Below are 68158 nucleotides of genomic sequence, written 5' to 3'. Positions count from 1 at the left end.
GACTAGGGCAAGTTTTTTTTTTTTTTTTCGGGGCACACTGGCTGTGCTTAGGGGTCACTCTTGATGGGGCTCCAGGGACTATATGTGGTTCCAAGGAGCAAACCCAGGACTATTGATGCAATACAAGTGTCTTAACCTCTGTCTTCTCTCTAAACTTTAATGATGTCAGTTTATAGGAAATTTCGCCTGGGACTATTTTTCCATGGTGCATGGTAAAAATAAAATAATTTGCTGACGTAGAATCAGCCTTAAAAAATGACTTGAGAAAAGAAAGATGTCCCATGTAGAAGAAATGCAAATCACTGATGTAGATGCTTTGATGTTTTTTTCTTTATGATGACCACACACAGTGGTGCTCAGAGCTTATTCCTGTCAAGCTTGAGGGAACCAAATAGGGTGTCCAGGATAGAACCCAGGCCTTATCCCCTGATGCTTTGATTTTTAAGGAAAGGGAAGAATAACTCAACTCCACAAAGCTGAATTATATGTAGTGGCTTCTTCCTAAAAGGGAAAGAATAATTCTTTTTTTTTTTTTTTTTTTTGGTTTTTGGGCCACACCCGGTAACGCTCAGGGGTTACTCCTGGCTATGTGCTCAGAAGTTGCTCCTGGCTTGGGGGACCATATGGGACACCGGGGGGATCGAACCGCGGTCCGTCCAAGGCTAGCGCAGGCAAGGCAGGCACCTTACCTTTAGCGCCACTGCCCGGCCCCCAAGAATAATTTTTTGGTGGAGAACCATGAGAAGCATCAAGTCAACCAGTACAAAAGGTCTGAAAACTTGTCCTATGCCAGGAGAGCCCATGAGAATGAGATGATTGAATGCAATGTCTTGTCCTGGGTATCTTCCTGGAAGAGGAGGTGAACCTTAGGATACTTTGTCTCTGCTGACAGTGCTGGCCCATCCCACATTCCGATCCCCACTGGACAGAGACTGCCTGCCATCCTGCAGTCTTAACGAGCCCTAAACCTAACCTTGGTTACTGCTGATGTCTTAGAAATTGCTCAACTGGAGACCATTTTCACATGGTTTCTAGCACAAGGAAACCCTGGGGTGGAGTTATATCAGGATTTGTAAAAAGCTTGAATGTTTGTGAGACTCAGCCAAGCTTTTCTATGAGAAAAAGAGATTCCCTTTTATTTTTCAAACAAGATGCACATGGGATAAGCCAGCCAGGCCAAAGATTACAGAGTCCTTCTTCGTGTACCCAACACAAATGAGTTAGGGAACTTGGCGGAAGCTTCTGGAAGCAGCAGTGCTCCTGATTTTTCCTTACATGGTCAGGAGATCCGGAACTTTATAAAGACCCTCAGAAAAGCAAGTCAAAGAATAAGTCCATTCAGGAACTTAACCGCAGGGGGCTAAAAAGTAAAACATCTTGTCCCGACTTCCTGCCGGCAAAGTCAAAGGCAGTGCAGATGCCTTGAAGGGGAGAAGGGCTCAGGGCCGGAATTCACTGTTTGTTTGGAAAGTTCCCTGGGGTGTAGACTGCTAACAAGGTTCCTTTCTTTCTTCTCTAACCTGCTTTGGATATCTGTGTTTTCTAATCTTTCCTTAGTCAACCATTTATTGTTGCTTTTTTTCACAAAAACGAAGAAAAGCTATGTTTGCTGTGGGTGCGGGGATATAGCTATCCTGAGTACCATGATGGGACTGTGACTAGAGGGCTTCTTCTGGTACCCAGGATCCACTTCCTGTGCACCGGGAGCCACTTCCTGTGCCCAGAGATCCACTTCTGATGGCAGGGCCCACTGCTAGTACTCAGGGGGCTTCTATTAATGGTTGACTAGGTGTGAATATTTACTTGGTGGCCTTGTAGAGATAAAATTTGCCAACCTGGTCATCCGGGCCTGGTTTGTTTTGAGAACAAAACATGAGATTATAAAGAAGGAAAGTTGGATTTAATCAAATCCAGCGGGTATGTATTTGGGAATTCTGGCTCTCCTGGTCTCTGTCTCATTGACCTAACTGCACTATTCTAGCACAAAGGGAGCACTTGTTCCAGACAGAATTTCCCAAAATAGGGTTTGGAGAGAGAATACAGCAGAGAGGGCACTTGTCTTGCATGCAACTCATCCAGGTTCAATCCTTAGCATTGCATAGTGTCCTTGGATCTCTACCAAGAGTGATTCCTGAGTATAGAGCCCTGAGCACTGCAGGGTATGGCCTTTCCCAACAACACTCCCCCACCCCCCACCCCACACACCCAATAGCTTTCCCAGACAGCAAGATCAGGCTTAATTTAATCTACATTATCCATCCTCTGGACAGAGTTTTGGGTACCCCAGCTTAAATAATAAACACAAAGCCCTTTTTGGGTGACAATTTACTGGTTCAGAGGCAGAGGAGCAGAATAATTTATGAAGCCTAATTATAAAGACTAATTGTGAATGGAGGAAGTTTTGCTTGAATTTTGGATTTTTGTTGTTGTTGTTGTTGTTGCGATTTTTGGGCCACACCCAGCAGTATGTAGCGGTTACTCCTGGCTCTGAGCTCAGAAATTGCTCCTGGCTCAGGGGACCATATGGTATGCCAGAGTTCAAACCAGTGTCTGTCCTGGGTCAGCCGCGTGCAAGACAAACGCCCTCCCACTGTGCTATCACTCCAGCCCCTTGAGTTTTGAATGCAGGGTTTGATTTTACACCCCATCCCCAAATGGGTATAAATGCCTGAACCCTCATTGTATTGGACAACTTATCTCAAACACTGAATTAGACAAGAAAGAGTGTTCAAAGGAAACAGACTTTGGGTGACACCAAGAAAGATGAAACTTGGATCCCAGCCGGGATCATGATACCTAGACTACCAGAACCCTGCTTCCCTCTCCACTCCAATTTCTGGATATTTAGTTATTGTGGGATCCTGGGTCTGAACAAGGAGGAATGCCATTTTGTTAAGACAACATGTCATGGGGCTGGAGAGATAGCACAGCGGGAGGGTGTTTGCCTTGCAAGCGTCAACCCAGGACAGACCCAGGTTCAATTCCCAGCATCCCACATAGTCCCCCGAGCCTACCAAGAGTGATTTCTGAGTGCAAAGCCAGGAGTAACACCTGCCAGGTCTAGCCCAAAAAGCCAAAAATAAATAAATAAATAAATAAATAAATAAATAAATAAATAAATAAATAAATAAATAAATAAAAAGACCACATTTCAGGCTTCTCTTAAGTTCTGAACATGGAAGGATGCCATTTTGTAAGGAACACAGGTTAGGCTTCTCTTTCTCAAACCTGTTTCCACTGATACTGCCCCAAGCTACCTGGCCATACCAGGTGACTTCTCTGGAAAGAACATGAGGGAGCAGTAAGAAGGTACCATAGACAACAGCCAATCTAGAACCTCCTTATATCCCCACCCTATATAATCTGATTTGTCTCCTCTAGGAGAAGGCCCTGACTGGTCAGTATGGGGCTTATGGCTGATATAATAGGAATAAAGTTTTGTTTAACTTTGGTCCATTTGTGTGGTCTCATCCTTCTACTCTGCACCCTGGATATGTGTTTACTGAAAAAAAATATGGTTTAATGGTTTTGAGTTGGGATTTCTTTTACTTGCAACAAAGTTTCTCAGCTGCTGGAATTATTTAAGTTTGGGGCCATACCTAGCAATATTCAGGAGTTATTCCTGATTCTGTGCTCAGTGGTTACAGGGACCATATGGGGTGCCAGGGATCAAACTTGGGTTGGCAACATGCAAGGTAAATGCCCTTCCCATTGTACTACCACGTCTAGATCCCTGTACACTAATTTTATATTATTTTTGGTTTGGGGTCACACCTGGCTATGTTCAAGAGTTACTCATGGCTCTATACTCAGGAATCACACCTGGTGGTGCTTGGGGAACCATATGGGATGCTGGGGGTTAAACCCGAGTTGGCTATTTCAAGGTGAGTGCCCTACTCATTGTACTAACTCTCTGGTCCCCTGTGCACTGGTTTTAATAAAAAGATGAAAACTTCGAGCAGTCTTTTACTTCAAGTCAGACTAAATCTGCATCCGAGTAATTTAGTCACTTCCAGAATCTCCTGGGGGCAATTTCAAGAAGATGCCATTTCCTTCACCACATTAAAAATTAAGAAGATAAGGAGGGGCCAGGAAGGTGGTGCTAGAGGTAAGGTGTCTGCCTTGCAAGCTAGCGTAGGACGGACCAAGGTTCGATTCCGGTGTCCCATATGGTCCCAAGCCAGGGGCGATTTCTGAGCGCATAGCCAGGAGTAACCCCTGAGCGTCAAACGGGTGTGGTCCAAAAACAAACAAAAAAAAAATAAGAAGATAAGGAAAAGTGAGTGCAGTCCTACAAAATACATACTGTGTATTATTTAACACAAGTCCAGCGAAGGCCAGTCCCTCCTCTAGGCTCTGTTAGGACACAAAATACCTGTATACCCAGGAACTGTGACTGGGATTATTCCAGAAGAAAAGATTGATAAGAACCATGGAACTCTGGGTACAAATGTGGTTAGCAGATAAAGCAACAATGGAAGGGTGAGGATGAGTGACAGGAGTGGGAGGGACCGAGCATGTAGATTTGTGAGTGCGTGGTCGGTGGGGCAAGTTATCACCATGATTGCAAATGGGATCAAAGCAGAATAAATGAAGAATTGGCATTGCTTCACAGGAGAGAGCTGACACCGGCCCTGGATGGCAGTATAACCACACAAGAGTGGGGAGCTTGATTCTAATAAATATAGGGTCCCTCAGCTGGGTCACTGTCCCCCCCACAAACTCTGGTAACCCCATGGGACCCCAGGTTCTCAAGATAGAAGATTCACAATTTATTTTTATTAATTTGTTTTCTTGGGGCCACTCATAGTGGTGATCAGGGTTTACTCCTGGTTCTGTGCCCCAGTCCCTAAAAAAATATAGTTATAGGGGCAGGAGAGATAGCACAGCGGTAAGGCATTTGCCTTAGGTGCAGAAGGATGGTGGTTCAAATCCCAGCATCCCATATGGTCCCCCGAGCCTGCCAAGAGCGATTTCTGAGCATGGAGCCAGGAGTAACCCCTGAGCACTGCCGGGTGTGGCCCCCCCAAAAAATATATATACATTTATATATATTATATATATTTATATATATAAAACTATATATATAGGGCCCGGAGAGATAGCACAGTGGCGTTTGCCTTGCAAGCAGCCGATTCAGGACCAAAGGTGGTTGGTTTGAATCCCGGTGTCCCATATGGTCCCCCGTGCCTGCCAGGAGCTATTTCTGAGCAGACAGCCAGGAATAACCCCTGAGCATCACTGGGTGTGGCCCAAAAAAACAAAAACAAACAAACAAAAAAAAACTATATATATAGTTTTAAAGAAAGGAATTATTTATGGGTAGTAAGATAGTAAAGATACTTGCTTTGGGACTGGAGAGATAGCACAGCAGTCGGGTGTTTGCCTTGCAAGCAGCCGATCCAGGATGGACGGTGGTTAGAATCCCAGCATCCCAAATGGTCCCCCAGAACTGCCCGGATCGATTTCTGAGTGCAGAGCCAGGAGTAACTCCTGAGTGCCTCCGAGTGTAATCCAAAAGCAAAAAAAAAAAAAAAAAGAAGAAGAAGAAAAGAAAAGAAAGAAAAGACACTTGCTGGGCAGGCAACTGACCTGGGTTCTATGCCCAGTACTCCATAAGATTTCTCAAGCCTCTCCAGGAGTGATCCCTGAGCACAGAACCAGGAGTCAGTCCTGAACACTGTTCAGGTATGGTTAAGCTATATCCCCAAATTAATAAGAGTTTTTGAAGAAAAAGAAAAGTGTTAAAGCTTTACATTTTTGCTAAAGCCATGAACATCTTACTTTACTCTGTATTCAGGCACTAAAGAGCAAAATAGTTAAGGCAAACATGGTTTTTGGCTTTAATTGCCTAAATTCCAGCAGAAACTGTCCTAATCTATGTGAATATAATGAGGACAGGAGATAGTTTTTTTTTTTTTAATTATAACAAATTTTCTTTTACTGAGCTGAACTATTTTTTTATAATGAGGACAGGAGATAGTTTTTTTTTTAATTATAACAAATTTTCTTTTACTGAGCTGAACTATTTTTTTACACAGTTACAAAGTTATTTATGACTGAGTTTCAGTCATACAATGTTCAACACCCTTCCCCAGTGTACGTATCTAGCCACCACTGTCCCTAATTTCCCTCTCCTCCCCCCTACCCCCTGCATCTGTGGCAAACAATTTCTCTCTCTCTTTCTCTCTCTCCTTTGCTCTCTCTCTCTCTCTTCTCTCTCTCTCTTTCTCTCTCTCTCTCTCTCTCTCTCTCTCTCTCTCTCTCTCCTTTTAGACAGTATGGTCTGAGTCATATAGCCATATTATTTTTTAAGAAATATTCTTTAACTATAATCATGTTTGTAATCATGGTGCTTAAATAAAAATAGTATTAAAATCTTAAAAATAGGGCCCGGAGAGATAGCACAGCGGTGTTTGCCTTGCAAGCAGCCAATCCAGGACCAAAGGTGGTTGGTTCAAATCCCGGTGTCCCACATGGTCCCCCGTGCCTGCCAGGAGCTATTTCTGAGCAGACAGCCAGGAGTAACCCCTGAGCACCGTCGGGTGTGGCCCAAAAACCAAAAAAAAAAAAAAAAAAAAATCTTAAAAATAAGTTAAATAAAATTTAAATCAGTATAAAAAAGAAAAAAGGGATAAAGTAAAAAGAATAAGAAATTCTTTAAATTGATGCGAGAACTGCATTTTTCTGTCTCATTCCATAATTAACCACACTGCCATCCCCCCCCCCCTTTTTTTTTTCGGTTTTTGGGTCACACCTGGCAGTATTCAGGAGTTACTCCTGGCTCTACACTCAGAAATCACTCCTGGCAGGCTTAGGGGACCTTATGGGATGCTGGGATTTGAACCACTGTCCTGCATGCAAGGCAAACGCCCTACCTTCATGCTATCTCTCCAGCCCCTGTCATTCCCTTTTTTAATTCAAGTTGAATTTGGTGCAGAGGCTTCCTGAAAGAAACACACACACACACACACACACACACACACACACACACACACCAACAAAATCAGGAATGTTTGGGGATTTCTGAGTGACCAATCTGGAAAAGACAGATTCCAGGGTGGGAACTAATGAACTCTGAAGAACTTTCAGATTCTTTCCGCTGAAAAAGTCTCCAGTTACTCAGGAGCTGACCTCATTAGTAAGATGCGTTTCTGAATTTACCTGGATTAAGGCTTCAGACCAAGAAAAAACTGTCAGGACCTGACTGGATGATGCTGAAGAGACTGACATCATCACTATGGGGAGAATGAGCAGGTAATGAGGGAAGGGTACACCCCAAAAGTCAGAATATGCCTGATCACCTGCAGAAACCCTAGAGAACCAGTCTATGCTCCTACAGTATTTGCTATACCCCTGAGAAACTAGTCTATGCTATTATAGTCGCATCTACACCAGAGAAGCAGTAGATACTATTATAGTCGCATATATCCCTGTGAAGCCATATATGCAATACTATCTCTACCACATGCCCAGAATGACTGAAATATGTAATTCAACTTGGTTTAGGTTGGTTTAGGCTTGGGGGGATGTACCTGGTTTTGGTCTGAGAGTACACCTGGTGGTGCTCAGGATCAATCCCATCAGTGTTCCAAGGGCCAGGCCATGCTGGGATTGAACTGGGTCTCTGCCCAGTTAATCCAGTAAGAAGTTTACTCTGATTTCTAATGAAGCTCAATCACGGCTCTAAAGAAAGGCCTTGGTATATCTTGCTGAGGGACTGGGGAGTCTCAGAATAAGAATTGTTATGAGGGCCAATTCTGGTGATGTCCAGGAATCACTCCTGCTCATGCTTGGAGGACCATGTGTGAACAGAGACCAAACCTGTGCATCTCCCATAAAAAGCCTGTGTCTCCTGCTTTTTAAAAATTACCTTCTTGGATTCCAGAACAAGAGTTCCTTTTTGTGTTTGTTTGAGATTTCTTCCTTAAGGAAAGTGTCTTTTTCTTTTTTTTTTTTTTGGAGGCGGGGCATACCCAGTGGCGCTTAGGTTACTCCTGGCTCTGCAACTCAAAAATCACTTCTGGCAGGTGTGGGACATCCCTGTGGGATGTCAGGGATTGAACGTGGGTTGACCACGAACAAGACAAATGCCCTCCCTATCTACTGTGTTATCACTCCAGCCCACCAAGAATTCTTTTCAAAACAGCTTTTTTTTTTTTTTTTTTTTGGGCCGCACCTGGTGATGCTCGCATTTCTTCCAGGCTCTGCACTCAGGAACTTTTGGCCATGTTAGGGGAACCATATGGAATGCGGGTCAGTGTCAGTCCTGTGCGAGGCAAACGCCCTCCCGGCTATACTATCTCTCTGACTCATGAAGATTCCTTATCTAGCATCTGCTTTCTAGCCTCAGTGAGGGATGAACCCCATAACCCTGAGCTGGGCACCCCCAGTAGCTGTTTTAGTGTGGAGGTAAAGTCTATGATTTAATAGTAGAAACTGCAAGTTTCTCCCAAAGTTTATGATAAAGGCACAGGGTTAGGATTTAGAAATACTGCCAAAGCTTTTCAGACTATTGTTGGACTGAGTAGAGGTGGGAAATTACTCAGGGGGGTGGGGGATTAAAAGCACAGTTTATGTATTTACTTGTGCAGAGCAGGGGATTGAGCCCAGGACCTTATGCATATGAGTCAGGTATTGTATTGTCAGCCTGAAGATAATATTTCCTGGGCTGGCACATTAGTATAGCAGGTTTGCCTTGCACACGGCCAACTCAGATTTGATCTCTGGCATTGTGTAGGGTCTCCTGAGTCCACCAAAAATGACCCTGAGTGCAGAGTCAGGAATAAGCACTAAAAAAAAAAAAAAAGGAATAAGCACTAAGTGCCGCCAGGGGTGACTCCAAAGAATAAAAACAAAACTCAGTTCTTCCCTCTGAAAGGCAGTTGTCTGCGGGCAGCGTAGAGCTAAGGAACCCCCTCTCTCACTTTCAGCTTGCAGTCCTACCCCCAGAACCATGCAAGGAAGAAATCTCAGTGAATGGGCTGGATTCAATCCATTCTAGAAATCAGTGAGGCTGCATTTTGTTTTGCTTGTCTGTTTTGTTTGTTTATTTGTTTTTCATTTGGGGCACACAGCAGAGTTCAGGAGTTACTCCTGGCCTTGTGCTCAGGCATCATTCCTGGTGGGTCTCAGAAAATGATATGAGATGCTAGAAACTAAACCTATATGCCACATGCAAAGCAAGCGCCTTCATGATGTCCTGTCTCACAGGTCCCTGTTTTTTTTGGGGGGGGGTTTTGTTTTGTTTTGTTTTTACAGGCCCCTGTTTTCAGTCTGTTCTGCCTCTCCCTGTATGTCTCTGTCCTTCCACTTCCTGGGAGTGCTAAAACAATGCCCTTAACAAGTCAGCTAGTCCAGAAAAAATGCCCAGGAACTTGTTTCTGGGTGATGGGGAAAGCAGATATTGATTTCTCTGACCCAGGAGCTTCCCCAGTTTAGCCAAAAGCAAACATTATCTCCCCTTCCCTCCAATTTTGCTCTATCCTCTCCAGCTGAACCCCCTCCCCAGATGGTAGTTCATAAAGGAGGAGGACTCAAACTTCTACATTTACCAGTGGGGTATGCTGTATGGGCAGGCGAAGATCTGTGTCTCCTGGAGGCTTGCCAGCCCCAGAGAACGCACCCACAAATGTTCCGGGACACCCCATTTGTGTCCATTTATGGGCATTTTCCCTTTACCAGTTAGGAACACGGGCAGCTGGAGGAGTGTCTACATTTTACATTTAAAACTGGTGTGCAGGAGCTGATGTCCTTAGAACTATCTGAGGAAACTGGGAGGAGGGAAGTGGGGGTGCATCTGGCTGGCATGTTAATAGCCAAGGCTTCAGCGTTATCAGAAGTAACTTGCAAAGTGCTGCATGCCAGGCATTCCTCCTGAGTTAACTAAGGTAATGATGGCACCCAGGGCAATGCGCCACTATTGGGGTGGTGGTGCTGCTGGGATTTGCACAGCTTGGTAAAAGAAAAAGAAAAAGAAATCTCAAGATAGGTCCCCCTCATCATTGGCAGGTGAATTTGCAAATGCAACCAATTAAGAAGATAGGAGAGCAGGGATTAAGGCATTTGCCTTGCAGGATTCAATACCTGGCACCACATAAATTCCCCTTGAGCTCCTGCCAGGAGTAATTCCAGAGCACTGAGCAACGAGTCAGCCCTGAGCACCGCTGGGCGTGGCCTCAAAACCAGAAAAGGGAAGGAAAAAAATAGAAGACGATGGACAAAGGGAATTTCCATGGTTATTGCCTTCCGGCCCCACCCGAGGACATGTCCAAGCCTCAGTCCCCACAGATCTAGGGGTTCCTTTCTAGATGAATGGGACGCATTAAGGGAGAGGATGAACAGTCACTGGCTGACTTCCTTGAATATTGGTAGTCCCAGCCCAGATTGCAAAATTTGCCCTGAAGCAGATTTTTGAAAGGCGCCTCTTCTTTGTGAATGACTGAGACAGATTTTGAGGGGCCTGGGGCTGCCTGTGGGTGGTATTTTTTTCCAGGTAGATTCCCAGTCTTTTGGTCAATAGAACCAGGGGATTCTGGTTTCTTTGGGAACTTTGTTACCTTTACAGACTCTCAGCTCTTATGGGTGCTGAGTTGAGTTAATGTCTTGATTTCAAGTGTCATTTTATTTTATTTTATTTTATTATTATTATTATTATTATTATTTTTTGGTTTTTGGGCCACACCCGGCAGTGCTCAGGGGTTACTCCTGGCTGTCTGCTCAGAAATAGCTCCTGGCAGGCACGGGGGACCATATGGGACACCAGGATTCGAACCAACCACCTTGGGTCCTGGATCGGCTGCTTGCAAGGCGAACACCGCTGTGCTATCTCTCCGGGCCCTTCAAGTGTCATTTTAATTATCTGCTAGAATATGTTTTTGGTGGGGCCATGCCTGCTAGGGAGTTAACTACTCTTCACTTGGTGCTCAGGAATCACTCTCTGCAGTGTTTGGGGTCAGGGGAATGGTGCCAAGAATGAAACCTGAGGCTCTATCAGGCAAAGTGTTTCTAGCTAAATGAACTTTTTTGGTTTTTTTTGGAGGAAGGCTTACTCAGCAGTGCTTAGGGCTGACTCCTGGCTTTATACTCAGGGGTCACTTCTGGCAGTGATTGGGGGACCCTATGGGATGCCAGGAATTGAATCTGGGTTGGCCACGTGCAAGGCAAATGCCTTACTTGGTGTGCCATCTTTTCAGTGTCTGGACATGAGGAGTTTAGAACAAGGAGACTAACTCCTGGACAGAGCAGATAAGAATCAAATGCAAGGGCCCAGAGTTAGGTCAGGGGTTAAGGTACTGCCTTGCTTGCCCAGTTCAAATTCTGGCACCAAACTGGGTCACCTGAGCACAGAGGCAGGAATAACCCCTAACTATTGGTTATGTGGGTGAGACCCAATCTTCATTCCTGTCCCCAAGCCCAATTATCTTTCAGAAGAAGATCTGATTTTGCAATTCAACCAATCTAATGATGTACCAATGATGGTGGACCCAGGGAATTGGTAGCTACAGAAGCCAATTAGAAGGGGTTTGTGGGTCTTGCCACCAAGGTCCTACAGATACCAAAGGGGTATCTAGGTAAGGCATCAAAAAAATTCTATACCGGGGGCCAGAACAAGCACAGCAGATGGGTGCTTGCCTTGTTTATTGCTGCTGACCCGTTTAATCTTCAGCATCCTATAGGATAACCCTGAGCACTGGCAGGAGCAATTCTTGAGTGCAGAGCCAGAAGTGAGCCCTGAGCACTACTGGGTGTGGTTCCAAAATAAAAATTCAATTTTATTTTTCAGTTGGGGGTAGCACCCCTATTCTCACTTTGCTTGAGGGTTCTCTGACTGTCTTACTTGAAGTCTCATGTTATCATCATGCTATCATTTTGGTACCATTCATTCAGTCCAGCCTTCACTCAGGCCTGTGATTGCCTATGTCAACTTGTGTGTCTGTAGAAACCCTGGATTTTTTTGTTTTGTTTTATTTTGCTTGGTTTTGGGACCACTCCCAGCAGTGTTTAGGGCTTACTCCTGCCTCAGCTCAGGAATCACTCCTGGAGGTGCTCAGAGGACCCATGGAAACCTGAGGGTCGAACCTGGATTGGCTACTATGCATGGCAAACACTCTCCCCACTGTGCTCTCTCTCAGGTCCCTGAATCCTGAGGATGTCTAAGTCTCCAGGAAGAGCCCTAGTCTTTAAGGGGTTCCACCACTTCCTTTCTGGAAGGGGCCCTTTGTGGGCTATTTCTTCCAAGACTGGAAGGTTACAGATCTCACAAGTGAGACTCAGAAGATGCTTGCAGCTGCCCTCACCAGCTTTGATCTGTGGCACAAGGAAGGCAAGAGACCCAGATAGAGTCCAAGCTCTGCCACCCTCCAGGGTCAAGTTAGAGACCCCTAGTTAGGAACACAGAGCTAGCCTCCCTGGAAAGGCTCACCTGCTATTTAATTGTTGTTGTTGTTGTTGTTGTTGTTGTTGTTTTGAGGGAAGGAGGGAGGATAATACCCAGCAATGCTCAAGGGTTATTCCTGGCTCTGCATTCAGGGATCACTCCTGGCAGTACTCAGGGACCCTTTTGAATGCTGAGGTTCGAACCTGGGTTGGCCACGAGCAAAACAAGCACCTCACCTGGTGTGCTATGGCTCCAGCCCCCAGAAGATTTTGTTTTTGTTTGTTTGTTTTAGGGTTACACCCCGCTGTGCTCAGGAGTTACTCCTGGTCAGCTCAGGGGACCACATAGGATGCTGGAGATCAAACCTGAGTAGGCCAAGTGCAAGGCAAACTCCTTCCCCGCTGTACCAGGGCTCTGGCTCTGGTTTCCAGATTTCTCAATTGCTCACCCAGGGGCGCAGGAAGTCTTAGGGACCCAGGAGAGGCAGCAGGGCCCAGCCAAGTGGGGGTAGGGGAAGCAGCCAGTGGGTGGATGAGGGTGGGGCTGGCCGTGCATTCCTAGAGGAGGGGTGACAACAAGCACCCCGACATATTCAGGGGCCCTTTGAAAGCTTCCCCTGGCCTGCTCTGGCGGCTCTTGGATCCCCGCCTGACTTTCTTATTTCAGAGTTTGCGCACTTGAGGTTGGGGATGAGGCAGTAGCTAGCACTCAGAAGGGGAAGGGAGGGGAGGGAAGAGGGGACCACCCAGGGAGCGACGGCGGGGTGCAGGGGGTGGAGGTGGGGGGATCTGAGCACAGCATTCTTGCAGCAACTCACGGGGGTCCAGGTGCACAGCAGGCTGAATAGCCAAGGAGAGCGCGCCCCTGTGCGTAAGGAGGCGCATGTGCATATGTGTGCTTGTGTGCGTGTGTGTATGTGTGTGTGTGTGTGTGTGCAACGCGCCTCCCCAGGGTTGGGTTCTCCTTATTCACAGGTGAGTCACGCCCAGCAACCCCAGCTCTCTTCCTGTCGGCCTGAGTCAGGTAGAAAAGTCCATAAAACCACCTGAGTCTCCACAGCAGCGCGCACAGCTAAGACCCACAGAGGCCCTAGTGGGGTCCTCGACCGGCCATGCCCGCGCTCTGGCTCCGAGGCTGCTTTTACCTGGCGCTGCTTCTGCCCACGGCCAGGGCCACCTCCAGGAGTCCAGGTGAGTGGGGCCCGGAACTTTCTCTTGCTGTTGGAGCAGGCAGGATGCACCTCCCCCAAGGCAGGACGCACTTCCACTGGGTCCCCACCAGCGCTGGTGTCCGTGCCCCCCTGGGCCTTGCATCCCAGCAAAGTGGAAAGGCGAGTCTGGGTTTGGATTTGTGGGTTGGTTTTACTTTGTCAAAGGGGGGAAAAAATTGCAGGGAAGGGATTTTTTTTCTACACCCCAATTGTTTCTTCTTCCCCTTTGGAAAGAGCTGGCTGCTCTCAGCCCCTAAACACACACACACACACACAACACACACACACACACACACACACACACACACACACACACGCTGTGGGCTTTTATTGATGAGGTTCGGACTGTGAATATTTTCTGGAACTAAGATGAAGAGGAAAAAGTACCTGGCTGGTCCCGGAATCGAAAGCGCAGAGTACAAAACGTTATTCTTTATAGGACTCTCTCGTTGACTCAGCACCCATTTTTACGGGCCCTTGTCACCAGGCCACCACGGCTTCTCTTGTCCTGGCAGTTCAAGCAAACTTTTCACCGAGCCTAGTAACTAGCTCTCACCCCCCAGCTAAAGGAGTTCCCTGGCACTTTGTTCTGATCAGATTTTCTGTCTGATTTCAAGTGGGCCCAGTGTGGACTTTGGTGCACCTGGCAGAGCTCGGCTATTATTTTAGCATGTCTAGAAACCCTTGGGAGGGGGGTAATGACAAAGGAAGGCAGCAAGAGTGAAGGGCTGAGACTCCCGCATCTGTGGGGTGACCCCAGATAATCGACTGGTACCATGCAGATTGGGCAGAATTGGCCCCAGATTTACTGCAATGTCCCCATATCTTTCCTGTTTCGTGCTTGTGAACACATAGATAACTTTCTGGGGTTTTTTTTTTGTTTTGTTTTTTTTTTTTGTTTTTTTTTTTTTTTCAAAAAGAGTCTTGGAATTCATTTCCAATCCATCTCCCCCACCTCTATAATTTTTAGAACTTTTGACCATTTGTGAAGAAACCAGAGAGATAGTACAGCTGCAAGCTCACTTCTTGTCTTGCACACAGCTAACCCTGGTTCAATCCTGGTCTCCAGAAAAGGGCTCCCCAAGGCCCACCAGGAGTGATCTCTGAATAGGGATCTTAGGAAGCCAAGACTCCTGAGTACAGCCAGGTGTGGCCCCAAATTAAAAAAAATGTGGGAGCCAGAGAGATAGCATGGGGGTAAGGCTTTTGCCTTGCATGCAGAAAGTTGGTGGTTCGGATCCCAGCCTGGAGAGATTTCTGAGCATAGAGCCAGGAGTAATCCCTGAGTGCTGCCGGGTATGACCCAAAAAACAAAAATAATGTTAACATGCCTGAAAAAAAAATGTGGGTCTGGAGATATAGCACAGCAGTAGGGTGTTTGCCTTGTATGTGGCTGATCCAGGACAGAGAAGAGAGTGATTCGAATTGTGGCATTCCATATGGTCCCCTGTGCCTGCCAAGAGCAATTTCTGAGCGCAGAGTCAGGAGTAACCCCTGAGCGCCGCCGCTGGGTGTAACCCAAAAACCAAAAAAAAAAAAAAAAAAAAATGTGTGGTGAAAATGATCATATAGGTTAAAAATATTCTTTTTTTTTTTTTTTTTTTTTGGTTTTTGGGTCACACCCGGCTTTGCTCAGGAGTTACTTCTGGCTCTGCGCTCAGAAATCGCCCCTGACAGGCACGGGGGACCATATGGGATGCCAGGATTCGAACCACCGTCCTTTTGCATGGAAGGCAAACGCCCTACCTCCATGCTATCTCTCCAGCCCCTAAAAATATTCTTAAAAGGAAGGACAAGTTGCTGAGACCCAAGAGAGTCCTTACAGATCAACCGTGTGAATCCCTTGGCTTAAAAAAATGAAAAGGGTTGGATTTATATAAAGCTACTGACAGCCAGAACTGGCATGTCATCCAGGGGTTCTTAAGATGGGAGATTTTACATTATAATAAAAGGTACTCAGGGCTGGAGCGATAGCGCAGCAGGGCACTTACTTTCCATGCAGTCGACCTGGGTTCGAGCCCCAGATTTCTATGTTTCCCTGAGTACTGTCAGGAATGATGCCTGAATGTAGAGCCAGAGGTAAATCCTTAGCACTACCGAGTGTGGCCCCAAAACATAATGGATAATTATTGAGGCAGTCTCCCCTCTGTTCTCCATAGTTGTGTGTGTATGTATATGTGCGTGTGTGTTAATATTAGGAAACAGCAATAAATATAGGACAGGGACTAGTGATCAGTGACCAAGTGTCAGGCACTTTGCCTTGCATTTGCAACAAGGTCTTTTTTTCTTTTTTGGGTCATATCTGGCAGCGCCCAGGGATTACCCCTGGCAGGTTCCTGGCAGGCTCACAGGACCATATGGGATGGCAGAATTTGAACTACCGTCCTGTGCTTACAAAGCAAAGCCATACCTCCTTGCTATCTCTCCGGCCCCGAATTTGCAACAAGGTCTTGAGCTCGATTGCTGACACCGCAAACATAAATATGTAGAGCTGAAGTCATAATTCAGGCTCAGGGTTTACCTTTGTATGTTTACCTTTGTATGGTTGATTCCTGGCTCTGCATGGTCCCCTGAATACCAGACCCCAGAGAACAGGAACCAGACTTTCCTTTCTCCAGGATGGTTCAGCTCGTGCCTTCACCCCTGAGTCAGAGACAGTGTTGAGTCTCACTTCCAGAAGCTTCCCTCCTTTCCTTGAAGACAGACCTCTGAAAAAATATGGAGCTCTCTCTTCCCAGACCAGAGCTGTGTCTGGGAGTATCAAACAGTGTGAAATGTCTAGAGCAGGGCCAGGGCTCAGGATTTTCATTTGGGATTTTCATTTTCATCCTTCATGTGGGGAGGGGGTTGCTGATGTGCATGGGCATCAGGCTAAAAGGAGGGGTCTGCCATATCTCCAAATAACCCGTATTTGTGCTCTGTATATTGCCCCCTTGAAAACCTAAAGCATCATCTTGTTTCCTGGTGGTTCCACAGGTAAAATTATGATCTGAGATCAAATCAGTGAGACTAGCAAGATTGGGTTCCAAAGTTAGCTTGACCTGCCTTGTACACAGGCAACCCAGGTTAGAACTTTGCCATTCAATAGGGTCCCCAAATGCTGCCAGGACTGATCTCTGACCTAAGCCCTAAAAATATGTAGCCTAAAGACAACAACGACAAAAATCTATGAATCTACAGTTCCAGTTGGTGCTCCAGGGGGAAAAAGGCCTGTCTCCCCACAGTGCTTGGGCAGTTTGGATCTGTGCCCACACCAGGAGCTGGCAGGAGCAAGGGGGGAAGTAGGGAGGGATTAGATGAGAATAGCCAAGAACTATAGTTGCAGGGTGCTCCATAAGGTCAGCAGACAATATTACAGTAAAAGTTATTTCTTTTTTTTCTTTATTTTAATTATTTTGGGGTTTTTTTTGGGGGGGGTCACATCTGGCAGCGCTCAGGGGTTACTCTATGCTCTATGCTCAGAAATCACTCCTGGCAGGCTCAGGGGACCATATGGGGTGCCAGGATTCGAACCACCCAACTTCTGCGTGTAAGGCAAACGCCTTACCGCTATGCTATCTCTCCAGCCCCAAAGTTATTTCTTAGCACATCCTAATGTGTAAGGAACTTGCCTTGCATGTGGCTGACCTGGGTTCAATCCCCGGCATCCCATATGGTCCCCTAGGCACCACCAGGAGTGGTTCCTGAGCACCCCTGGGTGTGCCCACCCCCCCCAAAATTAGTTCGGGGACTATTGACTACAGCACTTGCCTTTACATGGTCAAACTGGGTTTGTTCTCCAGCACCACACAGAGGTCCCCCAAGCCTGTTAGGAGTGATTCCTGAGTGCAGAGCCAGGAGTGAGCAAAGCTGGGTGTAGCCCAAAAAGAGAAGGAAAGAAAAGTTTGGCCAAGTTGCTTGTGAAACCATTCAGTAAGATAAACACAGTGATCATGTATGTCTTTGTAATTTTGTAAATTAGACATGACATGGGAAAGTGCATAATTGTGGGCAGAAGAGAGGCTCAAAGGGCTAAACTCATGTTTTGCACGTTTTTAAATTAAATTGCAAGTGTTTAAAGTAAGGATTTAATCTAAATCCTTAGATTCAGAGCCCTCAGCCTTCCACTGACCTTCAGCATCCTGATGGACACAAGTACAATTTCTTCTTCATGTTGGATTAGGGACTGGAGAGAATGGCCCAATTTGAGTTGACTTTTGGTCTCTCACTAAGAAGGGTGCCATTTCCCCCAAAACTGACAATGTTCACTAAAACAAACCCTTAAAATCCCTTCATAGTGGACCGGAGCAATAGCACAGTGGATAGGTTCCCCCAAACCTATCAGGAGTAATTTCTGAGTACAGAGCCAGGAGTTACCCTAGCAGTGGTCCTCAAACTATGGCCCACGGGCCACATGTTGTATTTGTATCTGTTTTGTTTCTTCATTGCAAAATAAGATATATGCAGTGTGCATAAGAATTCGTTCATAAGTCTTGTTTTTACTATAGTCAGACCCTCCAATGGTCTGAGGGACAGTGAACTGGCCCCCTGTTTAAAAAGTTTGAGGACCCCTGCCCTAGAGCATCTGGGTTTGGCCCATCCCCCCAAAAATTCATCATAGTACAAACCAATGATCAATCCATGAAGCAAGCAAAGAAGCAAATTGTTTCATTTTTATTTATGTTTCTTTTTTAGTTTCAGGGTGGCTGTTCCTACAGCCCCTGATTGTTAGATTTTTTTATAGTAGCCCTCGGAAGAACTGGAGAGATAGCACAGAGGTTAAAGCATGGCTTTCTAAAAAAAAAAAAAAAAAGAAAGCATGACTTTCTAGGGGCCAGAGAGATAGCATGGAGGTAAGGTGTTTGCCTTGCATGCAGAAGGTCAGTTGTTTGAATCTCGGCATCCCATATGGTCCCCTGAGCCTGCCAGGAGCGATTTCTGAGCATAGAGCCAGGAGTAACTCCTGAGTGCTGCTGGGTGTGATCCAAAAACCAGAAAGCATGACTTTCTAATGTACATACCTGAGCCTGGTTTGAATCCCCAATACCATATATGGTATCCCTGAGCCAGGAGTGATCCCTGAGCACTGCCAAGTGTGGTTTAGAAAACACACTCCAGAAAAAAAGTAATCCTTATGAGAACCAAAAGAAAGGCTCAGCTGAAAGAGCACATAGCTAACTTAGGAAAGGTCCTGGGTACCCTTGAGTGAGGCTCTGGTGGTCCCTGGCACTGTGGGAGGTTCCTATGAAAAAGAGGTGTCAAAACCATAGTGATAGTACAGTGGGGAGGGTATTTGCCTTGCATGCAACCAATCTAGATTCAATCCCCGGCTTCCTCTAGGTCTCCCAAACATCATCAGGAGTGATTCTTGAGCATAGAGTCAGGAGTAACCCCTGAGTATCACCAGAGGTGGTCTGATAAGACAAAAAGCAATACAAGTGTCTATTTATGTTTTGTTTGATTTTGGGAGCTTCACACCCATTGGTGCTCAGAACTTACGCAATGCTCTGCATTCAAAAAATTACTCTTGGCAGAGTTTGGGTGACTACAGGGATGCTGGGAATCAAACCTGAACTCGCCACATCAAGGCAAGCACCCTTCTCACTGTGATATCACACCAGCCCCCCAAAAGAGGTATCTTTAAGAGCTTCTTGTGTTCCCCACATTGTGATCCTGCACAGGTTTGGGGGACCAGAGGAGCACTCAGACATATGAATCAGGTGCCCCTATTGACTAGCTTTGCCTTTTACTTTGTGACAAGTATCAAAAACAGGGCTTGGGGCCGGAGAGATAGCACAGCGGCCTTTGCCTTGCAAGCAGCCAACCCAGGACCAAGGTGGTTGGTTCGAATCCCGGTGTCCCATATGGTCCCCCATACCTGCCAGGAGCTATTTCTGAGCATATAGCCAGGAGTAAAAAAACAAAACAAAACAAAACAAAAAAAAAACGGGGCTTGTGATCCACTCAAATGAACATATCTTCCCCAAATGACATGTCATGTTCATGTCATCGAGAGTTCCTTAGTTGGAGAGATGCAAAAGGATTGTTAGAGCAAAAACCTCCTACATATAAGGGCCCGGAGAGATAGCACAGCGGCATTTGCCTTGCAAGCAGCTGATTCAGGACCAAAGGTGGTTGGTTCGAATCCCGGTGTCCCATATGGTCCTCCGTGCCTGCCAGGAGCTATTTCTGAGCAGACAGCCAGGAGTAGCCCCTGAGCACCCCCGGGTGTGGCCCAAAAACAAAAACAAAAAACAACAACAACAAAAAACTTCTACATATATTCAATGGGCTGGAGAGATAGCATAACGGTAAGGCGTTTGCCTTGCATGCAGCAGACCTGGGAGGGACCCAAGTTCAATTCCCGACATCTCATACAGTCCCTTGAGCTTGAGCTTGGCAGGAGTGATTTTTTTTTTTTTTTTGGTTTTTGAGTCATACAAGGCAGTGCTCAGGGGTTCCTCCTGGCTCTACACTCAGAAATCGCTCCTGGCAGGCTCAGGGGACCATATATGATGCCGGGATTCGAACCACCGTCCTTCTGCATGCAAGGCAAACGCTCTACCTCCATGCTATCTCTCTGGCCCCAGAAGTGATTTCTTTTTTTTTTTTTTTTCTTTTTGGTTTTTGGGCCACACCCGGCAGTGCTCAGGGGTTACTCCTGGCTGTCTGCTCAAAAATAGCTCCTGGCAGGCACGGGGGACCATATGGGACACCGGGATTCAAACCAACCACCTTTGGTCCTGGATGGGCTGCTTGCAAGGCAAACACCTCTGTGCTATCTCTCCGGGCCCCCCAGGAGTGATTTCTGAGTGCAGAGCCGGGAGTAACCTCTGAGTGCTGCCAGGTGTGGCCCCAAAACAAAAACATAAACAAACAAAATTTAAGTATGTTCAATACATAGGACTTTAGAAGTTTCTCAGAGCATAGCTTTCAATTCAGGTGTGCCAGCAAGATAGATACGTCCCTGGGGTTGGCACAGGAAGTTCAGAGGGAAGTTTTTTTTGGGTGGAGGAGGGTTTTGGCCAGTTCAGGGTTTTCTCCTGTCTCTGCACTCAGGAATCACTTCTGGCAATATTCAGGGGACCATATGGGATGCAGGGATCGAATGCAGTTCAGCAAGTGCTCTCCCCGCTGCATTATCTCTCCAGCTCCAAGAATAATAATTTGGGATGTTTATGCAACAGTACATAGCTTGAGGGACCAAGGATGCTGGGAATCAAACCCAAGCTGACTACATGCAAGACATGTGCTCTCGGGACCAGAGAGATAGAATGAAATAAGGCGTTTGACTTTCATGCAGAAGGATGGTGGTTCGAATCTCGGCATCCCATATGGTCCCCCGTGCCTGCCAGGGGTGATTTCTGAGCATAGAGCCAGGAGTAACCCCTGAGCACTGCCGGGTGTGACCCAAAAACTAAACAAACAAACAAACAAAACAAAAAAAAAAACACAGTACAGAGCTTGAAAGAGAAATAGAGAAATGCCAACATAATTCTAGTGATACTTTGTCCATTTTGTTCCTAGAACAAAATTCATGTTTTGAATTTTGGTTTCTGTTTAGGGTTCACACCTGACAATGTTCAGGGATGACTCCTGACTTTGCGCTTAGGAATCACTCCTGGCAGTACTGCGGGAAACCCTTTGCAGTGCCAGGGATCTAACCCTGGTTAACTGCATGTGAGGCAAGTGCCTTGCCCCTTGTCTTAATTTCTCAGTTTCTTGATTGATGATTTTCCTGCCCTCCCAAGATACTTGAATCATCATCAACAACCAGATAAATAAATAAAAGACACAATTAAGGGAGTGAAAAGTTGCAGAAATTAGATATTTGGGGCTGGAGATATTTGTACACACTGCATGTTTGTGCCCCAGGTTCAACCTCTGGCACCAAATGGTCCCCAGACTACTCTTGAAATGACGTCAAGTATTCATAGAGTGTGATTCAGATTCCCTCCTCCTCCAAAAAAAAAGAAAAAAAAGAAAGAAAAGAAAAAGAGGGGCCGGAGAGGTGGCGCTCTAGAGGTAAGGTGTCTGCCTTGCAAGCACTAGCCAAGGAAGGACCACGGCTCGATCCCCCGGCGTCCCATATGGTCCCCCCAAGCCAGGGGCAATTTCTGAGCGCTTAGCCAGGAGTAACCCCCAAGCATCAAAAGGGTGTGGTCCCAAAAAACAAACAAAAAAAAAAAAACAAAAAAAAGAAAAGAAAAAGACTGAATGTTCTACTAGTGACCAAGTGGAGAAAGAGAAGTCGCACCAATATGGAGAACGTGAGTGACAAACGGGAACAAACAGATCTGAGTCATTACGGAATTGTTCCAACGTGTAGCCAGGCCATGATGTCATGCTTGAGTCATACAGAGCCGAGGGCTAACATCTTGTGCCTTTGGGGAACCAGCCTTGGAGGGTGATCTCCACTGCCAACGCTGCTCCCATCGGTCCTGGCATGAAAGAGTGGGGTTCTCTCCAACACGTATTAACCCACCAGCTGCTTCCAAATTTCCTCCTGCTCTGTCTAGGAGGATCAGATAATTCACCTGCTCTGGTTCTCTTCTGGCTTGTAGACCACTGATAGGATTTCACTTCATTTGTATTGTACTAGTTGCATCTTCAGAATCAAAATAAGTGTGGTGGGGGTGAGGAGTAGACTTGCTTTGCCCATGGCCAATTTATGTTATATCCTCAACACCCCAGAAGGTCTCCTGAGTCCCACCAGGAATGACCCCTGAGCTCAGAGTCAGGAATAAGCCCTGAGCACTGCGGGATGTGACTCAAAAATGAATAAATATGGGCCCGGAGAGATAGCACAGCGGTGTTTGCCTTGCAAGCAGCCGATCCAGGACCAAAGGTGGTTGGTTCGAATCCCGGTGTCCCATATGGTCCCCCGTGCCTGCCAGGAGCTATTTCTGAGCAGAGAACCAGGAGTAACCCCTGAGCACCGCCGGGTGTGGCCCCCCAAAAAAAAAAGAATAAATATAAAACAATAACAAGATTGGGGCCTGAGAGATAGCATGGAAGTAGGGCATTTGCCTTGCATGCAGAAGGATAGTGGTTCGAATCCTGGCATCTCATGTGGCATCCCACATGGTATCCCGAGCCTGCCCGGAGCGATTTCTGAGCTTAGAGCCAGGAGTAACCCCTGAGTGCTGCTGGGTGTGACCCAAAAACAAAAAACAAAAAAGAAACAATAACAGGATTAAATAGAATGATTTATTATTAGGTGACTCTTGTTAAAGGAGTCAGTCAAATAAAAATAGAAATAATTGAAAACCCACACTTGGGACCAGAGAGATAGCATGGAGGTAGTGCATTTGCCTTGCATGCAGAAGGATGGTGGTTCGAATCCCGGCATCCCATATGGTCCCCTGAGCCTGCCAGGAGCGATTTCTGAGCGTAGAGCCAGGAGGAACCCCTGAGCATTGCCGGGTATGGCCCCAAAACCAAAATAATTTTTCTATGATATATAGATATATTTTGCTTTTTTGTTTTTATGACACTTTAGCATTGGCTTACAGTATCACAAGATGTGGGGTTTCACCTCCCTCCTCTAATGGTGCCTAGAACTCAGCTCCCCTATCCTCTAGTGCCAGCACTTACCCTCACCCCTAAAGAAAGAAACCCCCCCCCATTCCTTCTCTACCTTCCTCTCCAGTGACCACCATAGTTTTCAGGTTAGTTTAGTTGGGTGGAAAAAAAAACAACAACAACAGGCACATTTGATGCACCTTTCAACTCTCTTCAAAAAGCTTCTCCCTGGGGCCAGAGCAATAGCAGAGCAGGGAGGGTTTTTGCCTTGCATGCAGCTGATCCGAGTCTGATCCCCAGCATCCCACATGGTCCCTTGAGCCTGCCAGGCGTGATTTCTAAGTCCAGGAGTAACCCCTGCATGCCACATAAAACTGTGTCTCCCTCTAAATGGAAATTTCCTTTGGGGCTAGAGTTCAGTCCCATTTCCATGAGGCATCTTTTCTTAGGATGCCGACTCCTGTCCTAGGGTTCTCTCATTTCTCATCTCTGAGCTGTTTCTTCCAGATGCCTCTGGGCCATGCAGGAAGGCCTTGGGGATCACAGAACAGTGTCCTAGACATGGTCCTGGCATGTCTGCCTCTGCGGCCCATGTTCTTCACCCACCCACCCCTAGGGCGGCAGCAATTGAGGGGTTCTGTGTTCAGAAGGGTGTGGCTTCCACGGGATGCACAACCCTTTCAGGTGGAACCAATCCGCCCTCCTCCCCATTGCCAAGCACCCACACTTTAGCCAACCATGATGGACTTGGACAAGGTCCAGGTCAGCTGCCAGACTCAAGAGCCAAGTTCAAGGTCAGGCCCAGTGCCAGGCCTCAGGCCCAGGGGTGGATCCTAAGGGCTGCCTGTGTCTCCACTTTCCCTTCCTTCTCTTTCACCTTTGAACTCTCAGCTGGAGCCCCAGCTTCTTCCTTGATCCTCAGATCCCTTTGCTTGTCTTGCTGACCCAGGTTCAATCCCCAGCCTCCCTTATGGTCTCCTGAGTGGCGGTTCAGAAGTGATTCTTGAGTGCAGAGCCAGGAATCAGCCCTGAGCACCGCCAGACATGTCTTCCAAAACAAAACCGAACAAATAAATAAAGCTCAGGGTAGTGCAGGTGACGGCAGTCTGTCATTTGACTGGTGAATGCTTCCTTTGCATCTAAAGACTCAGGGCGAGGGCTGAGTATGATATAAAAGAGTGGGAAAGGGGGCTTGCCTTGCACACTGTGGGCCCAGGTTTGATCCCCAGCATAGGGCTTCTTGAGCCCTGCCAGGAGTGATCGCTGAGCCAGGAGTAACCTGAGTTTCACGTGTGTGGCCATCCCCAAAAAGAGACAGTCTAAGTAGAAGTGAGACCTGAATCCTGAATCACCATGTGTTGAGAGCCCCCAGTGAGATCTCCCCAACTACAGAGGTTCAGAGATGGGCTTTCTTGCCCTGGTTTGAAATTCTTGCTGGAGTTTCCCCTTTACCCGGAGATACCAGACCCCAAGGGTGGAGTCTAGATGTGTCTCGAACCCCAAATGTGCCCACCTTCCTTATCTCTGAGGTGTGTGTCCTGGAGTTAGTAGGATCCTTGGACACAGGCAGGCTGGATCACGTGTTTCAAAAGCACCCTCGAGTCTCAGAAAGAAAATGGGCTCGGGGACCCGGACGGAGCTCCCCTCAGTGAGGAAGGGAATTGGGGGCTCTGTGGAGGGGCCTGAGGGGCTCAGAGGTGGGGATTAGCTCCATGCAGGCTGAGATCCACCTCTGTGCCAAGCCTTGGGAGTGAGCGGCCTGCTTCAGGTCCAGACCTGACCCCGCATTCCAAGCCCCTGAGAAGGCCCTGTGGCTGCCAAGGGCCGCTGGAGTGTGGCTATGGGCTCAGCCTGCGGTACCCTGCCCTCCTCCTGCCCCAGGATAGAGATTTGGGGTGGGAGTGTCCCGCAGAGCTGCAGCAGGGCTGAGTCGAGGCCTCCAGGAGCACTCTAGATACTTTTTCTCACAATCCCTGTTTGGCTCCCACTGTGCCTTCTGGGGCTGAAATGGGTCCTTTAAAGACTGATGCCAGAGATCCTCTGAGAATATGCAGTGAGAAATGCTTGAGGGAAGTGAGAGGTCACTGGGGGACTTGAGTGCTCATGGAGGAATGACACACAGGCTCTGACTGTTGGGGGGGTGCTGGACAGGGCTTGTGCCCAGGACAAAGGGAGAACACCAGGTACAGGTGTGGAGAGCGGTGTTTGTTCCCAGGAGCTGTTGTTCCTCAGAGCTGTTTGGAGCCCAGTAAATAGAGGAGGAGGAAGCCCAGCTGAGGAGATCCAGGGTCTGAAATGGAGATAAACACAGTGGCCCCAGGAAGGAGACTGACTCCACGTCCACACGTGGGAACCCAGGTGGAGACCCCAAGTCTGTTTGTGGGTTCAGAGCAGAAGAAGAGTTGGGGCAGTCGGATTCCTCCAACATCTCAGAAGTGCTTAACACCCAGGTCTGGAGGATTTGGGGCATGGAGGAGCAGCTGCTTCAGACTGGCCCCACAGTTCTGTTCCAACCACCTCAGGCCCTCATGAGGGATGAAGTTTCCATTTTTTCTTCTCCCTTTCTCCCCACATAGGCAGTGCAAGCTCCTGTACCACAGGACATGAGGGTCCACACGCGATTCCCATGTAACACAGGCCAGTGGTGAATCCACATGTGGTTTGCATGTCACGCGGGCCCGTGATGAGCCCACATGTTTGCAGGCAGACTCTGGGTTTGCATGCTGACCCCCCCCCTTCTGTCCTGCCCCCAGTGTGTGATTGCAACGGCAAGTCTCGGCAGTGCGTGTTCGATGGGGAGTTGCTCCGGCTGACCGGGGACGGCTTCCGTTGCCTGCATTGCTCGGACAACACCGACGGGCGCCACTGTGAACGTTGCCGCCAGGGCTTCCACAGGACCCATGAGCAAGAGCGCTGCCGGCCCTGCAACTGCCACGCCCAAGGTGGGGGCCGAGTGGGTGGGGGGTGACTTCAAGGGGGAGTTCCAGCCAAATTGGGGGCCCAGGCCAAAGGGAGGGAGTGAGGAATAGCAGGGGGCTTCTAGCACATTCCAATCGACAGGCCAGAAACTCGGCAGCTGTGTCTCAGCCTGTTGTTCTGACCCCAGTGCCCTGTGGAAGTACCTCTGGCCTAGCCAAGGACAGTCTGACCCAGGACCAAGGGGTGGAGCTGCCCAGTGGGGGACAGTCTGAAAGGAGCCTCTACTCAGACCCAGGCTTTTTCCCAAATCTCATGATTTGGGACCAGCACTTGGTACTCCTAAAGAAGTTCATCGAAAGTACAATTTAGGGTCTGAGTGATAGGACAGTGGGAAGGGTGCTGGCCTTGCACACATTGACCTAGGTTGGATCTCCAGCACCCTTAGGCTGTCCCTGCTAGGAGTGATTCCTGAGCACAGAGCTAAGAGTAAGCCCTAAGCACAGCTAGGTGTGGAGCCACTTAAAAAACAAAACAGGGGCTAGAGAGATAGCATGAGGTAGGGCATTTGCCTTGCATGCAGAAGGATGGTGGTTCGAATCCTGGTGTTCCACATGGTCCCCCGAAGCTGCCAGGAGTGATTTCTGAGCACAGAGCCAGGAGGAACCCCTGAGCGCTGTCAGGTGTGACCCAAAAACCAACCCAAACCAAACCAACCAACCAACAAACAAAAACAATTCCCTTCATACCATACAGCCACTTTAGAGTATAGGGTCCAGAGAGTTTGCCCAGTGGGTAGTACACTTGCCTGGTCCCCATGCAGGGGCTGATTTACTATGTCCTCTCCTCCCACTGTGCTATGCAGGTGCTTTGAGCACACAGTGTGACAGCGCTGGCCGGTGTCGCTGCAAACCTGGAGTGACCGGAGACAAGTGTGACCGCTGTCTCCCAGGCTTCCACACTCTCACCGAGGCAGGCTGCTCTCGAGATCAGAGATTTCAGTAAGTTTGGGATGCTGCTGTGGGGGTCCCAGAACCCAATTGTGTCCCTGATGCTGTGAGGGTCTATGACCAAGAACATGCTCGGCTTTTGGTCCCCCGAGTTCTCACCTCTCTGCACCAGACTGTCTTTCTTCACCCCCAGCAACTTTACTTTGGGATTGTCTGTCCTTCCCCCAATAGACTACAAGGGTTCTGGCTGTCCCATCCCCTCACCCACCTCCCCTGTCTATACCCTGTGTTCTGTACAGGCTGTGAATTTGCTGGAACCCCAGGTTGGCTCACAGTGGGATGCTCTGTCTCCTTCCTGAACTTGCTCTCATGTACCCACTGTTCTATGTGGGACAATGTGCACTGAAGATCTCGCTTAGGGAATGTGAAGCTTCAGGGCTCCCACTCAGGGCTTTGTACCTCCAGTCTAAGTTCCAGCTCCCTGATCTCTCTCCCAGCCCAGCTTTTAACCATCCTGGGTTGAGCTTCAGGCCACTGGCCTCAGTCCTGTCTTCCTCTTCCTTCTTCTCCAGAGACCCCAAGTGTGACTGTGATCCAGCTGGCGTCTCGGGGCCATGTGAGTCGGGCCGCTGTGTCTGCAAGCCAGCTGTAACCGGGGAGCGCTGTGACAGGTGCGTGTGGGTGCGGGTGCCCGGGTAAGCAAGGAAGGATCCACCTCGGGTGTGGATAAGGAAGGAACATCTTTCTACTCTTGGTCCTCAGAGCCTTGGTTTTCCTTTGTCCTTTAAAGTCGTAGCAGGAGGCTGGAGCAATAATACAGTGGGTAGGGCACCTGCCTTGCACAGAGTCAACCCAGGTTCAATCCCCAGCATCCCATAGGCTCCCCCAAGCCTGCCAGGAGTAATTTCTGAGTGCAGAACTAGGAGTAACCCCTGAGCACCGCTGAGTGTGGTCCAGAAATTTAAAAAAAAAAAAAATCGGGCCCAGAGAGATAGCACAGTGGCGTTTGCCTTGCAAGCAGCCGATCCAGGACCAAAGGTGGTTGGTTCGAATCCTGGTGTCCCATATGGTCCCCCGTGCCTGCCAGGAGCTATTTCTGAGCAGACAGCCAGGAGTAACCCCTGAGCACTGGCGGGTGTGGCCCAAAAACAAAACAAAAAAAAAAAAATCAGGGGGGCAGAGCCACAGCAGAGTGGGGAATGAGCTTGCCTTGCGTGCAACCAACCCCAACCAGGTTTGATTGCCCACATCCCATAGGGTCCTTTGAGCACACTATCAGAAGTGATCCCTAAGTGTAGAGCAAGGAGTAATACCTGAGTACCATCGGGTGTGTGTCCTGTGTCCCCAAAGCCAAAATAAGTAAAAGCACAGCGGTGAGGGAGAGGGAGAGGGAGATCGAGAGAGAAAGGGAGAGAGAGAGAGAGAGAGAGAGAGAGAGAGAGAGAGAGAGAGAGAGAGAGAGAGAGAGAGAGAGAGAACAAGGGCCTGCCTTGAGGCTGGAGAGGACAGTGGGATGGGGATGGGGAGGGCACTTGTCTTGCACATGTTCATCCCAGATTCCATCTCCAGCATTTCATAAGATCCCTACAGCACTGCCAGGAGTAAGCCCTGAGCACTGCAGGTGTGACCATCCCCCCTGCCTTTTACGTGGCTGACCTGGCACCACATAGAGTTCTGCCAGGTATGAATCCTAAGCACAGTCTGAGCGATCCCTTGAGCCCCTCTTGGTAAGACCTCCAAAGCAAAAACTAAACAAAAACACAGCAGGAAGCCAGAGCTATGGGACAGCGGGTCAGGCCCAGCCTGGCACAAAGCCCACTTGGGCTCAATCCCAGGCCCCATCTGGTCCCCCAGGCACCTCCAGGTCCAGCTCTGGTGATGGATGTCCCACCAGCACCACAGGGTGGAGTAAGACCACGCCCAGGCCCTGAGGCTCCCTCACTAGGAGGCACTGAATTCTGAGCTCAAGGGACCCAGCCCATGGAATTAGGAGGCTGAGAATATCTGGAACGTTCCAGGAAAGAGGAGGCACCCAAGAGTAGGCATGTCCTGGGGTGCAGAGGGAGGTTTGCTGGGTGGGGGAGCTGGCATGCCCTCCATGAGCAGGCCAGGTGGTATGTGAGCCCAGTGGGGGCCCGTAACTCGGGGTCCTCTCCTGCATTGGGCTTGGCTAAAAATGTCTCCTCCTTCCCCGAGGCTGGGCACCCAGCAGCTCTAGGCTGTTTCATCCACCAAGTATGGCTGGCAGCCTGCGGGGGCAGTGGGGGCGAGGGAACTGTGCCATGTAGCTTCCGCCCTGCTTTCCAGGGGCTGGGTTGTTTTCCCTCATGTCTTCTTAGGGAACGATGTTACCTCATTTTTCAGCAAGGCCATGGATAGTAGCCTAGAACTGCTGCGGCCAGTTCCCCAGCAAGTAACAGGAAGTGTGACACACCACACACCCCTGCCTGGCCCAGGTCACATTTTTTTTGGGGGGTCACATCCGACAGCGCTCAGGGGTTACTCCTGGCTCTATGCTCAGAAATCACCCCTGGCAGGCACAGGGGACCATATGGGATGCCAGAATTCGAACCACCGTCCTTCTGCATGAAAGGCAAATGCCTTACCTCCATGCTATCTCTCTGGCCCATGGGAGACCCCATTTCTGATTTCAGTGTGGATAACTCAATGCTGTATCTCTGCTTCTTCCTCCTGTGCTATTACCCAAATGGCCCCTAAACACGGCTCATACCCCCATGCCCTCTGTCTCCCATCTCAGTTATTCAGTTCTACCTTCCCTATCTCCATCCTTCAGTCCTTTATTTGTGGTTTGGGGACCACCACATTCATTGGTGTTTGGGGGCTATGCTGGGCTCTGTGCTCAGGGATCATTCCTGCTCTTATTTTGGGGGCTCTGCTATGTTGGGCATTAATTGTTCCTCAGTCCCCAGGATCCCAGAAACCAACCAAATATACCCCCCATGCCTGGGATACAACCTCCATCTTCACAGCACAGACACTCATCAAAGCCCAGACTGGGACCAGGAAAGGGTTGTCCCCCATGCTGTCCCCATTTGAGGTTGTCAGGGTGGGAGTTGGGAGGCCTGTGGGAGTGGCAGTCAGGATGATTTCCCCCTTGGAAGGAATACGGGTGTTGGGGAGAGGGGAGAACAAGGAGCATAGCAGGAAGGGGCTGGCCTTGCACATAGCTAAACTGATCAGGTTTAATCCTCAGCATCTCATATGGTCTTCCCAGCCCTCCCAGGAGTGCTCCCTGAGTGCAGAGCCAAAAGTAACTCCTGAGTACAACTAAGTATGCGCCAAATAGCAAGAAAAACAAAAAGAAAAGCATATTGGTGTGGCCAGAGTGAAAGCACAGTGGGGAGAGATCTTACCTTGCAAGTGGCTGACCTGGCTTTAATCCTCAGCACCCTATATGGTCTCCCAAGCCATGCTAGGAGTGATCCCTGAGCACCATCAGGTGTGGCTCAAAGTAAACAAACACTCCCCCACTATTTACTATAATAAGGTACATGATACTTTTAGTAACAATATTGCAAACCACCATGTCTAAAAGAGAGACAGAGACAGAGAGAGAGACAGAGAGAGAGAAGAGAGAGAGAAGAAAATGTCTGCCCCAGAGTCAGGTAGAGGGGAGGAGGGCAGGAGGAGAAACTGGGGACATTGGTGGGGGAAATGTGCATTGGGGAAGGGGTAGGTGTTGGACATTGTATGACCGAAACCCAATTATGAACAAGTTTGTAACTGTATCTCATAGTGATTCAATTGAAGAATTTACAGTATTTTTTAAAAATACAAAGAAGGAGGGCCAGAACCTTAGCACAGCGGTAGGGCATTTGCCTTCCATGCAGCCTACCCATGACAGACCTGGGTTCAATCCCCGGCAACCCATATGGTTCCCCAAGTCTGCCAGGAGTGACTTCTGATCACAGAGCCAAGAGTAACGCCTGAGTGCCACTGGGTATGGCCCAAACCTCCCCCCAAAAAGAAGTTTTAAAAATATACAAAAAAGTGCAAGTGATAGCATAGTGGATAGGGAGTTTGCCTTGCATGCCACCTATCTTGATTTCATCCCCAGCATCCCATAGGATCCCCCAAGACTGCCAGGAGTGATTCTTGAGTGCAGAGCCAGAAGTAACCCTCAAGGGCCTCTGGGTGTGGCCATCCTTTGTTACAATAAACAAAAACCTCAGCCAACCTCTTCAGGGGCTGACTTGCAACAGCCGTGCAAAATTAAATTAAATCTAAAAATTTAATTAAAAATACACAAAAAGGGTCGAGAAATAGTAGGGCAGGTAGGACATTTGCCTTGCATGTGTCTAACACGGGTTCAATCCCTGGCATCCCACGTGGTCAGGAGCAATTCTTAAGAGTAGAGCCAGGAGTAACCTCTCCAGAGGTCTCAAACTCAATTTACCTGGGGGCCTCAGGAGGGTAATTCGGGGTGATCCTTGAGTGCAAAGTTAGTAGTAAGCCTTGAACATTGGGGGGTGTGACCCAAACTAAAACAAAACAAAACAAAAAAAGATTCCTCTAGAGCAGGGCCACAAAATTTTGTACGGAGGGTCGTTTGCAGCCCGTGGGCTGCGAGTTTGAGACCTCTGCCTAGACACTGCATGTGTGGCCCCAAAACAAAACAAAATAAACACACAAACAAAAGAAGCACAAGCCAAAAAAACAAAGTCTAAAGCAACACTGCTGGTACCTGGCTGATGAGACCTTCCTTCCGCAGGTGTCTCTCAGGCTACTATCACCTGGAGGCGGAGAACCCCGAAGGCTGCACCCAGTGTTTCTGCTATGGCCACTCAGCTACATGCCGGAGCGCAGAAGACTACAGCCTGCACAGGGTCAGCTCCACCTTCCAGCAGGGTAAGTGCGCTTTCCCAGGTCTTCCCACTCCACAGCTCCTGCCTGAGAGGCCCTATCAGCTTAAACGAGCATCACCGAACAAGCCCCAACCAGGCTTGTGTCTAAGGAAAATGACGGTGAGGGCCAGAGAAATGAGGCAGAGGGCAGGGCTCTTCCTTGCATGTGGCTCTTCCTTGCATGACCTGGGGTCAATCCCTGGCATCCCTTATTTATGGTCCTCTGAACTCACCCAGGAGTGACCACTGAGAGCCAGGAGTGAGCCTTGAGCACCTCCAGGTGTGGCTTCAAATGTTCAAACGAGGGGCCAGAGAGATAGAATATTGGGTAGGGCCACCTGCCTTGCACGTGGCTGATCTGGGTTTGATCTCCAGCACCCTGTAAGATCCCCCAGACACCACCAAGAGTGATCCCTGAGCACAGAGGAGTAAACCCTGAGCCCCACAGGGGATGCTTAAGCATCTGAATAAACGAACCAAACAACAAAAATTAAAAAAATCAGTTCTCTAGGCTGCCAAGAATCAGCCAGAAAAATGAGTCGAAGTGGGTTTGGGTGGAAATAGAAAAATTTGAATGTTGCTGCCAAAAGATCCTCAGGGAACTTGGAGAAGTGTCCATAAATGTGGAGATGCAACACACACACCCCGGAGAAACTGGAGGAGACAATTCAGGAATTAAAGTGCTTGTCTTGCATCTCACCAACCTTAGTTTGATGGCCAATAGGGCATGAGGTCCCTCTAGCACCACCAGGGGTCACTCCTGAGCACATAAGCAGAAATAGCCCCTGACCAGCACCAGGCATGGCCCAACCCCTCCACACACACCCCTCCCCCAAATACAAAGAATTGCTCATTGAGCCAGGGTGAGAGTAGAAAGGGCTGGTGCACAGGCTTTGCATGCGGAACATCTGGGTTCGATCCCAGCGTGGCATGGTGCCCCGAAATGCTGCTGAGAGTGACTCCCACGATGGTCCCCAGCACCAGTGGGTGCGGCCCAACAACAGCATTAACACTCACTGCCCCCTGTCTGGGATTCCTCGAAGCATAAGGGGTGGGGCACAGCTGGGCTTCATCTGGGATTGGGACGGTCCTTATCTCTGTTCTAGATGCTGAGGGCTGGAAGGCCCTGCACAAGAGTGGTGCCAGGGCCAACCTGCAGTGGTCTCAGCGCCACCGGGACATCTTCAGCTCCTCTCGACGGGCTGATCCTGTCTACTTCATAGCTCCTGGTACGTGTGTTTGCTTTCTGGTTTGCAACTGGTTTGAGAAAATGGAGCTCATGGGTCTGAAGAGATACAATAGTGGGCACTGGCCTTGCATGTAGCTGACGTGGGTTTGATCCTCAGCACCCTAGAAGGCCCACCAGGAGTGGTCTATAAGTGCAGAGCCAGAAGGAAGCCCTGAGCACCATACAAACAATGCTGTCTGGCCCGGGAATATCCCAAAGGACTGAAGTGCAAGTGTTGCATGCAGGAGGTCCAATCTAGGTTCCCTCCACCACCACCACCACCACCTCCACATGGTTTCTTGAATACCTCCAAGGGCAACCCCTGAGCACTGTTGTATGGCACCAAGAGCAAAACCAATAAGCAGTGTAAGCTTGTGCAAAACATCCTGAGAGAGGTGAAGCGGGGATGAAATGGGGAGTCACCCATCTGCTCCAGTCACAGCACAGAGCAGAGAAGGCCAGGAGAGGGTGTCCCAGACAACAGGTTGGATTCTGTGCATGAGGACTGATGAAGTTTCTAGGCTTCTGACCAATACCAGGCATGGAAGAGGGGGCTAGATCTGTGGGTGTCTCTGGAAACAGAAAAGTGGCAAAATAGGCATTACTTCAAGCTTCTGTCCCTTGTGAGTTCTGGGCAGACACTTTTGCCAGAGATCAAGAGAGTTCTAGAATATCCCAGAGCATTCTAGAATCCCAATCTTGGTCCAGGTTCTTGCCTTGCTTAAAGGCTCCCAGGCTATTGCTCTTTTGACCTTTGTTAGTATCAGCGGCTGGGTGGAAAGGGGAATCCACTTCTTGGGTTGGAAAGGAGAATCCCACCTCTCATGGTGGCATATTTGTCCTCCGCTGTGATGGCGCAGAAACATTGCTGACAATGAAGAGCTGTAATGAGTCACAAACATAAACTCCGCTTCATCTGGAGCCTTCCAGTGCTTGGCATCCTCAAAGCCAGGGCTTCCTGGAGCGGGTAATGCTTGGCCCAGTCCTGGAATGTTCTTAGCGGTGGCAGGAATCATTGTTTGCTCAGAGAAGGCAGAGTGAGCTCCACACAGGGCTGAGCATTTATTTCTGTAAACGAGGGTGCTAGGGAAGGTCCTTCTAATAGGGCCTTGTGACTCACTGGCCACAGTGCCTGGGGACACATGCCCCACAGGCATATGCGTTCCCCCCACCCGGCACTGTTGGGGGGCTAATCTGCAGAGTGGTCACCCAGGAACCGACCGGCACCTATCCAGCCCTCTCACATGCCTGCATCTCCCTTCAAGCCTCTGCCAACCTCACCCATTCATGTCCACAGCCAAGTTCCTGGGGAACCAGCAAGTGAGTTATGGGCAGAGTCTGACCTTTAACTACCGCGTGGACCGAGGAGGCCGGCGCCCATCGGCTCATGATGTCATCCTAGAAGGGGCCGGACTGCGGGTTGCTGCACCCCTGATGCCTCTGGGAAGGACCTTGCCCTGTGGGCTTACCAAGACCTACACCTTCAAGTAAGGAGGGGGACCTGAGCACGAGAGATGGATCTCACTGCTGTCCTCAGTTGGCTCCTATACCAAGGGAGGTTTTCTATGAGGGCATTTGCATGGCCCTGGGAAGCCCAATGTAGGTATGATCAAGAAGGGCTTCCCAGAGGAGGTGTGAAATGTGACAAACTAAAGAAGCTAGGAAGCAAGTGTTCACTGCTGAAGGGGAGAGTGGGCAGTGAGAAATTAAGTCTGGGTGGGTGGAGTTTTGGGGAGAGGGAAGGAGATGAGCCTGCCAGGAGGTTCTCCCTGAGACTTGGGGGAAAACAAGGGGTCCCTGCACAGCTCATAAGTGCAGTCGAGGCAGGAAAACCAAAAGGAAGAAGATAGAGGATCCCATGGTACAGAAGGATCTAGAACACAACACGGCAGAGGTCAGAGGATGGTCCCAGAGTGGGGGCTGCTGCCTGCAGGTTTCAAAGGGCAGGGGGCAGGGGCGGGCACAGTAGTCTTAGGTCTGTTGGGGCCATGTTTTGCATATTTTCTTAGAGTCATCCCAGGGAATGCTGAGGGAATTTTTTTTTTCTGGGCCGTAAGATGAGTTTGGTGGCATCAAATCACAGTGCAGGGCTTGTCAGCGGGATCATTCCCCTGATGATTTGGGGGAGATAAACACTGCCTCATTTAACGAGGGTTTAGGGGTGCGGGAGAAACAATTCAAAGATGTGAAGGCCAGAGCAAGAGGACAGTGGGGAGGGCATTTGCCTCGCACGTGGCTGAGCTGGGTTCGATCCCTGGCATCCCATATGGTCTCCTAGCACTGTCAGGAGTGATTCCTCAGCACAGATCTAGGAGCAAGCCTTGAACACTTCTGAATGTGCCCCAAAATAAAAACATTGAAATTGGAGGGGGGCCTGGAGAAACAAAACAATGGGGAAGGCACTTACCTTGTATGCAGTCCACCCAGATTTGATCCTTGGCATTTCACATGGTCCCCTTAAGCACATCCAGGAGTGATCCTTGAGTGCAGAGTCAGGAGTAACCCGAGCACCACTGGGTATGGCCCCCAAAAAACTAGGGGCCGGAGAGATAGCATGGAGGTAGCACGTTTACCTCGTAATGCAGAAGGTCGGTGGTTCGAATTCCGGCATCCCATATGGTCCCCTGAGCCTGCCAGGATCGATTTCTGAGCGTAGAGCACTGCTGGGTGTGGCCCAAAAGCAAAACAAAACAAAAAAACTAAAGCCAAAAAAAAAAAAAAAAAGGATATAGAGGATATAGAATAGGCATTGAATGGGGCGAGGTGCCAAACATTCCCAGAGAGCAGGGTTGCATACTCCTGGGTGGGATGAGGGTCAGGAAGGGAGTTACCTTGTTATTGGGCAGAATTTGCACTAGAGGCATAAAGGACAGAGTTGGCCAAGAGTTGGGTTTTTTAAATGATCATATTTGGGGCCAAAGAACTAGGACAGCAGGAGGGCTCATGCCTTGCATGAAGCACCTTGGTTGATCCCCAGACTCCATGAGATGGTATTCCATCTCATTCTATCCCATGATCCTAGGGATCACCAGGTTTGGCTCCTAAACCCTAAGAACATAAGTCAAATGAAAACATTGGCTCTGAACCCTGCAGGCTGAACGAGCACCCGAGCAGCCGCTGGACCCCCCAGCTGAGCTACTTTGAGTTCCGGCGGCTACTTCGGAACCTCACAGCTCTCCGTATCCGGGCCACCTACGGTGAATACAGTAAGTGATGCGGAGTTGGGGGGAACCTGGCCTCCAAGGACCCAGCGTCGTCAGCTCTGCTTTCTGGCCACCAAGTATCCACGCCGGGAGATAACTAACTCCTAAAGATTTCTGTAATGCTTGAGGGAGTCACATCAGGATAGATTCATTGATGCTGTCAGAAAGCAAAGCTTCTAGAAAAGAAAAGGAGACCAGGGTGTGTCACAAGACTGGATGTGAGAACAGACTAGTTTCTTGGCTAAAAGAGTCTCATAGACAGGAGTACGTGCTTTGCATACTAGCAGAAAGTCGATGTTCCAGCCCCAGCACTGTGGGGTCCCCGAGGCACCATCGTGAGTGACCCTGAGCATAGAGCCAGGAGTAACTGCTGAGCGCTATGGGTATAGCCCCCAAACACCAAGCAGAAATCAGAGGACTGGAAAGATTCTACAGGGGTTAAGGCACTTGCTTGGCATGTGATCAACTTCCCAGCATCACAGGAGCAAGCCCTGAGCACTGCCAGGTGTTGCTCCCAAACCAAAATAAATGAATAACTAAGAGTATCTGAATTGAGATTTTTTTTTTTGCCTTTTGGGCCACACCCTGTGACTCTCAGGGTTACTCTGACTATGCACTCAGAAATCGCTCCTGGCTCGGGGGACCATACCAGGGGGGATCAAACTGTGATCCACCCTGGGTCAGCCTCGTGCAAGGCAAACATCCTACCATTATGCCATCACTCCGGCCCCTGAGATTTTTTTTTTGTTTTTTGTTTTTTGGGCCACACCCTGTGACGCTCAGGGGTTACTCCTGGCTATGCGCTCAGAAGTTGCTCCTGGCTTCTTGGGGGACCATATGGGACGCCGGGGGATCGAACCGCGGTCCATCCAAGGCTAGCGCAGGCAAGGCAGGCACCTTACCTCCAGCGCCACCGCCCGGCCCCGAGATTTTTTTTTAAGGATCATACCCAGCAGCACTCAGAGTTTACTTCTCGCTTCAGCATTCAGAAATTGCTCCTGGCAGGCTCAGGGGATCATATGGGATGCTGAGGGTCAAAACTCAAACCCGAATCAACCACATGCAAGGCAAATACCTTCCTTACAGTACTATCAGTCTAGCCCCTGAATTGTGATTTAAGCAGTTGAAGGTGACTCACAGCCTCTTAAGGACGTGCCTTGCTGGGGATTATAATTCATTCTTTCAGCCTCATTCCTCCATTCTATTTTGGGGCTCCCTCCCAACATCATATCTATAATCCCCACTTCCTTCTCCCCATCTTCACCTTAGGCTACAAAACACAACATGAAATGATTTTCATGAGCGTTCCTGAGGCTGCAGGGGCCTTGGGCAGGAAGGCAGTGTCACCAACTGTCCTTTTACCTGAGGCAGAAAGTCTAAAGGAGGTTTAGTCCTATTTTTCCAGACCTTCACTCTGTGCTGGGTCTACTGCAGTGGTTCTCAAATAGTGGGGTGTGCGAAACTCCATAAGGGGGGGCCACGTTTGACCTCGGCAAACACTATCATAACAAGCTAGGCCTCGTGTTTATGTCTCTGTATGTCTCTGGAGCTGAGAGTGGCTATGTCCTGTTTCCAACCCCGCTTCGAAAAGCTATGTATTGCAAGGTGTGCTCATTGTAGCCATTAATCCAGACATCACCTCTGATTAAAAAAATCAGCTCAGGGGCCGGCGAGGTGGCGCTAGAGGTAAGGTGGCTGCCTTGCAAGTGCTAGCCAAGAATCAGGATCTCGGTTCGATCCCCCGGTATCCCATATGGTCCCCCCCAAGCCAGGGGCAATTTCTGAGCGCTTAGCCAGGAGTAACCCCTGAGCATCAAATGTGTGTGGCCGAAAAAATAAACAAAAAAAATCAGCTCAGGAGCCGGAGAATTAGCACAGTGGTAAGGTGTTTGTCTTGGATGCAGAAGGACGATGATTCGAATCCCGGCATCCCATATGGTCCCCTGAGCCTGCCAGAAACGATTTCTTTTTTTTTTTTTTTTTTTGGTGTTTGGGCCACATCCGGTGGTGCTCAGGGGTTACTCCTGGCTGTCTGCTCAGAAATAGCTCCTGGCAGGCACGGGGGACCATATGGGACACCGGGATTCGAACCAACCACCTTTGGTCCTGGATCGGCTGCTTGCAAGGCAAACGCCGCTGTGCTATCTCTCCGGGCCCAGGAATAATGTCTGAGCATAGAGCCAGGAGAGACCCCTGAGCGCTGCCGGGTGTGACCCAAAAACCAAAAAAAAAAAAAAAAATTCAGCTCAAATTATTTTATATATTTTTGTTTTGCAGGCTCAAGTTTTTGTTTTTGTTTTTGTTTTTGGGCCACACCCGGTGATGCTCAGGGGTTACTCCTGGCTATGTGCTCAGAAGTCGATCCTGGCTTGGGGGACATATGGAACGCCTGGGGATCAAACCGCGGTCCGTCCTAGGCTAGCGCTGGCAAGGCAGGCACCTTACCTCTAGACTCTAAGAGTCTAGAGCCACCGCACCTGCCCCAAATTTTTTTTTTTTTTTTTTAATAAAGATACTATTAACAGTTGTGCGGGGCACGCGAAAAATGTTTTCTTCTTCCTAGGGGGACATGACAGTAAATAATTCAGAAGCACTGGTCTACTGCAATAGAGTTTTCAATCATTTCACGGTTAAATTTATTTTTTATCACAGCAAAAGATTTTTAATGTATAAATAATTTAAAAAATGTTTTTATTTATGGAATCACTATGAGGTGCAAAGTTACAAAGTTACAAAGCTGCTCAGGTTGGAGTTTCAGTCATGCAGTGTCCAAAACCTGTCTTAACCAGTACACCAGTGTCCCCAGTTTCCTTCTCATCCCCACCACCCCAATCTGCCTGTACAGCAGACAGCTTCCTTCCTTCCTTCCTTCCTTCCTTCCTTCCTTCCTTCCTTCCTTCCTTCCTTCCTTCCTTCCTTCCCTCGTTCTTTCTTCTTTCCTTTCTCTTTTCTTCCTTTTTTCCTTTCTTTTTTCCTTCCTTTCTTCCTTCTCTCGTTCTTTCTTCTTTCCTTTCTCTTTTCTTCCTTTTTTCCTTCCTTCCTTCCTTCCTTCCTTCCTTCCTTCCTTCCTTCCTTCCTTCCTTCCTTCCTTCCTTCCTTCCTTCCTTCCTTCCTTCCTTCCTTCCTTCCTTCCTTCCTTCCTTCCTTCCTTCCTTCCTTCCTTCCTTCCTTCCTTCCTTCCTTCCTTCCTTCCTTTTTTTTTTCTTTCAGCTGGTTTTAGTTTTGGGCCACATCCGTCAGTGTTCAGAGGTTGCCAGAGATCAAACCCAAGGCAATCACCCTTCCCATAGTACTATCGTTCCAGCCCCAGTGGACACTTCTATTTTCCTTTTACTGAAGAGGTATCATGTATATCACTTTGCCTCCTTTCAACACCCAGTTCTTGTCCAGAGTGATCATTTCCAACTCTCATTTGTCACAGTGCTCCCTTCTCTGGCCCAATTGACTCCTCTGCTCTCTGTTGTAGAATTAAATAATTAACGATGGTGCTGGATTGAGGTGGATGGATGGAGGGATCTTTCTCTGCCATCCCAGGCCACGTGGCTCCGCAATCCCCATTCAGCTGGCGGGTTCCAGGTTTAGGTGAATGGCGGAATCAGACTCATCTAGAGAAAGGCATCAGGAAGCATCAACTTTATTTATGCCCTATCCACCACATGTGTGGCCTATATCATAACCTTTTAAGCATTCAACCATTCTTAGCTAGCCCTGCATCTTAACTCCTTTCAGCCATCTTCCCTTTGACCTCCATGCTGGCAAAAGACCAAAAAGGCCTAATCCCCTCTGGTTAAAGCCTTATCTACCCTTTCCAAGACCCCTCCCAGGAAATGGGCAGGGTCTTGCAGGTAAGGTCAAGTTACCTAGGAAGAATGGGGGGATGAGGCTTCATCTCCCCCTTCTCTGAAAAAAAAATTTTTTTTTTGGTTTTTGGGCCACACCCGGTGTTGCTCAGGGGTTACTCCTGGCTGTCTGCTCAGAAATAGCTCCTGGCAGGCACGGGGGACCATATGGACACCGAGATTCGAACCAACCACCTTTGGTCCTGGATCGGCTGCTTGCAAGGCAAACGCCACTATGCTATCTCTCCGGGCCCCCCTTCTCTGAAATATAAAAGAACCTTTTGTAATCCTGACTCCACCTTTAGCCAAAGGTGGGTTAATATTTTCATGCAACAACGTAATAAAGTGAAAATTAACATACCATCCCTTTTTAAAAACATAACATTTCTGCAAAATATACTATACACCTGTATCTTAAAATTTTCTTAATGCTTTTCTACCAAGCACTATCCTGGAACTTTCATGTTCCTATACCTATTAAACTATTTTGGGGGAACTTTCTGTTCCTATTAGCCTTCCCTACACACAAGTACTACAGCATAAATGCATAACATACATTTTAAAAACAGGCTAAGTACATTAAAATACACACAGTAAAACATTTTGCAATTGAAAATATTAGCTATGGAAAACAATAAAACACATTAAAATTATAAAGAAAATGACTTAATCAAGACAAAGATGCAGGCGGTTAGAAATCAGATCTTTAAATGGGCTAAGCTGTTATTACTCCTTTTTTTTAAATGGGAGGGGTCTTGCAGGTAAGGTCAAGTTACCTAGGAAGAATGGGGGGGGATGAGGCTTCATCTGTGACAAACTTCCTGCCCTGAACCTGTCCTCCTGGCCCTCGTCTCTATGGCCTTTGAGTAATTCTTCTCCTGCTGTGTTTCTTTATATTCTGCAGATGAGTGTGATCATTCTGTCTGCCCCTCTCTTCTGACTCCTTTCATTCAGCTATTATCCCCGTGTCAGTCACCATGTCTCAGCAGATGTCATGCTTCATTTCTCCCAGTAATTGTGCAGCTACAATGACTCTATAGTAGGAAACTGGCAGGGCCTTTCCCAACAGCTCTCTCGGATGTTGCTAACCAGGTCTCTCATGCTGCAGGCACAGGCTACCTGGACAACGTGACCCTGATTTCTGCACGACCTGTTTCTGGCTCTCCAGCCCCCTGGGTGGAACACTGTGTGTGTCCTACCGGATACAGGGGACAGTTCTGTCAGGACTGTGCTTCTGGCTACAAAAGGGATTCAGCCCGATTGGGGCCTTTTGGCTCCTGTATCCCTTGTAACTGCCAGGGAGGAGGTGCCTGTGACCCCGACACAGGTAAGCCAAGTGACCCCAGGACCAGCTTCGGATGCACAAGGACTGGGGGGTTGGGGAGTGGAACTGAGCTGTATGAAGGTAGGATCACACCTATGTTCGCTTCAGAGATGGGAAAGGATCATAAGGTCTATGGACAGGACCAGGTGCTTGGTGACCACTGAGCCTCATCATTGTGGGGTGTGCCAGAGTGGGGGAGCAGGAAGTAGTTATAGGAAGTGGCTGTGCAGGGGTCAGGACAGGGAAGAGGGGTCAATATGGATTGAAAGGGGGTTTGGGGAACTCAAAGAGCTTTAGTTGGAGCCAGAGCAATAGCACAGCAGGTAGGGCGCTGGCCTTGCATGCAGCCAACCCAGGTTCATTTCCTGGCATCCCATAGGGTCCCATGAGCATGGCCAAGAGTGATCCCTAAGCACAGGGACTCACAAACAATTAAACAAACAAATGAGCTTCACTGTCTGAATGTCTGATTCAGGCCCTTAGGAGGAGGTTCAGGTGAGGTGCAGAGGTGTGAAAGGATCTGGTGGGTCTCCCAAGGAGGAACAGGAGGGAATTCACACATGGGATCCCATGGAATCCACATCAGTCAGGAATCCATATCATAAAGAATCCACTCATGGGATCCTGAGGAATCAACATTAGTCAGGAATCCACATAATAAGGAATCCACATGTGGCATCCACATTAGTAAGGAATCCACATGGTAAAAAATCTACACATGGGAACCTATGGAATCCACATTAGCCAGGAGTTCACATGCATAACTCATGTGCAACTCAAGTTAGTAGTGAATTCATATGTGGTATCTGTGTAACTCAGATCAGTGGTGAATCCACGCACAGTTCCATATAGCATGGGTCAATCGAGAATCCACGGCGTGGTTTTACGTAATGGGTCCATGGTGTATCCACATGTGGCCCCACCTGATGGAAGTATCGGGCCTCCACCCCCTGTGTCTCCCAGGAGAATGCTACTCGGGGGATGAGAACCCTGATGTGGAATGCGCCGACTGCCCCTTGGGCTTCTACAATGACCCGCATGACCCTCGCAGTTGCAAGCCGTGCCCATGCCCGCAGGGCTTCAGCTGTGCTGTGACACCCGAGACAGAGGAGGTGGTCTGCCACAGCTGTGCCCCCGGCATCACAGGTGACAGCCTTGTGGGCACCGAGCAAGGGGAAGAGGGTTGGGAGGTCTGAATGGAATGGCCAAAGTGGGGACACCTCATTAGGAAGCACCTTGGTGGTTTCGGGATGTGTCTGCACTGGCTTGAGGCAGAGGAAAGAGCATGGGGCCTTACAGATCAACCAGTGACAGGAACCATCACAAGGACCCGTGTCCCACGCCAGCTATGCTGGGGTCACTCCGAGTCTCACCACTTCTGGGAAGCTGCTGCCAAGTTCCAACCAGCTGGCTAGGGGTCAGGACCTCTCTTGGGTGGCTTTTACCTAGGGCCCAGCAGGCTGGAAGCAGAAGCCTCTTCCCGGGTGTCTGAGCTCAAAGCCAATTGTCTTGGGGCAGTGAGAAGTTACCCTTTGTGAGGACCCCATGCTTTTGGCCTTGAGGCCAGTGTTGACATGGGGTCACTGAAACTTGCCTTGTGTCCCCAGGCGCCCGCTGCGAACTCTGTGCTGAGGGCCACTTCGGGGACCCCCTCGGGGAGCAGGGCCCAGTGAGGCCATGCCAGCCTTGTGACTGTAACCACAACACTGACTCCAGTGTCTCCGGCCGCTGTGACCGCCTGACAGGCCACTGTCTCCGGTGTGCACACAATACAGCTGGCCCCCACTGCGACAAGTGCCAGGCCGGCTACTTTGGGGACCCTCTGGACCCCAACCCAGAGAACAGGTGTCGAGGTAAGAGCACCACTTGAGGTGGGGGCCAGTGTGGTGGACACATGTGTGAACAAGTGTGTGCTCACTGCCTTTACATATGTGTTGATATACGTCAGTGTGTGTTCATTGCCTTCTGCATGTGTTTATGGCTACATGTGCTCACTTCCTTCTGCATGGTATGCCTTAGAGACACTGCATGTGTGTATGTGTGTCTGCTTACGTGCAATGCTTGTGTGTACATGTGTTCATGTGGTTGTGCCTATAGTACATACATGTGTTTCATGTGTGTATCTTGGCATGTGTGCATAGCATGTTCCTGCCTTCTGCATAGACATACATGTGTAAGAGCACTGTGCTCTTGTTCATGCATGTGCCTTGCCCTGTTCTTGCACAACCCTGTGTACTATCATGTATGTGCATGCACTCCCATGTACTCGAACCCACCTGCCACTAGACTCCTGGGATCCTCAGTCTCAGACAAGGGCCGGGAAGGAGGCAGGGTGGGCACGGGGGACGCCGTTGGTGAACAGGCGCCTGTTTTGGTGACGGACATTCCATGTTTTTCCTCCCCAGCCTGCAGCTGCGACCCTGCAGGCTCGGAGCCGGTGCCCTGTCGCAGTGATGGCAGCTGCGTGTGCAAGCCAGGCTTCGTGGGCCCCCGGTGTGAGCTGGCAGCGCTGACCAGGTGCCCTGCCTGCTACAGCCGAGTGACGACTCAGGTGCAGCCACGTTCCTTGCTCCTTCACGAAAAACGTTTTGTTTTGGGCCACACCCAGCAATGCTCAGCTCAGAGCTGACTACTGACTCTGCACTGAGGGGTCACTCCTGGTGGACTCGGGGAACCCTATGCGGTGCCAAGGATCAAAAATGCCAGGGTGCCTGGGCATGTGCCAGGCAGGTGCCTTCCCTGCTATCCAATCTCTCTGGCCCCAGAAAATCTTTTTCCTGTTTTCTGACCAGTTCTTTCCACATAGAACCAGGTCCTTCCTATCTCCTGGGGATTCGGGTGGGTCTGTTTCTTTTTTCTTTTTTGGAGGATGGGCTTTTGGTTTTTTTGGCTCATACCAGCAGTGCTCAAGGTTTTTCTTGATTCTGTGCTCAGCAGTGACCTCTCGGGAGCGTTCTGGGTGACCGTCTAAGGTACCAGGGTTAGTTGTGTGCAAGCAAGTACCTTACCCCCCGTACAATCTCTCCAGCCCCAGGTTCATGATTTTTCTTTAAAAATTGTTACACTAGGGGCCGGGCGGTGGCGCTGGAGGTAAGGTGCCTGCCTTGCCTGCGCTAGCCTAGGACGGACCGAGGTTCGATCCCCCGGCGTCCCATATGGTCCCCCAAGCCAGGAGCAACTTCTGAGCGCATAGCCAGGAGTAACCTGAGCGTCACCGGGTGTGGCCCAAAAACAAAAAAAAAAAAAATTGTTACACTAGGGCCCGGAGAGATAGCACAGCGGCGTTTGCCTTGCGAGCAGCCGATCCAGGACCAAAAGTGGTTGGTTCGAATCCCGGTGTCCCATATGGTCCCCCGTGCCTGCCAGGAGCTATTTCTGAGCAGACAGCCAGGAGTAACCCCTGAGCAACGCCGGGTGTGACCCAAAAACAAACAAACAAAAAAAAAATTGTTACACTAAACAGAATGTGGCCTACTGGTTACACTATATTAGGTTGATGCCTTTTTCTTAATTTTGTTTTTGTTTTTAATTTGGGCAACCACATTCAGCAGTGCTCAGGGTTCACTCTTGGCTTTGCACTCAGGGGTCACTCCTGGCAGTGCTCAGGGGACCTGATGGGATGCCTGGGATTGAGCCTGGTTCCGTCCAGTGCAAGGCAAGTGCCCTCCCTGCTGTATTGTTTCTCCAGCCCCAGATGTTCTTTTTTTTTTTTTTTTTTTTTCTTTTTTTTGGTTTTTGGGCCACACCCGGTAACACTCAGGGGTTACTCCTGGCTATGTGCTCAGAAGTTGCTCCTGGCTTGGGACCATATGGGACACCGGGGGATCGAACCGGGGTCCGTCCAAGGCTAGGGCAGGCAAGGCAGGCACCTTACCTCTAGCGCCACCACCCGGCCCCAGATGTTCTTTTAAATGTCATTTTCAAAGCCCTTTTTAGCAAATCCTGCCTTGCTTGCAGGTGGCATGATTTGGGCTGTGATCTTGGTTTTTCTGGAACACGCAGAGTCTTGGAAAATCTGCCATTTTTCAAAGTCACATGATTGGGATGGTGGGACTGCATAGTCTCACCCCCACCCCAGCCCTGATCCTAGACTCTGAGATCCCCGAGTTCTTTCCATGATAATAGGCCACTTTCTCACTGCAATGTTCCCCCAGAGATTTTCTTGTGAAACAGTGAAAGCAAAGAGAAAGGGGAGCCTGGGGGAGGGAGGGGCAGAAAATAACCAGCACTGGCCAGAGAGGATTGACTTCCAAAATTTCTCATTCAAATTCCAGAGAAGGAAATCAAGGCTGTTGCTGATTAATATTTGGCTGGAAGGAGGGGATGGGGAAAGCAAAGGCCCAGGAAGAACCTCAAATGTAGAAACAATTCAGTCTGGTTTTTGAAGCTAAAAGTTTGATGTTTTGTTTTGTTTTGTTTGAATCCTATCCTGCAGTGCTTAGGGGTTACTTCTGGCTCAGTGCTGAAGGCTGAGCAGAATCTTTGCACCCCAACTGTGCTAGGTGTGGGGGGCACTAATGAAGAGGTCACAATGCAAGGCAAGCACCCTACCTGCAGGACTGTCTTTACAACCCTTTTATTCTTTTATTTTGGCTTTGAGGTATCACATGTGGCAGTGTTCAGGACTTGTATTCCTGGCTCTGTTCTCGGGACTCATTCCTGGCTCTGTTTTCAGGACTCATTCCTGGCTTTGCTCAGGGGGACCCTCTGGGGTGCCAGGGAACAAACCAGGGTCAGCTGAATACAAGGCAAGCACCCTACCAGCTTTGCTATCACTTTGGCCCACGTGGTCATTTTATTATTTTTATTTTGTTTTGTTTGGGGGCCATACCCAGTCAGCCAGGGCTGACTCCTGGCTGTGCACTCAAGAGATCACACTTGGTGGGTTTTCAGGGAATGGTATGGGATTCTGGAGATTGAAACCGGGTCAGCTGTATGCAAGGCAAATGCCTTCCTCCCTGTCCTATGGCTCCAGCCCCCCAAAACTCTCAAGAGTCTAAACTTGCCACCGGCCCAGTCTTTGGGGTGGAAGTATAAAGTGCTGGGTTCCTGGATTTCTAGGTGTTCCAAACCTCCTTCCCGTGTACCTGCAGCTGGACCCAATCAAACGGGAGCTTCAGAGCCTTGAGATACTGGTGTCCCAGGCTCAGGCTGGTGGCACAGTGCCTGATGCGCAGCTGGAAGGCAGGATGCAGCAAGTCGAGCAGACACTGAGGGACATGCTGAGAGAAGTCCAGGCTTCTGAAGGTGACGTGGGGCTGGGGTGGGAGGCCCTGGGCCCCTGGGGCATGAAGCCAGGCTAGATCAGAGCTGTCTTCAAGGGGTTTTCTTTAAGTGGGGGAGACAGTCCTGATAAAGGGAACCAGACTCTAGGTTCATTTCCAAGGAGCAGAACGACAAAAACAGAAAAGTCACCCAGGTGGTTTATTTTTAGAGGAATTTAGGGGGGTGGGATGCCACACCCAGCAGTGCTCAGGGGGTCATTTCCTGGGGCTTGGAGGGAGGGGCCCTATGGGATGTTAGGGATGAAACCTGGGTCTGCCTCATGCAAGGCGAACACCCACCAGACTGTGCTATGGCTTGGTCCAGCTTGAGGGTTCTCATGCATTCCAGCCTCTCAGGCAGGCATTCATTTGCCTCTGCTCCCTGCTTCATAGGCACCGTCCAATCCCTCCATCTCCAGTTGGCCAGAGTCAGGAGCCAAGAGGGCAGCTTCAAGCAGCGCCTGGAGGAGCTGCAGCAGGCGGCCGAGCGAGTGCGAGCACTGGGTGTGCAGAACCAACTCCGTGTGCAGGACACGCAGCGGTACCTGTCCCAGCTGCAGCTACACCTGGAGGAGAGCGAGGCTGCGCTGCGCAAGGCTGTACGTGTGTGTGTGTGTGTGTGTGTGTGTGTGTGTGTGTGTACATGTGTGTTTGCCCCCTGCGGCCCAGTGTGTGTGTGTGTGTGTGTGTGTGTGTGTGTGTGTGTGTACATGTGTGTTTGTCCCCTGCGGCCCAGTGGCGGCTTCTCTCCCAGTTCCAACTCACCGTCCTTCCTGATGCTCTTGGTTCTCTTTGCAAAATGCTTCTTCTCCCCCTACACTGGGCCATGCTCAAGGGGGCCCTACAGTGCTGGGATTGAGCCAGGTGACTCCTGAGTGCAAAGCAAGGCTCAGCCTGCTGAGCTGCTTCCAGCCCCTCCTCTTCCCTTCCTTGCTCTTCCTTCCCTCCCCTTCCCTCCTCTCTGTGACAGATTTAGTGATCAACAACTGTTGATTTAAATTAAATTTAATGCATAGAGTCCACATGTTGGGTGAGGCAGGTCCAGGCATCGTGTTTCTAACCCCTCAGGTGGATACACAGGATAACAGTGGAGAAATGATTCACAAGCAGTCAAAGTTTCATCGGAGTCAGCTTGCTTTTATTCCAAGGCCCTGTCCGCCATATGCTCTTCCTCACATGACTTTTTGCTAAGCTTTCTGTTCCCTCTTGCTCTTTGCTCTTGCTGCTCCCTGGCTGCTTTTATTGTGCTTCTTCTTCCCTTCCCTTCCCCTCAGCCAGTACCTTTAATTCTTTATACAAAATGACCTGCTCATCCCAGTTTTGGGGTCTGTGGCGGGTCTGTGGGCGGGTCTGACCATCCAGGTGGGATTAACATCGCAAAAGGAAGTTTAAGTAAGGGCCTTGGGGAAAGGATACCTCACAAATGACAAATAAGAAATTGCATTTAGCCCTAACACTTCTAGATTAAAAAAAAATAGCCTTGAAAACCTTTTCTTGTTTGTTTTGCTTTTGTTTTTGTTTTGTATCAAACTCAGCTGTGCTCAGGGTTTACTCCTGGTCTGTGCTCAGATATCACGCTTGGCTGGTTCAAGGGACCATATGGGTACTAAAGATTGAATAGGGTTGAGCCACATGCAAGGCAAGCACCATCACTACTGTATTATCTCTCTGGCATTTCTTGGAAAACTCTTAGTGAACTTTAGTTGTTAATTAATTGTATGAGTCTCAAATATTTTTTTCTTTTACTTTGTTCTCTCAGGGAATTGCCTCATGCAAATATTTTCTTTTTTTCCCCCTTCCCTCCCCTTTCTCCTTCATTCTTTCTCATTTTCATTTTTATTTACAAAGATGTTGGCAATAGAGTTTCAGGCATCCAATATTCCAACTCCGGTCCCAGGACCAGTGAGTGACCCCAAGCAATTCCCTCCCACCTCTCCCCACTACCTGATTCCTTTTTGTTTATTTATGTTTGTTTATTTATGGGCCACACCAGGTGGTGCTAAGGGGTTACTACTGGCTCTGCACTCAGAAATCTCTCTTGGCAGGCTTGGGGGACCATATGGGATGCTGGGTATAGAACCTGGGTCAGGGGCTGGGCAGTGGTGCTAGAGGTAAGGTGCCTGCCTTGCCTGCACTAGCCTAGGACGGACCGAGGTTCGATCCCCCAGTGTCCCATATGGTCCCCCAAGCCAGGAGCGACTTCTGAGTGCATAGCCAGGAGTAACCCCTGAGTGTCACCGGGTGTGGCCCAAAAACAAAAAAACAAACAACAACAACAAAAAAACCTGGGTCAGCTGCACGCATAGCAAATACGCCCTATCTCAAGGATAAATGTAGCTTGTAGTGTAGTGAGGGACAGTTTTATCAAGCATTTGGTAATAGATGGGTAGATTTCTCTTTTGGACTAAAAAAAAAGGCAGTAGTGATAATAAGAATGATAGTGGATATAAGGGACATAAATGAAATTAGATGATAACAAGATGATGAATTAAGGCACTTATAAAAAATTAACTTATGTTTCTCTAGGAGTGATAGTACAGTGGAGAGGGCATTTGTCTTGTATGCAGCCAACCTGGGTTCTATCTCCAGAACTCCATAGTGTCCTCCCTGAGCCTGCCAAGAGAGATTCCTGAGCACAAAACCAGGAGTAATCCTTGCGAACTGCCAGCTGTGCTCCCAAAACAAACAAAAATAGTATCTTTCTGCAAACTAAAATGTTTATTGTTGAGAGGGTTGGAGAGCAAGCACAGGAGGGAGGACATTTACCTTGCACATGGCTGACTTAGGTCTGATCACAGACACTGCCACGGTCCCTTGAATGATCTCTGAGCACAGAGCCAGGAAAAAACCCTGAACACTGCCAGGTGTGGCCAAAATCCCTGCCCCCCACACACAAGCAAAAACCAATCAAAATGGATATATGTTTGCCAGATCTTGAACTATGTCTGAAAATAGGGCTATATTTTTTTTGAGGGGGGAGCCACACTGGGCAGAGCTCAGGGGACTCTGTGGGATCCTGGGAATCAAACCCCGGTTGACCGTGTGCAAGTCAAATGGCCTCCCCACTGTGCTATGGATCTGGACCCCATAGGATCAGATTTTTTTTTTAAATAACTCCAGACCTATCATGTTCACTCTCGACATTTCTGAACTTGCATCTCTCTGTTCTCTTTGTAACTACTTTTGTTTTCTGCTGGAATCACAGGGCTGAGCCAAGCCAGACCCTTGTCCAAACCTCAGGGACCTGGTAGGGACAAGCTGTTCTGAGTAAACAGATGCAAAGCTGTTTAAGCTTCATGGCCAAGTGCAAAGCCTTAAACAAGTCCCATATTTTGCAGAACATCCCGTCCACCGACCACTACGAGGGGCCAAATGGCTTCAAGAGACTGGCGCAGGAGGCAGCACGATTGGCGGACAGGTGAGCAGTGCCAGACCCCTCTGTTCCTACCATGCCCCCCCAGAGGAGCTGGGAAAAGGGGTGCCCCTTCAAGATGCTGAATCCCTTCACTTTGGGGCCGTTGTAGGTGGCCTCTACGCATGGTTACTTGGCAGGGGGCAAGTTGGGGAGTCAGCCAGATTTCTTGTGACTCAGAGGCTGGCCAGAGGGGACAGTCCATCACCCCTACTTGGGCAGGTGCTGTGAATCAGCTTTGGGCAGAGCTGCAGCAGCTCTGAGTGAACAAGTAGCAACTTGAAGACCTTTGCTAGAGGTGGGGGGCCGAGTTTGCTGAGGAGGGTGGCTTTCTTGGGAAAACCGGCTTTGCGGGGTTCCAGACCCGGACAACACTCCCACCCCTGTTGCCTCGCTGCAAGGAATTTCTGTGGGTGGGGGGAAAAGGGTTGCTGATTCCAAAAGGAAATTTAGAAATTTTGGGTTTGTGCCTAGCTTGAGCCGCATCCTGGGGCTGGCTTTCCTCAAGGCGCAGAACCTGGAGCTGGCAACAGTGAGAGGTGGAAAGAATTTGATTCCTTGGCTTTGCCTCTGGGGTGTCGGCTGAATTAGAGGTTCAGCAAAAATAAGTGTGTGTGTGTGTGTGTGTGTGTGTGTGTGTGTGTGTAACTCATAGATGCAAAAAGGCATGTAGGGGGTGCAATATTTTAGCATCTTCAGGCTGCTCCCACCCATCTACACCCCATACTCTCTGAATCAGGACAAGATCTCCAAAGGCCCAATGGCAAGGCTCCATGTTGCAACACTTGAAGCTTCTAGAACTTTCCACCGAAATGGTTTTGCATTTCAAGTGAAAGTAGTCCCCTTTCTCTTATCCATTGGTGGGGTGCCCAGGCCTTTGTGCTGACCCCCCCCCCCATTCTTGCAGCCATGTGGAATCAGCTAGCAACGCTGCACAGCTGGCCCGGGAAGCTGAGGATTATTCGAACCAAGCCTTGGCGTTGGCCCGTGAAGCTCTGCAAGGAGGCAGTGGTACAGGGGGCAGTGTGGATGGTGCCCTGGTACAAGGGCTGGTAAGAAGGTATGTGCGGATAGGTCCTCATGGGGATCATCATCTCCCTGGGGGATAATGGGATCTCTGCCCAGCCACCCAGGTTTCCTTAATAAGAACAGATGAGGGTCAGAGAGATAGTACAGTGGGTACAGCCTTGCACACAGCTGACCAGGGTTTGATCCCCAGCATCGTATGGCTGGGTGTGGCCAAAGAAAGAATTGGGAAACAGGAGTTGAATGTTCCAGATCCTGAAGTGCATAAATATTAAAGCTGGTAGTCAGAGGTTTGAAATCTAGTGCAGGGGTTAAGGTGCTGGTAGCCAGCTGAAACTGCCAGGAGGGATCCCTAAGCACCACAAGGGATAGGCCCTAAAGGAAAACCAGCAAAAACAACAATGACGTAAATCCTTGAGGTCTGGAGAGCTAGTAAGACGAAAGGGCACTTGCTTCATAAGCAGCTGCCATTGACTTGATCCCTGGCACCCCAAGCCCTGCCAGGAGGAATCCCTGAGCCACGAGTAAGCTCTGGGTACCCCCCAAAGTGTGGCCTTAACCACCACCCCTGAAACATTTTTGTTTAGCTGTTTCAATTGTGGAGCAGGACAGTGATCTCAATTTTATTGGGTTTATACTAACAGATCCAGAACATACTTTCAAGATGGCAGGCACCATGGTTGCTTCAGGAAAGGGATCAATCATGGACTGATCGATCTCTCTCTCTCTCTCTCTCTCTCTCTCTCTCTCTCTCTCCCTCCCCTTTCTCTCTCTCCTTTCTCTCTCTCTCTCTCTCTCCTTTCTCTCTCTCTCCTTTCTCTCTCTCTCCTTTCTCTCTCTCTCTCTCTCTCTCTCTCTCTCTCTCTTTCTCTCTCCTTTCTCTTTATCTCTCCCTCTCTCTCTTCTCTCAGATTGGAGAAGACTAAGACTCTGGCCCAGCTGCTGGCCCAGGATGCAGCCCACGCCAGCTCAGAAGCAGACGGCTCTTATCAGCAGAGCCTGCAGCTCTCGGAAGCTGTGACTCAGCTCCAGAGGACCACCGGCCAGTCATTCCAGGTGAGACACGGCCTGTGTGTGGTGCTTCATGGATGGGTGAAGTGACATAAAGCCACTTTCCCTGGCAGCTTCTTTACAGCCCCATTCATTCTAGTTGGTCTTTTCCATGTGCACAACTCTCCTATTTCTCTTCACTGTTTATTTCCTTGCTTATTTAAAAAAAATTTTGGAGGGGCCGGAGAGATAGCATGAAGGTAAGGTGTTTGCCTTGCATGCAGAAGGACGGTGGTTCGAATCCCGGCATCCCATGTGGCCCCCCAAGCCTGCCAGGAGTGATTTCTGAGCATAGAGCCAGAAGTAACCGCTGAGTCCTGCTGAGTGTGACACAAAAGCCAAAAAAAAATTTTTTTGGAAGAGTGTGTGTGTAGGTGGAAGTTTGAGTTTGGGACCAAAGTCAGGTCTTACTCCTGGCTCTGTGCTCAGGGATCACTTCTGGTGGGCTTGGGGTACCATATAAGAATCTAGTGATAGAAATGGCTTGCTATTGGCAAGAAAGTGCCTTGACCCCTGTACTATCTCAAGCCTGTGCCTTTGTTGTTGTTGTTATTATTATTATTATTATTATTATTATTTTGGTTTTTGGGCCACACCCGAAGTTACTCCTGGCTATCTGCTCAGAAATAGCTCCTGGCAGGCACGGGGGAGCATATGGGACACCAGGATTCGAACTAACCACTTTGGGTCCTGGGTCAGCTGCTTGCAAGGCAAACACCGATGTGCTATCTCTCCGGCCCCGTGTCTTTGTTATTTATCCTCAATTTGGTCCCCCTAAAAGGCCCTGAAACTAGCCATGGAGCCATATTTTTCTATCTCCCCCTGAACTTTGGGATTTGTTGAAAACTCTTTTAAGTGTCTGGAGTTGGTTTGCTACTTATATTTGGGTCACACGGGCAGTACCTCCCCTCACAGGACAACTTCTCAGAAGAGTGTTGTTATTCCCAAAAGTTTGGCATCATTTCTGGACAGGAGCAATATAATAGAGCAAGTGGGACACTTGCCTTTTTTTTTTTTTTTTTTTTTTTTTTTTTGGTTTTTGGGCCACACCCGTTTGACGCTCAGGGGTTACTCCTGGCTATGCGCTCAGAAATCGCCCCTGGCTTGGGGGGACCATATGGGACGCCGGGTGATCGAACCGCGGTCCGTCCTACACTAGGAGGTAGACACCTTACCTCTAGCGCCACCTTCCCGGTCCCGGGACACTTGCCTTGTGTGTTGCCCACCTGGGTTCTATCCCTGGCTTGCCAGGTGATCCCCAAGCACAACCAAGAGTAATTCCTGGGTGCAGAGCCAGGAGTAATCCCTGAGCACCTTTGGGTGTGGCTTAAAACAAACAAAAAGGTTTTGCATCATTTCTGGGCCATAGAAATAGTACAGCATGTAAGATGTTTGCTTTGCATGTCGCCAGCTCAGGTTTGATTTCAACATTCCATATGGTCTGCTGAGCACTTCTGGGTGTAGATCTCCAAAATAAAAAAGAAACACACAAAAATATTAGCATTGTTTCTGCCACTGATTCATCAAATGAATTAATACAGTTGTGCTGGCACGTGCCTTGGTGGCAAAGAACATACACAAAATATGATCCTCTGAGCACCGCTATGGGGTACTCCTAAGCACGAGTCCCTGAGTACTGCTGGCTATGACCCTAAAACCACCCCACCCAGCCCTGCAACAAAAGGAAACCAAATTTATTAGATTAAGATGACACTTTCTACCTCCAGGAAGAGGCATTCACTATGGTTTTCCCAAGATGTGTCTCTGTGCTTATATAAACTAATCAGGGGAAAAGCGAACAGACACAAAGTTCGTCTGAAGCTTGGGAGTGCTGCACTTCATTTCTAGTGGGTCATTTTCTTGTTGAATGCTGGTCCCGGCAGTTCTTCACCAGAGACACTGGTGCAGAGCAGAAATGCCAACTCCTTCATGCCTTTGGCCCCTAGGCAGAAGTGGAGAGGATTCAACAAAGTGCAGATACTCTGGCCAGTCTGGTGACGAAGCACATGGAGGAGTTTAACCTTGCCCGTAGCAGCCTGGGGAACTGGGAAAAAGAAACGCAAACACTTCTTCAGGATGGAAAGAACTCAAGACAGGTATGCTCGGGTTAACATGCAGGCAGAAACCACTGGAAGCAGAAAGACAAGGTCTGGCGGCTCCTGGACCTCTTCCTGAGGTCAAAAGACCTGGGTATCCTCCATTCAGCCTCTGCTCCAGAGCCAACCCTCAGGGGTCTCACTAGGAACTCATAGTTCTGACCGTCAATTTGGTCTCACCGGTGTCCTGGAGCCCTGACAGCATCTTGGGGGCCAAATTAGGATTCGCTCAGTTCATCTTGTTGGAGGTGGCCCTGGGAGGAGGGTTGGGCAGAGTGTCCCCTCTAGACCTGTCCCAGAGCTCAGAGAAGAGGTTGCCGCTGGAAAGGTTGTGTTGTTACAGAGGTTGTGCTGTGATAATGTATGTCCTGGCAGGAGGCTAACTCCTTCTCTAAGCCCATGTTGTCCATTTAATTTCCAGGATTCGAATCAGCTGCTTTCCCGAGCCAACCTGGCTAAAACACGTGCCCAGGAAGCACTGAGTATGGGCAACGCCACTTTTTATGAAGTAGAGAACATCTTGAAGACTCTGAGAGGTGCAGGCCAGTGCCGGGGCACAGGGGTACCCCCCCTTCCAATTGCTTTCCGAATTTTTGCCACTGTCTCAAGGTCAGTGTTGCTCAACCTCAAGGTGCTTTCTTGCCTTCGATTCAGAGTTTGACCTGCAGGTCGAAGACAAGAGAGCCGAGGCGGAGGACGCCATGAAGAGATTGTCCCTCATCAGCCGGAAAGTGGTTGAGGCCAGTGACAAGAGTGAGCAAGCTGCAGCGGCCCTGGATGGCGCTGTCACCGACACCCAGAGGGCAAAGCAGGCAGCCACAGAAGCCCTGCAGATCACGGGCAAGATGGAGCAGGTACGGAGAGTCCTGCACAGGTACTGGAGCAGCCCTTGGCACCATGGGGAGAGTCAGGGAGGGGCACCAGCTGCACGGGTTTCTGGAGTTCAGGGACCTTCTCACTTCTGTGGCCACCTTCTCCCAACAAACCTCATCAGCCCAGAACTCCAGCCTTTCTCTCTGTTTCAACTCCTTTCTTCTTCGTTTTGGGGTTGTATGTAACCCAACCCAGGGATAGAACCCAGATTGGCCATGTGCCTTCTTCTCTCTCTTATGGCTTCCTAACAGTCATGATCAAGACTCACAACTGTCAGGGGCCGTAGTGATAGCACGGGGGAAGCCATTTGCCTTGCATGCAGCTGATTTGGGTTTGATCCCCAGCAACCCATAGGGTCCCCAAGCCTGCCAGGAGTGATTTCTGAGTGCAGAGCCAGGAGTAATGCTTGAGTGCTGCCGGGGTGGCCCCAAAATAAAACAAAAAAAAATGTGCAACTGCTTTCTCTGTACCCCAAATTCAGCTCACCCAAAAATCCTAATAAAGTCCTTGAGAAGATTTCAGGAAGATAATTCAAAGTGCTTTGCAGGCAAGAACCCCAAATTCAAGCCCCAGATTCAGTCCTCAGCACAGGGTATGGGGGCTCCTTCCCAAGAGTTGACCCCAGCATTGCCAGGAATCCCCTGAACTAAAAATGAATGAATAAAACTGCAGTAGCAGAGAAACATGAGACAGTGAAAGGAATGTCCCTCTCTAGGGCATTTCCTCACTGGTTCTTTTTTTTTTTTTTTTTTTGTGGGGAGGGGCACACCTGGCAAGTGCTCAAACCTTACTCCTGGCTTTGTGCTCAGGAATTACTCCTGCTGGGGCTCAGGGGACCATATGGGATACTGGGAGAACTGTATCCTACCCACTATCTCTCCAGGGCCCAACTGGTTATGATTGGGCTTGGTGCCCCTTGGCAAGAAGAGCGCTGATCTGGAAAACAAACCATATTCTTCCTGGTCCATGTTGAGACCCCTCCCTTCCCATTCCTAGAGGCAGATTGCCTCAGTTTAGCTTGTCAGAGGCAGAACTTGGGGCAGGTATGGCTCTAAGCAGACCTTCTCCTCCCTTCTCCAACTCTGGGCACCTGCAACTGACTTCAGATACTTTCTATGCTTCACCCACCTTTTTTTTTGTTTTGTTTTTTTTTTTGGCCACACCCAGTGATGGTCAGGGTTACTCCTGGATCTGCACTCAGATCTCACTCCTGACAGGGCTCAGGATACCATATGTGATGCCAGGGATTGAACCCAGGTCGGCTGTGTGCAAGGCAAGTGCCCTCCCTATTGTGCTCCTATCCCACCTCACCCATCTTTCTTTCTCTGCTCTGGCACCTTTCCTTCCCCCAGGAGATGGGGAGTCTGAACGCAGAAGCCAACATGACTGCCGATGGTGCCCTGGCACTGGAGAAGGAGCTGGCAACACTGAGGGGTGAATTGAGGGATGTGGAGGGCACCCTGGAGAGTAAAGGGCAGGCACTGGATGAGCAGGAAGACGCTGTGCAGAAGGTGAGTCATGCTAGCCCTCCCTGGAGAGCTCCTTGGATTTACCATGAAAATAGGGGCCCGGGGGCAGGGTTCTTCCCAGATGGGCTTATGTGTCTCTCTTACCCAGGTAACAAATGAGGCCCAGAGAGCTGAGACCAAAGCCAAGAGTGCCAGTGTCTCCATCCAGGACACACTGAATGATTTGAACAGCATCTTGCACCTGATAGGTAGGACCATTATTAGAGCTGCTGCCTCTCCCTGGGGTCTTGCTGGGCCCCACCTAGCTGAGTGGAATTCCCACAGCCCCTACGAACTGTCCAGAACCTTCCTGCAGTGCCCAGGTGCCTGGTGCTTCTTCCTGGTATTCTTGGAGCTCAATTTTACCATCTCTAAAATAGGTCTCTTTGTTGTTATTTTTTTTCTCTTTGGTGGTGGTGCTTAGTTTTGGTGGTGCCGCCGGGGATCAAGCCCAGGTTTCATATGACAGGCAGAAGCTTTGCCATTCAGTCACAATTCCATCTGCCTCTGATGAATCATTTATTTTCTTGGAGGGGAGCCCACATATGGTGATCCTCAGGAGTTAGTCCTGGCTCTGCACTCAGGTATCACTCCTGATGTTGCTGTGAGAATCCTATGGGATGCCAGGGATGGAACCCGGGTTAGCCACGTGCAAGGCAAATACCCACACTGCTGTGCCATTGTTCTGGCCCCAGCTGACTTGGTTTTAAATTCCAGCAGCTAAGGCAGATGTGAACAAATTCAACAGCATTTCAAGTCAAGGAGTAAACAAAGGGCTAAGCTGCATCCCCGATGTTTGGGGCCAGGACAAACGCTTACATCATTTCCTGACAGCTGGGATTCATCCCCACAGTGGCAGAACCTGGGCCTTTTTTCCACTCTCAGGCCCAAGGCAAAGCAGTGGCCACGAATGATAGAGCTAACGTTACTGGAGAAGAGGCTGGGGGAGCAGAGTTGCTTAGTGGAATCCATGCTACGAAAGTTTCCTTGGAACTTAAAACCACCACCTGAAACCCAGCCAGCTTTAATTCTTTTGTTTTGTTTAGTTTGGGTCACACCTGGTGTGCTCAGGGGTTACTTCTGGCTCTGCACTCAGTATATCTCCTGGTGGTGCTTGGGGGACCCTATGGGATGCCAGTATCAAAACTGGGCCACCTATGTACAAGGCAAGTGCCCTACCTACTGTACTATCAGCCAGGACTAAAGGACAGAAAGGAACACAGCAAGGGGCTGAGTGATAGGACAGCAGGAGAACATGTCTCCCTTGGATTCAATCCCAAGCACCCCATAGGCCCCCTTGCCTGTCAGGAGTTGTCCCTGAACACAGGTAAGTACGACCCCAAAACAAAAGAAAAAGCATGACAGTAAAATTATCTCAGGTGTCAGAGCCACAGAGATAATCCAGGGCAGAGGTTAAACTTCCTGTCTGGCATCCTGCTGACCCAGGTTCAATCCCTGATACCACATATGGTTCTTCAAGTGCTACCAGAGCATAGAGCCAAGGATCCCTGAGTGCAGAGTCAGGAATAAGTGCTGACTTACCAGAACATGGCCCCAAAGCCCCAAAGAAAGGAGAAAAAAAAAAATCAATGGTGGAGGCAAAGACATGCACCAGTTGGTCTTTGTTTTTTTCTTTTTGGGGGGCCACACCCAGCATTGCTCAGGGTTGGCTCCTGGCTGTCTGCTCAGAAATAGCTCCTGGCAGGCACGGGGGACCATATGGGACACGGAGATTTGAACCAACCACCTTTGGTCCTGGATCGGCTGCTTGTAAGGCAAACGCCGCTGTGCTAACTCTCCGGGCCCCACCAGTTGGTCTTAAACTCACTATCGGGTCCCTCTGGGGGTGTGGATTTCCCCATCCCTATGTTGACCCCCTTTTACGCGCCCCCCCCCCCAGACCAGCCTGGCAGCTTGGATGAAGAGGGGCTGGTGCAATTGGAGCTGAAGCTGTCGCAGGCCAAAGCGCAAGTGCAAGGCAAGCTACGGCCACTGCTGGCTGAGCTGGAGGCACGAGCAAGAAGACAGAGTGGTCGGCTGAGTTCGCTGGAGCGTAGCATTGATGCGGTGCTGGCAGATGTCCGCAACCTGGAGGACATCCGGGACCACCTGCCCCCGGGCTGTTACAACACACAGGCGCTAGAGCAGCACTGATGCTTCTGGGGTCTGGCTCACAAGGGTGATGCGGGGACCACCCTTGGATGTACTTCCCTGGCCTGATGGGATCAGGGTGCTGGGTGGGGAGCAGGCAGCATCTAGGGGGGCACCCCCTGAGCCTGGTCCCTCATGGGTGGGGTGGGTGGGGACTTAACACTCAGGCATTTTTAGCTGCTGGTAAATCCTTCAAGATGGGGGGCCGGAGAGATATACAGTGGTTAGGGCACTTGCCTTGCATGTGAACCACCCGTATTTTATCCCTGGCACCTCTAGAGGATCTCCTGAGCCCCCCCCCCCGCCCCCCATTCAGGAGTGATTCCTGAACTCAGAGCTAGGAGTAAGACCTGAGCATCAAAACAAAAAAAATTAAAAAGACAAGGTCCGGGAGTATGAAAAAATGGTGCTAAGTTAGACATCCCGTTCTGTGATATGAAAAGTAAAAAAAAATTTTTTTTAACTTGGCCCAGGCATAAAATTCTCCAGCCTACTGAGGCCAATAAAATCCTCCTGTCTATAGCCTGACCTGCTGTCCTGTTGGCCTCCCCCTTGGCACCCAGCTGGACTGAACCACTTGCATTTCCCAGCCACTAGAGATGTGTAGTGATGGGGCAAAGGTGGGGGCCAGGGACCCCTGTAAGGCTGGTGCCTGCTAGCACCATGCCCCTGTGAAACCCTCTGGCCTTCTCTGGGTCACAGCCCAGAAACTTAGCACTGAGCACCAGTATCTTGGGTCAAACCCTTTCCCCGTAAAGTCAGTCCGGGCTGGATTTCCAATGATAAGCGAGAAACTTGCTACTGGAGCATTGATTGCAGAGGGGCTGGATTCAGAGGTTTGGGGGATCAATTCAGTCTGGACCTTTCAAATATTCCAGAAGGCAGTGGGGTGGAGGGGGTGTCATGTTTTATTCTCTCTGTCTCTCTGCCTCTGTCTTTCTGTCTCTGTCAGTCTCTCTGTCTCTCTCTCTCTCCCTGTCAAGTGTAAGAATCTCTTTCCTTGTGCTTGGGGAGTCTATTCTCCCATCCAAGCCCGGTTTGCCTTCCCACTTTCCCAACACCTATTTATTAAGGACCTTCTATGTGCCGGGATTGTTCCAGCAGTATTTGCCCTCTTAGAGCCCAATGAGAAAGATAAACCTTAAAAAAAAATTAAAAAAAATAAAAATAAAAAAGAACAAGCCCAGAAAGACAGAGATGGGTCCAGCATCCCATAGGGTCCCTGAACCCCTTCAGGAATGTTTCCTGAGTGCAGAGTCAGGAGTTAGCCCTGAGCACTGCTGGTGTGACCCAAAAATAAAATATAATTAAAAAAAAAGGAATAAATAACTTGCAAACTTTGCTCGTCTGGCTGTTTGTCTTGCTTTATCCCTTGGCCTGCGTATTCTCTTTTCTCAGCTGCAGATGTTGCAAGTGCCGCCCACCCCATCCCTACGCCCCAGGGAGCACTTTGGGTTTTGGCAACACCCAGCTGGCCCCATAGTGTCTCCATCCAGATGTCACCCCGCCCTGATGCACCAGCAACAGGGGAGTCCAGTCATACACATCATGGGAAATTTCTGGAAAAATCTAGAAGTGCATTCAGCTCAGCAGGGCGCTTGGGGGCTGCCTCACCCACTTAATTTCCTCATCTTCCCTGGGTGGGTTTGCAGGTTCAGGTTTTTTTTTTTTTTTTTTGAGGGACCAGGAATGAAACCCTTGGGGTTCCCATGGACAAAGCTAATGTTTTAGCCATGGATGTTTTTTGGTTTGGGGACTCAGGAATGATTCCTGGCTCCATGCTCAGGGATTACTCCTAGCTTTGTACTTGAAGCTGATTCCTAGCTCTGTGCTCAGGGATAATTCCTGGCTGTGTTCAGGAATCACTTCTGGATGGGGTTAGAGGACCCTATGGACCAACATCTTTTGGTCAAGTGCAAGACAAGGGCCTTCCTCTCTGTCCTATCTCTCTCCTGTCAACCCCCAGATCTTTTTTTTTTTTTAACCACACCCAGCCATACTCAGGGATTGGTTGCTCCTGGCTCTGTGCTCAGAAATTACTCCTGGCAGGCTTGGGGACCATATGGGATGCAGGAGATCAAATCCAGGTTCATTGCACATAAGGCAAACATCCTACCAGCTGTGCTATTACTCCGGTCCAACCCCCAGATCTTTTTAAATATACAGTTCTTAGGGACACAATTCATTTCTAACTAAACTCTGCCTTTGAGGTGGACACACCAAAGCGATGGCAACAGAAGTTGCAGAATAAAAGGCAGAGTTCCCGAGTTTATTTCTGATTTCCTATTTTTCAGTTTCTTTCCTAGGAGGGAAATGAGTGTTGGTCAGACACCAGAAATGGGGTTGGGTCAGTGGCTAACCTGCGCCTGTGCTCTGGAGTGACCCTTGGTGTTGCTCAAGGCTGACTCCTGGCTCTGCTCTGAGTTCAACATGGCAGGTTCCGGAGGATGTGACCCAGCCTGGCCAGAGCCTCACCAGCCCCTTTTCTCTCTAGCCCCATTTCTGAGCCTCTCACTGTCTCCAACCATGAAACTGAGACTCTGTCACTTTCACTCATGTCATTTCCTAAGCACGAAGAAGGAATCATTCTGAAATAATCTGTGAGGGGTAAGGGAAGGTTCGTGGATGTGTTGTCTTTTATTTAATATCTAACATTAAAAAAGAAAACAGGGGCTGGAGAGATAGCTTGGAGGGAGGGCGTTTGCCTTGCACGCAGAAGGATGGTAGTTCGAATCTCAGCATCCCATATGGTCCCCTGAGCCTGCCAGGAGCGATTTCTGAACGTAGAACCAGGAGTAATCCCTGAGCACTGCTGGGTGTGACTCAAAAATCAAACCAAAACAAAACAAATCATGGGCCAGAGAGATAGCATGGAGAAGGACAGTGCATGCATTAGGACGGTGATTCAAATCCCTGCATCCCATACAGTCCCTGAGCCTGCCTGGAGTGATTTCTGAGCACAGAGCCAGGAGTAACTCCTGAGCGTCACCAGGTGTGACCCAAAAAACCAATAAAATAAAATAATAATAATAAAACCTCAGTAAGGAGGGAGAACATAGTTCTGTTTCCTTACAATGAAGAACTAAATTGACAGAGGGAAGAATGATCAAACACCCTATTTGGGGGCTCCCCAGTACCCACACTGTGTTACCTTTCCTGGGAGCAACAATACAAGCAGCCGGCGGGCAACCTGCATCCCACCTTCCATGAACCTCTAACTGTCTTTTGTGTCTGATTGGTTTTGTTTTGGGGCCACACTGGGGATGCTCAGGGCTTACTCCTGATGGGGCTTGGAGAACTCTATAGGCTGCTGGAGATCAAACCTGGGTCAGCCGTGTGCAAGGCAAGTACCCTCCCTGCTGTGCTCTTGCTTCTGCTCCTTTTCTGTCTTTGAACAACTTGTAGTAACAACTCAGGAAAACATGAGCTTTAATTCAATTATTAGGTGATTAGCTATGGTGTCCAAGGCTAGAGAGATAGAACAGCAGGGCTGAAGACAGTACAGCAGGAAGAGAGAGAGAGAGAGAGAGAGAGAGAGAGAGAGAGAGAGAGAGAGAGAGAGAGAGAGAGAGAGAGAGAGAGAGAGAGAGCACTGCATAGGGTTCCCAAGCCCTACTAGGAGTCAGCCCTGAGCACTGTTGGGTGCAGCCCCAAAACTAAACAGAAAGTTTCTAGATCACCATTCTTAGTACAGCGGGGAGGGCACTTGCCTTGCACGCAGCTGACTTAGATTCCATTTCCAGCACTATGTATGGTTCCTCAAGTCCTGCCAGGAGTGATCCCTGAGCCAGAGGCAGAAGTCAGCCCTGAACACTGCTTGGTGTATCCCCGAAACAAAACAAGTATCTTATGGTCCTCCAACCTGCTTGGCAAAACCGAGACCTTTGTCTCTGCCCCCCTCACAGTCTAGATGGGGCATTAGCAAGCCCAGTATTCACCCAGAAATCCTCCGCATTCCATAGCGACCTCAGCTGCATGAAGCGGGCACAGGCTTGGAACAGTACAGAGAAAAGGCCACATCCAAATTGTAAGGAGGCAGGGAGTTCCTATGAAAGATGTTTCCTTTTTTTTTTTTTTGGCCTGAGATACTCAGTGGTTACTCCTGCCTCTACAGACTCAGGAATACTCCTGGTGATGCTCAGGGGCCCCTATGAGCTACCAAGGATCAAACCTGAATCACCAAGGCCAGCATCCTACCCATTGCACTATCTATCTAGCCTACCTAGATCTTTTATTTATCTTTGGGAACCACATCTGGGAATGCTCAAAACTTCATCCTGGGGCCTGGAGAGATAGCACAGCGGCGTTTGCCTTTCAAACAGCCGATCCAGGACCAAAGGTGGTTGGTTCGAATCCCGGTGTCCCATATGGTCCCTCATTGCCTGCCAGGAGCTATTTCTGAGCAGACAGCCAGGAGTGACCCCTGAGTACTGCCGGGTGTGGCCCAAAAACCAAAAACCAAAAACAAAAAAAAACTTCATCCTGGCTCTCTGTTCAGACATCACTCCTGGCAGACTCAGAGGACTCAATGGGATACTGGGGATCAAACCAGCATCGGCTGTGTGCAAGGATAGCACATTCCCTTCTGTGTTCTCTCTTGGGCCCAGGACTTAGATTTTGAGTGAAAATGTAAAAATGCACTTGTGTGTATTTTTTTTAATAGAATGGAAACTGGGTATGGTCCTCTTGCCTTCTGCCGATTTTCACGATTTTATATATATCTTTTTAAAATTTTTTATTTTTTATGTATAGTGATTAAACACAACATTCAAAACAAAATAAAAATGCACTTGTACTCTCTCAGGGAATTTTCTGATGTCAGGAGCTGCTGGTAACTTAGAGCTTAGAGTGTGAAGTTAGAGCATGGAGAACGGGAACCCCTAGGTCAGGGGTGGCTTTTTCAAGAAGGGGAATTGGAATTGCTTGTACAAATCACACAGCCTGGAGCTCTAATCACCCAAGGATGTGGTTTCTTTGCATTCCTCTGGGAAGGCAGAAGAAGAGATGCTGTGGGGGTGTCCTCTGTTAGGAACAAATGTGGAGGTCCAGGAGATATTTATTCTGTCTCTTCTCAGGGTCTGGCACAGCCGTGGGAATAGCCCAAGACTAGGCAGGGATTCCTTTTTCCACCTGGAAAGCACAGATGGAAAGAGCTTTTGGCCATAGAAAAAACAAAAGGGAAAAATAAAATATACAGATAGGCTTTCTCATATGCTCAGCAAAGCAGATCATGACAAGGAGACGGTTTATTTACAGGACATAAGAAAAGGGGCTTTTTCGTGCCAACCCAGGTTTGATCCCCAGCATCCTATATAGGATATATATATATATATAATCTCCCACCCCCACAAAAAAATAAAAGAAAGAAGAAACATACATGCATGTTCTTTCAAGCTAGCTTAAGATCGCCCATGAAATCAGTGTTTATACCCGGTTTTAAACAAGTGCTTATCATTAAAAGATCTCAGGACAGAGAAGAGGAAATGTTTGGCTTTGGAATGAAAATAACAATGTAAATACAATTCCTAAGATGTCCCATGCATCATTGTGGAAAATGTCATCAAACTTACATGGGTTTACAGAAAAACAGGTGGTTCTCTGAATCCAAACAGAAGCTGGGGAAAAAAAAAAAAGATCCTCAAAGCATGCATGTACACAACCTGACAAAAGAGTAATCATGGGGACCAGAGAGACAGTACAGGGGTTAAGGCCATGCTTTGCACATGGCCAACTTGGATTAATTCCTGGTACCCCATATGGTCCACCCAGCCCCGCCAGGAATTATCCCTGATCACAGAGCCAAGAGTAAGCCATGAGCATGCCAGGTATGACCCAAATCCAAACAAACTAAAAAACAGATTACATTTTTTAAAAAGCAGTTTATTGATTATTTTTTAGGCCACACCCAGCAATGCTCAGGCATTACTCCTGGCTCTGTGCTCAGAAATTGCTCCTGGCAAGCTCAAGGGACCATATGGGATGCCAGGAATCCAACTGGGTCCATTCCGGGTCAGCTGCATGCAAGGCCTTACTTACTGCTGTGCTATCTCTCCGGCCCCAAGATTCACATTTTTGTAAATCACAAATAATTTTTGTGAATCAGTCAATAATGGAAGAAAAGTAAAAATTAAAAAATAAAAACACCTCACTGTCCTTAAAAAGATCTGACAAGGAAAAACGATATACTCAAATCCAAGATTATTTAAAATATGCACTTGCATGTACGCACATCCACACAGACATGCACACACATAGAGTACAGCAGGTAAGGCACTTACTTGCCTTGCATGTAGCCAACTCAAATTCAATCCCTGGCACCTCATATAGTACCCTAAGGACCACCAGGAGTAATTCCTGAGTGCACTGCCAGGATTAAGCCCTGTGCCTTGCTGGGTATGGCCCCCAAACAAACCAAGATAAATGTAATGATGCCCTATTTCAGCCTATGCAGGAATTTCTATTTCACATTTTGAATTGTCTGGTACTAACTAGTAACTAGTAACCATCAGAGGCCCAACCCATGTTACTTCTAAAACAGAAATTAAAGCCAATTCCCATATAGGACAGATTGACCAAGAGATGAATCCATTTCAGCTCTCTTGCACTCCAGATAAATACTAAGTGATCATTTCTGCCTCAATTTCAGGACCCAAATTCAGTTGTTATTTTGGGGAACAAGAATTTTGGGTGCTGGGAGCCGGAGAGATAGTACAACAGCAAGGTGTTTGCCTTGCATGCAGAAGGTCGGTGGTTCAAATCCTGGCATCCCATATGATCCCCAGTGACCGCCAGGGACGATTTCTGAGCATAGAGCCAGGAGTAAACCCTGAGCGCTACCGGGTGTAACCCCAAAACCAAAATAAATAAAAATAAATAAAAATAAAAAAAGAATTTTGGGTGCTAAGGATTGAATGTATTGGTTGCATCGTAAGACAAGCACCCCCAGTTAACCTCTGTCCTATCTCTCTGACCCAAGATTTGAATATTTTGGGTTTTCTAGTTTGTGTTTTGGGTCACACCGGCCAAATCTCAGAGTTTACTCCTGGCTTACTCCATATGGGATGCCAGGGTCCATATGGGTCAGCTGTGTGCAAGGCAAGGACCCTCCCCACTGTACTGTTCCTTCGACCCTGAAATTCGAGATTATTTTTATTTGGGTGTTACACCCAGTGGTGTTCAGGGGTTATACCTGACTCTGCACATGGGAATTGCTTCTGACAGTGTTCAGGAGACCATATGGATGCTGGGATTTTTTTTAATTGAGAAAATTTAGGCCCTCTTGAAATTACACTTTATGTGGCCACAGGCAATGACCTCTTAGATTTTCTCCTCTCCTGGCTTTTATCAAGTTTGACCATGAAGAACAAGTGGGATACCGGAGTTAGTACTGTGGGTAAGTACACGTGACCAGAATTGGATCCCTGATACGCTCTGTGACCTCCCAAATCCTGCCAGGAATAATCCCTGAGCTCAGAGCCAGGAGTAAGCCTGAGAATCACTAGGCATGACCCCTAAACCCAAATCCAAACACTGCAGAGAAAAGTGGTTCAGGAACCAGAGCGATAGCACAGTGGGTAGGGCGTCTGCCTTGCATACACCTGGCCTGGGTTCAATCATTGGCATCCCATGTAGTCGGTTCCCAGAGCCTGCCAGGAACAATTTCTGAGCACAGAGCCAGGAGTGATCTGAGTGCCACCGGGTGTGACCCAAACCCCACCCCCCCCCAAAAAAAAAGGAAAGAAAGAATTTAAAAAGTGGTTTATTCTTGGACACACAAAGAAGATTCCAGATGCAGACAGGAAGAGTAGAAGCTCATAGCATTGTTTTGTTTATTGACATAATTGGAACATTTTGCTGTTAAAACTTGTGTCCACAAACTACTCTAATGACAAAATTAGACCCCCAGCTGTTTCACCTGGATATTTCAGTGTCCAGTTACTCTGAAGGAATGAATGACTTCAAAGGGGGTGGGGGGACAGACTCAGCAACTCAAAGTGATTAGAAAACAGTTCCCTCCCAAGGGCCCCAGGCTAGTCCTTCAGAGGTCCCCCAAATGGAGTTCTGGACTCTGGGCCTCAGAGGGACAAAGAGAAAGCTTCAACTCCTTCCTCCCTCACGGGAAACAGCCAATATCTCAACTCACTATGAGTGAGTTCCAGAAGGAAGGTGCAAATGGAACGAACAACCACAGTAGCAGAATTCACAATTGTGACACAGTTTAGTCGCCAGTTATTACTCAAGGAATCTGATCGACTGTTACCAAGCCACCCTGTCTCCATCCATCCCATTTCTCAACCTTCTTGCCCAGGGACCCATGCAGCACTGGGGATCATACCCAGGGTTCCAGCATACAACTCCTGCACTCCTGCTCTTCTGTACTATCTCCCTGGTCCTGGTGACTTAATTATTTTCCCACTTGCTCTCTCAAGTGTAATACAGAAAACCACGTCTGTTTCACACAAGCCCTGCCCCTGTGCATGCATGAGATGAGCTGTCGGTTAAGAGGTTGATCCTCGCCTCACTCTTCCGCCTTTTGCTGTGCCGACAGGAGCTGCACTTGATACTGAGGGTTGCTAGTTGTACCCCTCTTTTTGCAGATATGACAGGTGAGGCCAGAGAGTGGAGGGAGGAGGTTGTCCGAACTGAGACAGGGAGAACATTTCTTGTTTCTCAAAGTTTTAGGTCTGGGTTTCAGGCACTTCTGTAAAATACCTTCCTCCCTGGTTAAGTCCATTTGAGGGATATCAAAGCAAACGGTGATCCATGAGTGGCATGAGTGACAAATGAGGTCCCCCCCCCCATCTCATGCAGAATACACCATCCTCCCAAAAGGGCTGTTCTTGGAGGAGTCTCACACACACACACACACACACACACACACACACACACACACACACACACACACACACGATTTCCTCCAGGCCATCCTGATTCCTGCTGGCCACCTTCAGAGGTCTGGGAAGGACGTTTTTATAGGCTCCCAGGAAACGAGGCTCCAGAACCTTCTCAGCCACCATCCCTGGCAACCCCTGGCTCTCTGGCATCTTGGAGCCGCATCAGTCTGGAGGTGGCCTTCAGAAGGGGGAGCTGGACTCCCAAGGGGAAGTGCGGGCGAGAGGTCAGATGCTGGCACTGGGCAGAATTTCAAGCGCTGAGTCACCCCCTGGCTGAGTCATTTCTTCAATGACCTTCTCTGGGGTGTGGCTAGACAATTCACCCCCAGAGGGGGTGATCTCTGCCAGTGAGTACAGCAAAGCAATTTTGTTGTTTGGATTTAGGGACCGCAGCCTTGAGTTCTTGTGGGAGGTCAGGAGGTGCCAGGGGTCAGACCTGGTTTTTGCTGGCAAAGCTTGAGTCTTG

At 48.9% G+C, this 68158-nt stretch overlaps 1 protein-coding gene across 1 annotated transcript; it reads left to right on the top strand.

The window, feature by feature from the left end:
* Window positions 1-13490: 13490 nt before the first annotated feature.
* Window positions 13491-58801, top strand: LAMC2 (laminin subunit gamma 2). Its single transcript, XM_049777576.1, has 23 exons — window positions 13491-13569; window positions 25847-26035; window positions 26875-27010; window positions 27532-27630; window positions 31692-31828; window positions 32931-33053; window positions 34350-34539; window positions 36146-36258; window positions 41203-41421; window positions 42382-42564; window positions 43026-43271; window positions 43824-43969; window positions 46512-46665; window positions 47076-47281; window positions 50021-50100; window positions 51002-51154; window positions 52032-52176; window positions 54117-54266; window positions 54688-54802; window positions 54921-55120; window positions 56492-56650; window positions 56757-56856; window positions 58548-58801. Exons 1-23 carry the CDS (start codon window positions 13491-13493, stop codon window positions 58799-58801), a joined length of 3576 nt encoding a protein of 1191 aa, XP_049633533.1.
* The last annotated feature ends 9357 nt before the right edge of the window (window positions 58802-68158 follow it).

Source organism: Suncus etruscus, chromosome 7, assembly GCF_024139225.1.
Source record: "Suncus etruscus isolate mSunEtr1 chromosome 7, mSunEtr1.pri.cur, whole genome shotgun sequence".
Lineage (NCBI taxonomy): Eukaryota > Metazoa > Chordata > Mammalia > Eulipotyphla > Soricidae > Suncus > Suncus etruscus.
Note: the sequence above shows the minus strand (reverse complement) of the source record. Positions and strands in the feature narration are given on the sequence as shown.

Bases quoted from the DNA above. Each gene is read 5' to 3' on its own strand.
- LAMC2 (XM_049777576.1), top strand. From the start codon at position 13,491: ATGCCCGCGCTCTGGCTCCGAGGCTGCTTTTACCTGGCGCTGCTTCTG. The intron at 43,970-46,511 runs GTGCAGCCACGT...GTGTACCTGCAG, and splicing joins ACAGCCGAGTGACGACTCAG to CTGGACCCAATCAAACGGGA. The intron at 50,101-51,001 runs GTGAGCAGTGCC...CCATTCTTGCAG, and splicing joins GCAGCACGATTGGCGGACAG to CCATGTGGAATCAGCTAGCA.